Source organism: Papio anubis, chromosome 3, assembly GCF_008728515.1.
Source record: "Papio anubis isolate 15944 chromosome 3, Panubis1.0, whole genome shotgun sequence".
NCBI lineage: Eukaryota > Metazoa > Chordata > Mammalia > Primates > Cercopithecidae > Papio > Papio anubis.
In genome coordinates, this window is record NC_044978.1 from 15,097,558 (window position 1) to 15,169,646 (window position 72,089).

At 37.7% G+C, this 72,089-nt stretch overlaps 1 protein-coding gene and 1 long non-coding RNA gene across 2 annotated transcripts; one reads left to right on the top strand and one right to left on the bottom strand.

The window, feature by feature from the left end:
* Positions 1 to 4,191: 4,191 nt before the first annotated feature.
* LOC103884792 lies at positions 4,192 to 39,512 on the bottom strand. Its single transcript, XR_001903055.3, has 3 exons — positions 38,074 to 39,512; positions 19,967 to 20,063; positions 4,192 to 4,703 (listed from the first exon to the last, which is right to left on the bottom strand). It is a non-coding gene; the product is annotated as an uncharacterized LOC103884792 (long non-coding RNA).
* HPGD (15-hydroxyprostaglandin dehydrogenase) lies at positions 23,982 to 55,448 on the top strand. Its single transcript, XM_003899374.4, has 7 exons — positions 23,982 to 24,517; positions 24,806 to 24,929; positions 28,382 to 28,488; positions 37,440 to 37,536; positions 49,820 to 49,896; positions 52,130 to 52,293; positions 53,329 to 55,448. The coding sequence occupies exons 1-7, from the start codon at positions 24,425 to 24,427 to the stop codon at positions 53,465 to 53,467; spliced, it is 801 nt and encodes a 266-aa protein (XP_003899423.1). The 5' UTR covers positions 23,982 to 24,424; the 3' UTR covers positions 53,468 to 55,448.
* The last annotated feature ends 16,641 nt before the right edge of the window (positions 55,449 to 72,089 follow it).

Consider the following 72,089-nt stretch of genomic DNA (forward strand, 5'->3'; position numbering starts at 1 on the left):
CAAGTTGAGGAAATGAGCCTGTTTTAGTTGCTATTTTTTTTTAACAGACTATATTTTGGAGCATAGGTTCACAGCAAAAATAAGACAGAGAGAGAGAGAGATTGAGAGATTGAGAGCAGAAGGTACAGATATTTTCTCTATACTTACTGCCCTCACACATGCACGGCTTCCCCAACTATCAACATCCCTCACCATTTGTTAAAACCGATTAATCAATATGGCCATGTCATTATTAACCAAAGTCCATAGTTTCTATTAGGGTTTCCTCTTGTTGTACAACACGAGGAAATATATCAAAGCCAATATTTGTGACTTTGAACAAATGTATAATAACAGGTATTCATCGTTATAGTTTTAAGCAAAATAGTTTCACCACCCTAAACATCTCAAGTGCAATTAAAGATCTTTGTTCTGTCTCCACACTTTTATCATTTCCAGAATGCCATATAGTTGGAACCAAGGTACCCTTTTCAGATTGGTTTATTTCACTTAGAAGTACATTTAAGGTTCTCCCCGTCTTTAAATGGCTTCACAGCTCCTTCCTTCCTTCCTTCCTTCCTTCCTTCCTTCCTTCCTTCCTTCTTTTTTTAGACGGAATCTTTCTCTGTCACCAGGCTGGTGTGATCTTGGCTCACTGCAACCTCCAACTCCCTGATTCAAGTGATTCTCCTGCCTCAGCCTCCTCAGTAGCTGGGATTACAGGCACGTGCCACCACGCCCAGCTAATTTTCGTATTTTTAGTAGAGATGGGGTTTCCCCATGTTGGCCAAGATGGTCTCAATCTCCTGACCTCCACCAGCCTCAGCCTCCCAAAGTGCTGGGATTACAGGCATGAGCCACTGCACCCAGCCACAGCTCATTTCTTTTTAGCACTGATTAATATTCCATTGTCTGCTGTATCACAGTTTATTCATTCATTGACCTACTGAAAGACATCTTGGTTGTTTCAGGTTTTAGCATTTACATAAAGCTGCTATAAACATCTATATGCAGGCTTTTGTGTGGGCATAAGTTTTCATATTCTTTGGATAAATACCAAAGAGCAAGATTGCTAGATGAAATTTCCAATAGAGATTTAGAAGTAATTTGAGTCCACTTTCAAATAACACTATGCCACTTCATGGGTAGTGTAAGTACCTTATAATAAAAAAAAAAATTCTAATTCCTCTCTCTTATCCATATCATTGCTGGCATTCATTACACTTATACATAACCATACATAAACATATATATATATATATATATATAAATACATTGTTGCTATTGTTTTGAACAAACTGTTACCTGTTACATGAATTAGGAATCAAAAATAGAAGTTTTTATTCTATCTTTATTTTTTTTCATTCTCTTCCTATCTTTATGTAGATTCAACTTTCTGACCTATATAATTGTACTTTTCTCTACAGAGTTTCTTTAACACATCTTGCAAAGCAGGTCTACTAGCAACAAATTCCATTAATTTTTGATTGTCTGAGACAGTCTTTCTTTCTGCTTCACTTTTAAAGGATAATTTTGTAGGGTACAGAATTCTAGTTTGGTGGGGTTTTTTCCTCAACATTTTAAATACTTCACTCTCTTCTTACTTGCATGGTTTCTGAGAAAAAGTAGTATGTAATTCTTTGCTCCTCTATAGGTAAGAAGTTTTTTCCTCCAGCTCCTTTCCAAATTTTTTCTTTATTTTTGATGTTCTGCAATTTGAATATAATATGCCCACATGTACTTTTTGTTGTGTTTTGTTTTGTTTTGTTTTTCTTTTTCTTTTTTCTCTATCTTTCTTTGTTTTTTTGCAACTACCTGAGCTTCCTAGATTTGTAGTCTGGTATCTGTCATTAGTCTGGAAAACATTCTGAGTCACTATTGTTATTGCTTCACATATTTCTTATCTCCTTTCTCTCTTCTCCTTCTGGTATTCCCATTATGTGTAGTTAAACCTTTGTTGTTGTCTCACAGTTCTTGGGTACTCTGTTTTTGTAGTCTAGTCTTTTTTTTTTTTTTTCTCCGCTTTTCAGTTTTGGAAATTTTTTTTTTATTGAAATATCTCTAAGCTCAGAGATTCTTTCCTCAGCAATGTCTGAGGGAACATTTACAAAGGGCCAGGCACTGGGCACCATGTGCCATGCTAGGCACCAGATCAGTGCTTTCCAGTCCATTTTATTAACTGGATCAGAAATACGTGAAGATCTCTTGATAAGTGTGTAGATGTCCAAGGACTACCACATGTCCATGGGGAAAACAGAGTACAGGTATTTGTATTTTCTCAATTTTAATAATCTTGGATTTATTTTCAATATTTCTTTCTACCCCATAGTAATCCTCACCAACATCAAGACACCATACTCATTTAAAAAATATTTTTGAGTCCTTTATCTAATCATATATATTCCTCATATCTATCTATTTCCTTCCATCATCATTTTTACTATAGTTTAGTGTATGTTTCTGCTAGGCAATTACAATAACTTTTTAACTGGTATTCCTTTGTCCACTCTTGCCATTTACACTTGTTCTTCCACGGCAGCCAGAGTGATTATTTCAAAACCTAAGGCATATCATGCCATTTCCTTGCTTAGTAACCTCCCAGCATAAAATCCCCATGCTAGTTAATTGATAACCTATTTTAGGAACCATGTCTTCTTATCCCTTGTAAGTCTCTTTCTTTTATTATCATGGGTATGAATTTTCAAACTTAAAAATAAACTTGATTTTCAAAAGGGACAAAATTGTGGTCAATGTGTAATTTGTACTGCAATACTCTCAAACGTTTTTTAAAAATGGAAATAAAGAGAATTTAAGACTATGATCACATCCAAAGTGTTGTCCAAAAGCACTTATTCAACACTCCTAATAAACCAGAGTACAAAGGCCAGTTCAGGATCCTTAACTGACAATCAGCTTATGTAATTTTTTCTCTAAAAGATTTCCATTTTACCATTGTACTTTTTTTTTATCTTTTAAGGTACATGTGAGCTAGATTTCTTTCAAAGTGAAAGACGATTTAAAACTTTAAAATTTGTTTTTATTTCTTTAGTTTTTATGTTTCTTTAAACACCACCATGTGGTCATGGCTGACTAGGTTAGGCTGAATGAAAATAGTGTAGTGAAATATCATGAATTTTGCAGTCAGAAGACAGGTTCAAACCCAAAATACATTTATTAATTTTAGGAACTTAAGGCAATTTAATTAGGCTTTGTGAGCCTCAGTTTCCACATTAACATATTATATGGGCATAGTAATAATAATGATGACTGCAAATAATTGTTGTGAGGATTTAATAATATAATACATGTAAATACAGAAAGCCCTACATGTTAAATGCCTTCTTCTTAGGTGAATCAGAATTAAAAACGATTGCTCTTTAAATTAAGGAAACTGTAGTATTTACCTTCTAGTTTTTCAGTTCCTTAATGGTCTTTCCAATTTTTATGGTTGTTAAAAACCAGCACACAAGGTATGTAAAATGGCTTTATTGAAATAAGCTATTCTTTCATTTTCATATCTTTGACAGGTCTACAAACTTGGAGTCCTTACTAGGATTTCTCTACACCTCTAATTTGGGAATTGAAAAAAAAAATCGCTAAAATGTACACATTTTATACACATACTTCAGGTGGCCTCAAGTGTGGTATTATAAAATTTAAGAATTGGAATGGCCTTCAGAAACAATCTCTTTTACTAATAATTCTGCAAGCAACTAATATTTATTGGATGCTTAATGTGTCAAACATCATGCTAACGGCTTTACATGTAGTCCTTCATGTATTAATTACTCCAGTACTCTTGTATACATTATTTTTTATCTTCCTTGTATACATGAGGGAACTGACACTCTGAAAGGTGAAATAACTTGCTTAAATTCACATAGCAAGTAGCAGTGCCGGATTCTGAAACCAAGTTGATTCACTAGCTTCAAAGCCCATAGATTTACCCACCACATTCTTATAAATCATTAATGAAAACACTCATTAGGGGAACGTCACACACCGGGGCCTATCATGGGGAGGGGGGAGGGGGGAGGGATTGCATTGGGAGTTATACCTGATGTAAATGACGAGTTGATGGGTGCAGCACACCAACAAGGCACAAGTATACATATGTAACAAACCTGCACGTTATGCACATGTACCCTACAACTTACAGTATAATAATAATAAATAAATTAAAAAAAAAAAAAAAAAAAGAAAATGGGCAGGAGATGGTCATATTCACTGGACACCGAGTCTGGCTCAAGGTGATGAGTGTGGGAAGGTGTGTGGGGAGGCTTTACTGCAAAGAAGCGAGTCTGAGGGCTGGCACCAACCAGCAATGACTCCGCTTCCACTTCCGGAGAGCCAGGGGAGACGATTCCGGTTCTCGGATCCCCCTTCTTGGTCACCTGCAAGTCCCAGCTCGCTCTACCTACAGAAAGAGAAGCCATCTCAGTATGATCTTTGTGAACATAGTCGACCTTTAATGACTTCTGAAAGGAATAGAGTTTCCTTGGTGAGCCTCAGAGAGAGTTGTGCCACGTGATGCGGAGAATTTTGCATGTATAACCGTACCAGGTTGTTGGTGTGGAGCAAAGGGAGAGCAGACATCCTCCGTGGAGTGTTTCAGTAGAAAGTGTCACAGCTAGGTCCATTCATCCAGAAGGCTCATCCCTGTGAGAAGTGTGTTCTGGTCATAAGGGACATTCTGTACCTGGCTGATCACCAAGGAACGCTGTCTGGGCAGAAATGGTACACTTGTGAGGCATGTGGGAAACAATTCTGGTTTAGTGCAAACGTGCACCAGCACTAGAAGGAACACAATGGAATGGAGATGTGGACAACGCTTTCTCTGAGAAAGGCTGCAGATTTTAAGTGTCAGGAAGGCACTTCACCTGTGGGAAAGTTGGGAAGGATTTTCTTGGCAACTGTGCCTTCTCCAACACAGGCTACTCACAACTGGATTGAAGTCACACAGCAGCACCAAATGTAGGGAGGCCTTTCACAGCAGAAAAAGTCATTACAAGTGCAGTGAACCAGGAAAGCTTTCAGGTACAAATACAAACTAGCTCAACATCAGGGAATTCACAATGGAGAAAAGGCCTTAGGAGTGTGGCAAATGTGGGAAATTATTTAGCCAAAACTCCACTCTCATTTGTCACTGGATAATCATGCTGGAGAAAGACTTATGAGTATGTTGAATGTGGAGAATTTCTTTAGCCAAAGCTCTGGCTTCATTGAACACTAGAGAATTCACACTAGAGTTAGGCCTCATGTGTATGGTGAATATAGGATATCCTTTAGCCAGAGCTCCATCCTTAGTTAATCACAGAGAGTTCACACTGGAGCAAAGCCCTATGAATGTGTAAATATGGGAAATCCCTTCAACAAAGTCCTGGACTTATTCAACACTGGAGAATCCACACTGGAGAAAGGCTTCCATATTCAGTATAACAACTCAGGGGGAAAATCTCTGTGAATGTAAAGGAGGCATCAAATCCCATACATCTGAACATCCACAGTGGAGAAGTTCCCCAAAAATTCCAGGTAAGTGGGAAGCTTTAAGGAGCTACATTGTACTTTCTAACCTGTGCAGGACAGGACCCTTGCCAGATTTAGGTCACTGCCAGTTTCCGTGGCATAAACCATGTCACCTCTACCACCTGACAGATTCCCCATAGTGTGTATTAGTCACCTCAGTGTAACAAAAGAAAGCAGATGTTTCTGTTCTCTCATTCCCTGGAGAAAATCACGAATAGTCTGCGCCCTTAGGGGAATGTCATTCCTTCCTCTCTGACTAGTTAAGGCATGATCCTGACACAATCTTGTCTAAGAAGATTGATCTAGCCTGAGTATTACCGGCAATTCGCAAATCATTTTTCCTTCTTCTAATTTTGGTCTAATTTGCTTTGCTGCCAAAGCCCACCCAGGAAAGAGTATTTCACTTTGTGATCCTAATTTGTGGCCTGAATGCCAGGATTTCTTTGTAGGCTCAGAGTTCGCCCTGAGGATGGGGAAGTTGTTGTGACATCCTGTAGGACTCTGGGGAGAAGGATGAATCCCTTTTTCTCGGGGATGTCACATAACTCCTAGCACCCCTAAGAAGACTCCAGGCACTGCAGAGGAACCATGTGGCTGGATGTCCAAAACTCAAGTTTCTGGTGTCACTTGTAAGAGGCCAGGCTGAAACCATAACTGGTGCAGAAACACTGAGTGTGATTAATGAGGTCTGGAGGAGACTGCATCAAGGTTGAGAATGGCATCACCTCTGCAGTGTCTCCATAGGTGTTTCAATGGCCGTGGCTATGAGCATGAGTGGGTGCACTCCATGCTGGTGTTTTTCCTGGAACTGACATCACTGTCAGAGCAAATAAGGTTTTGTTTACTCCTGTCATGACCTCAAGGCCATTGCTGCACAGTCAAGAAAATGAAAATAGAGAAATGAGAGATCTCATAGTCCAGCGATGTGGTTTTTGTCACCCTTCTAACATTTCTGTTGACTCATATAGAAATGATGTTTATTGCTCACCAATATTTCCTCCCACTGATGCGGGCTGACTTTCCAAAGGCATGGTGGAGTCACTATAGGGTTGCAAAACCTTATGTTTTCCTTTAAAAAGTAGATCCAGACTTATAAGTCATTTTTAACTTCTATTGAAACGTAATCGGCTTGCTATAAACTACACATATTTAAGGTGTGTAGTTGAGTTGATTATCAGCCCGGGTGATACACCAAGACCTTCATCTCTATAAAAAAATTTAAGAATATTAGCTCCCCTTGGTGGAGCTTGCCTTTAGTCCCAGCTTCAGAGACTTGGATGGAGAATCCCTTGAGCCCAGGAGTTCAACACTGTAGTGAGCTATGATCACAGCCTTGCACTACAGCCTAGGCAACAGAGTGAGACACTGTCTCTTAAAAAAAAAAAACAGAAAAGTGTACAATTTAGGTACTTTCCATGTACCGATAAACTCAGGAAACTGTCAAAATCATGCTAATGAACACATCCAAATATCCATTACTCCTGTACACCTTTCTAAAAATCGTTCCCTGCTCTCATTTGCCCTCCAGACAACCCTTGATTTACCTTTTTTCAAAATAAATTAGTTTAATATTTTCTAGAATTTTATATTATTTTAATTGCAAAGTGTTTTTTATTATTCTTGTTTTCTTCATGTGGCATAATTATTTTAATATTCATTAATGTTGCTTATGTGAATAGTTCATTCTTTTCTTGTGGAGTCACATTCTGTTCTATGGATGTTGTCACTCCATTTATCTGTTAATGGACATTTAGGCTGTTTCTGGTTTTGGATTATTACAAATAAAATGGCATAGTTGAAGTATACAATTTGACATCTGAAACTCTTGAAACTGAAAGTTTCTTCCTACACTTGCAACATATAAAATTACTTTTACGAGGACATAGTCTACCTTTTGTAATGGACATTTTGTATGTAGACACAAATGGAGAGGGATGTATTATGAAACTCTAGAATCCCTTCCCCAATCTTCCATCATTATACCATTTCATAGTCATTCTTGTTTCATCAGCCTCTGCCACATTGCTAGGTGATTTTACTTACAATTCCAGACATCATGTCATTTAATGCATAATTTTTTCAGGATGCACTTCTATAATGTAAGTGTTCTTCCATAGCTCTAATAACTCTCATACAAAATAAAAATATTTTAAAATATTAAAAATGGATAAGCAAATGATTTGATAACCAAATAAAAATACTATAAGTGAGCACTAAGTATATGAAAAATATTCAACCTTACTAACAATAAAGATACATGCATTTAAATAAAAACAACTATTTAATGTTTTTCTTACCCACATTTGGCAAAGATGTAAGTGAGTGACAGTATTTGATAGTTAGAAGGGATATGGTCACCTTCAAATTAATTGGTGGGAGTATACATTGGAATCTCGTTTCTGCTTTTTTCTTTTTGATTTTGGAGTCAGGGTCTCACTCTGTTGCCCTGGCTAGAGTGCAGAGGTGTGATCACAGCTCACTGCAGCCACGAACTACTGGGCTCAAGCAGATATCCTGTCTCAGCTTCCCAAGTAGCTGGAACTAGAGGTGCACAGTAACATACCCAGTTAATTTTTAAATTTATTTTGTAGAGACAGAGTCTCACTATGTTGCCCATGCCTGGTCTCTAACTCTAAGCCTCAGGACCATCCTCTCACCTCAGCTTCCCAAAGCACTGAGATTACAAGCATGAGCCACTGCATCCAGTGATTATCACATTTTTGGAAGGTAATTTGGCATATCCTCATAACTCAGAAGTTTTACTTTTAGGAATTTAACCTAAGGACATAACTAGAAAACTTCAAAAAAGTGTCACAAATGCAAAAATCTACATGTGCAAAAACAGATATTGATAAATTAACTTATGAAATTTTGGCATATTGGAATAGATATGGAATACAGTTTTGTCATTTAAAATAATACTATTAATAGGATAACAAATACATTTTAATTTATGTGCTAAATTTTATAATAATAATAACTTCACTTGTCATGGACAAAAATAATAAAATTAGCAAAATATGTATGGTTTATTATGGATCACAATAATTATTATATAAATACAACTAAGATCAACTTATTTATATATTTAAATGTGAGCCTTTTGTTTCATATGGTTAGCAAAGTCATGAATATTTTGGCAATATTCTGTGAATCCCAATAAACATTTAGTCATTTATGTTTTCCGTGTAGACGACATAATTATATTGTTTTCTATTTTTTAATCGACACATGGATACAATTTGATGTTTTGATACATGTAGATGTTGTATAATAATCAAATTAGGGTAGCTAGCATATTCATCGCCTCATGCATTTTTCATTTCTTTGTAGTGAGAACATTCCAAAACCTCTCTTCAAGGTATTTTATAATATACAATACCTTACTGTTAACTATCTTCACCCTATTATGCAAAAGCACACCAGAACCTTTTCTATCTTCTTGGAACTCTGTATCTGTTGACCAACTTCTCCCCATCCTCCCAATCTCTCATTTTCTCCCCAGTGTCAGTAACCACTGCTCTGCTCTCTACTTCTATAAGATCAACTTTTTTGGCCGGGCGCGGTGGCTCAAGCCTGTAATCCCAGCACTTTGGGAGGCCGAGACGGGCGGATCACGAGGTCAGGAGATCAAGACCATCCTGGCTAACACGGTGAAACCCCGTCTCTATTAAGAAATACAAAAAACTAGCCGGGCGAGGTGGCGGGCGCCTGTAGTCCCAGCTACTGGGGAGGCTGAGGCCGGAGAATGGCGTGAACCCGGGAGGCGGAGCTTGCAGTGAGCTGAGATCCGGCCACTGCACTCCAGCCTGGGCGACAGAGCGAGACTCCATCTCAAAAAAAAAAAAAAAAAAAAAAAAGATCAACTTTTTGTTTTTTTAGATTCGATTTCAAAATGTTAACTTTAAAAAGCAAGTTATTCCACCAGATAGTTTCTTCATATGGCTTACTCAAATCTAGAATTGTTTTGTCTACTTCACTTTAAAGGCTGGAAATTATATCAAAAAAGAGGTTAGTTTAGCATGAGAAATTCTTATTGAACCCATGCTGGCTCCTAGTGGTAACCACCTTGCCTTACTAAGAGCTCAAAAATAATTGGTTCAATATTTAAGCATAGAATTGTGCTGCAGATGGATATCAACGTCACCTCAGTACAATTTCTGGAATTTATATATGATAACCTCTTCCCTAGCCCCACTCCCCCTAACCATCTTGACCTGTCTTTTGAAAACATAGCCATTTGTAAATTTCTGGTCTCTGGTACCCATCACATTCTCCTCCAAGTTTGTTCACAGCAGCTCTTTAATCACAAAAGAAAATGCTTAGACACTGAAGAATGTCATTTGTTGGGATTAATAATTATTACTCATTCTAAAAGTATCCAGGTCATCTTTTTCATTCTTCTGAACCCCTTGTGATTTCAGACCACTCTTGCTTTGTTCTTTCTAGTTCAAATAGTGTTCTCCTGGTTAAAGAAGATTATAAACAAAATAGCACTGAGAAACAGAGGGTTCATCTGATTAGGTCTGCCAAGTTTAGCATGCCCTGCTTGCTTTTGGTTACCTGCTTTTTTTCTTCTTTTTCTTTTTCTTTTTTTTTTTTTCATGAAACTGAAGGCCACAGTAAGTGAAGGCTGCACCACTAAACACTGAAACTTAACCTTCATTAGCTGCATAATAAATTGAACATTTATAAATCACCATGGTAATGGTCACTTCAGTTGTTTTTCAGGAATGTGGGGCAGCTCCTGACCAGTTCAAACTGGTTGACTCTTCAGCTGGGCCTGTGTAAATGCCGGAGAGCATTTTGACATCAGAGGACCAAAAATTCCACCCTCAGATCATAATACCATCATTTTCTGCAAATATGTCCTATGAAATGCCATAAATCCCAACTATGTTTGCATAGATCACTGATTGCTTCATTTTTCCCCCACTGGCAATCACCTTTTCTCATGTCTTAGATGACCCCTCTTGATTAACCCATAAATACCCCTAAGCCTTATCTTCAGGGAGGTGGAGTTGAGACCTGTTCTTCCACCTCCTCCTGGCTACCTCATGAATAGTCCTTCTCTTTTTCAAAACCCATTATCTCAGTGATTGACTTGCTGCAATTGGGCAGGAAGAACCTGGTTGATGATCATTGTAGAAGCTGCAGATACTTGATTATTCACTCTCATCTGTTGCATCAGCTATTCTTGTGGGGAAAAGAAAGAGATCAGCCTGTTACTGTGTCTATATAGAAAGAAGTAGACATAAGAGACTCCATTTTGTTCTGTATTTGAAATGCTGTTAATCTGTGACCCTACCCCCAACCTTGTCCTTGCAAGAGACATGTGTTGCGGTGACTCAAGGTTTAATGGATTTTGGGCTGTGCAGGATGTGTCTTTGTTAAACAAATGCCTGAAGGTAGCTTGCTGGTTAAAAGTTATCACCATTCTCTTAATCTCAACTACCCAGAGACACATACACGGCCAAAGGTCGCAGGGACCTCTGCCTAGGAAAGCTAGGTATTGTCCAAGGTTTATCCCCATGTGATAGGATGAAACAATGTTGCTAAAAAGTTTATCTCAAGGCACAGGATTTTCCTTTGAACTTATTCATATCACAGAGGTTTTTGTTCTTATGTCTTACTGCTAATTTCCTCCCTAAAAATGATCCTATTGTCCTGCCACTCCCCTGTCTTTAAGATGGTAAAGATAATTATCAATAAATACTGAGGGAACTCAGAGACCGGTGCCGGCGTGGGTCCTCTGTAAGCTGAGCGCCGGTCCCCTGGGCCCCCGCTTTTCTTTCTCTATACTTTGTCTCTGTGTCTTATTTCTTTTCTCAAGTCTCTCGTTCCACCTAACGAGAAACACCCACAGGTGTGGAGGGGCAGGCCACCCCTTCAATTCTGTCTCCTCTCCACCTTCATGTAGACATAGATATAGATATCTTGTTTAACATATTTTAAAGAGCATTTTTATTACCCTCCCCATGACGTAGAAATATCAGTTCATGGAAGCCTTCACCTTCATAAACTCTTCTTCAAATCTTATGCATTTCTTTTCATTCTTCTACCAATCTCCAGGTAGCTGGGTCTTTCTTATTCCCTTCTCAACTCCAGTGTTGCTTCCTTAGAAGCCTCCTTTCACAGCTCATCTCATGGAATCCTTCCTTCTCCCCCATTCATATCACTCTACCCCAATCATGTGTTGTTAGTTTTGTTTCACTTATCACTACCTGCAATAATTACTTTTTCTACCTCCTTCAACTGGAAAGTGAGCACGATGAAGATGAAAATAGTACTGTTCCCTTAGGGCCTGTTACTGACCCAGTCACATACTAGATATCAAATACATATCTGTTGAACACAGCGCTGATATTCCAAGCATTAACTGGTACAGCACAGGCAATAAATAATCAGAAGAGATGCCAGCTATCAACAATAGGAGCTGCCCTACTGGTGTGGGTAGACTGCATCGTAGCCTTAGTCAAATAATAAGTAAATTTAAGCATATCTCATCTACCACCTGACCAGGAATTATTCCTGTTTTCCCTGTTTGCTTCTTTAGAACATCTTTCTAATTCCTGTTTATAATATTGAACATTTTATTTAGGAAGTAGAACTTTATTGTAAGTCTCACAAATATTTTCATAGATATTTATATTGATCTGTAGTCATGATATAGCTCTCATACTTTCTGTGAACTTTCCATAATCTCAGGTTGGAAAGGCTAATAATAATCCCAGCATTTCCCTCTTTATTCAATAGGCATACTGAGATGTCAAAATTATTTTACAAATCAGTTCTTCTTTTTGGATTAAAATTCAACACAGAGTCATACCTTTGTTGCCTCATCTATCTTCAGACACTCAAAATGGACAATGTAAATCAGATATTTTTCACATGTTTTGTTCTTTCAGTAGAAAATAGAAAAAATATACCACCCTTATCAGATAAAGCTTTCATTCTGTGCCACATGTCACTCACTCGCTCTACTCACATTCACCAGATAATAAATTGTTTAAAATCAGGACTTATTTCTTCTTATGTTTCTTTTAATTCCTGCCACCCAGCACCAGACCTTGACTATAAGTGGGATCATTACGTTTAAGTTGAACTAAATTGAGTGTACTGATTTATCAAAGCTAGACTTTTATAGGTACTACAGATAAATAATAATTTCACATTTCTCTTGATCCTTTTGTGTTGACCCACTTTCTCCTTTAGATTTTTGTCTTTCATTTGTGCATATGCTTTCAACTTCCTTGTGCCCACATTCAGATACGTTTATTTAATATAATGGATAGACTTATCCTGCCATATTCCAGTTCTGACTGCCATCTCACTAACTCATTAAACATAATGTTGAGATCATGTTTATCTACTTATGGTTCGATCTACATTTCATTTTACTCATCACTGACACTCATATTGTGTAATCAGTTTTCTTTTGCTTTCATTTAAGAGTTACAAGAAAACCCTTCCAAAGCATCTGGGTTTAAATTTTATCTAGTTATTTCCCCTTTCCTCTAAACATTTTGCTGAAGTCAAGTCTCTCAAAATGAGTCCTATTTTTGCAGGAACTCACTGAGATCAACTAAGATTTGATGATCTTTCTAATACTGTGCTATAAACTTCACATACATCTTAACATTTAACCGTCATGAGAACATTCTATAAAAAACATTATTGCTTATTCTTAAGTTGTATACAACTGATTTGAAAAGGATTAAGAAATTCACTGCTGGTTACAAGTGGTAAGCTGATATCTGTGTTTCCTGCTTTATTTAGGAAGAGCTTTCCTTCCCATTCTTCATTTTAAAACTCAGTGCAGAAAGTCTTGTTACTTAGCACCACCTAAACATATAGTTACATTAAGTCCAAGATCTTATTCCTAGTATAAAAATTATAAAATTTGCTTAAATATTGCAAATATTTCTTCTAGAAATATTATTCATTCCACCACAAATCAGAAAATGATAGTAATGGATAATGAGCCTAAGAATATTTGGCAGATTCTCAAACGTATAGCAGAATAATACTGTGACAAGGCATAGGGTGGCATCATGTTGGTCAGATCTCACATATACTTACAGAATGAAGTTGGAACAATTTACCAAATATCTGTAAGCTTCAGTTTCTTCTTCTGTAGATTAGAAGAAGAAACCTCATTGCAACATTTTAGGAAATAAATGAGATAATGCGTATAAACCTCTAGGTATAATACCTGTTGCAGAGTAAGCCTTTAAAAAATGCTAACTATCATCATCGTCATCATCACCATTATCATTATTTTGAAGACTCTAGGCTAATAATATACATCTGTTTAATTATATCAAGCCACAGTAACCCTGAACATCATAATACATACCTCTTCCTAGACTAATGTGAGATTTCTGGGTAACTTTCAGTACCTATAAATCTTGTTATTTTTCTCTTCACAAAGATAGCTATGTTCAGTACAAAATGTACTCCCTGGGAATACTTGATCTAGCCCCTAAGTATAACCCAATCAATAACAACTGTGTGACATAGGAGAGACACTTAATTGTTTTAATCTACTTATCTATAAAATAAAGGGATCGAAACAGACCACAAGAAGCAAAGTCTTTATCCAAACTAAAGTTCTGAGATTTCTTCTTGCGCAGCTCTGTCTTGTGGTAAATAATTAACATCTATGGTAGCAAAGAATAAATTATTCTCTAGTTCTAGTTTGCTAAGTTGATGTCTAGCTCTCTGAGAATATTACACCATTTTAACTCCAAAAATAACAAGACACAGCAGCTCTACTGTCTAGTGGAAATTAATAAGCTAATGACCTGAAACAAAATCAATGTAATGCCAAATAGACATACTATAATAATGCATTCTTGAAATAAGTGTAGTCATCTGTGACTGTCTGTTGCCTCATTAATCCTGACAAAATCCCTACAAAGTATTTAAATAGTTTGTAGCGGAAACATTTTTGTTTTAGTAGGAGAAAGAAAAACCTTATACCAAACAAGAAATTTGCATATTTTGCCTAAAATTACCCACAAGATTGAGGAACAATCTAGAAGAAACTGGATCTGTGAACTTCCAGCTGAGTGTCTGTAAGGAGGATGAGAAATAGTGAGATACGCAGATGGAGAATAAGGAAGGAGATGTTTTCTTCTTTCCTTTATTCGTATCTGAACTGCCTACGAAAAACAGATGAGGCCAATTCCCAAAGTGTCTTTTCTTTAAAAGAAGTTTTGTAATAGTGCTGTATTCTCTCCACAGAGTGAAACTGTGCAAAAACTGAATTTTCGTTCACAGTGGGTCTCCGGGAACATACCTGGTCTTATCTCACTGTCAAGTCAATCACTTTCTATAATTACCGTTACTTAGAGCTTCCCCTCCTGGACAGTTTCTGTGCTTCTGAGCAGAGGAAGACCTTGATTTTTGGGCGAGACACTGAGATGCCTATTCTTGGAAAAGTATGCTAACGTTTTCTTTCTTCCTTCCTTTCTTCCCTCCGCGTCCCTTTCTCTGTCTCTCTCCTTCTTCCTCTCCTGATATTGGTCTTGGTCTCTACCTCTTTCTCTGTCTCTCTCTCTCCTACTCTTTGTAAAACAGACTATTGCCTCTAATTCCATAAGATACTTAGGTTACTTGCACGGTTACAGATAAAACTCATAAGGATTATCATCAGTAGGAATTTTTCTAACAATAACTTGTGCAGTTACTCATACAGTGTATTATACGCTCCCACCGTTGCAGATTCAAAAAGTTGACAGAAATCAGGGAAATTTAATTCCAGAGCAGAGTGCCAGTGATCCAGGATAGTTACACAAAAGTAAGTTTAAAAAGACAATTTCAGTGTCAGGATTCAATTGAAAAGCTGATAACCAGTTGTCTTGATATGTCCAGATATATTTAAAAACAAAATTCTAAAAATTTTTTTTGTTTTTAAAAGAAGGAGTGTTCTAACTCTCAGAACCAAAAATATATTCACTGATAAAAGTTTTGTTGACCTTAGTTCATAAAGGATATTAAATTTAAAAAATCCTAAGAATTTATGAAACATGGAAAAAAAAAAAAAAAAAAAAAAACCATGTTAAGAGCCTCCTCCAAGTCTAGGCAATGGGCTTCTGAAAGTTGTCTTCTCTTGACACCAGGTACTGAGGAATAGGACCTGTTTTGACACCAGCTAAAAAGACACTCAAATCACTAATGACCCATGAGCAACATATTCCCGTTCACGACTCTACATCATTTCTCCACAGAGGACTTCAGTTGTTCACTCGAGTGCTCTGAGGTTTAGGTCAGTTTTGCTAGTACCCTCCAGAGGGTCTCCTGTCTGATAAGACTGCCTATTTGAATAATCACAGAATGAAGAAACTTATTCTCCCCACTATGCATGGGAGGGTCCAAACAGTATGTGGAATCTTTTAAGTGCAGAAAACTTGCATTTCCTTCTCCCCATCATAATGTGAAATTAGGAAAAGCTAATCTGACAATTCGTTCATGACCAGGAGGGTTAAATTGCCAAAAAGTAAAAGGAGTTTGTCCCAAAGAATTTTCTAGGACTGATATGATTTGGCTGTGTCCCCACCCAAATATAATCTTGAATTGCAGTTCCTATAATTCCTACGCGTTGTGAGAGGGACCCAGTGGGATATAATTGAATCATGGGGGCGGTTTCCCCCATACTGTTCTCATGGTAGTGAATAAGTCTCAGGAGATCTGATGATTTCATAAGGGGTTTCCCGTTTCTCTTGGCTCTCATTCTCTCTTTTCTGCCACCACGTAAGACATGCCTTTTGCCTTCTGCCATGATTGCGAGGCTTCCTCAGCCACATGGAACTGTGAGTCCATTAAACCTCTTTTTCTGTATAAATTACCCCGTCTTAGGTATGTCTTTATCAACAGCATAAAAACAGACTAATACAAGGACACTACCCAAAAGTTCAGAAAGAATAAATACATTGCAAAGATGAAACTCCTCAATCAAGTGGAAAGAGGTTTCTTTCCCCAAATTTAAAAGCCAAATGTATAAGCTGACATCCAGTGTTATACACAACATATTTGCTTTCATTATTATGAAAAGTATGACAAACGCGAAAATGGAAAATGCAGATATGAGTGGGTGATTGTCACCAGAAGTCTCACTGACGTTCTTTCCCATGATTCTGTCCTGTCAAGTCAATTCTCGTGATTAGCATCATGATGGAACACTCTACGCCCTTTCTGTTCTCAGGAGGGACGCCTGAATTTCTTTGTTTCTTCCCAAAATCCTAGATCCTATAACAATAAAACAGGCAAAATACAGTTGCTGTGGTTCCATTGCCCCTGACTACAATTCATTCTCCGAGTTAAACCAAGATAATCTTTCAAACACCCAAAACATAGAGGTCTCTCTAGGTTTTAAAGCCATTCAGTGACTTCCCATTGTCTGAGAGTGAAATATGAAGTCCATTTTATGGCTTAAAATGTTCGTAGTGGTGTGCCTCCTTCCTTCTTCTCCAGCCTCATCTTCTGCCATTTCCTCATCCCTCATCAGCATCCCATGTTCTAGCCTTTCTTTTAATTGTTCAGATACACAGCATTCTCCCTTTCTCCTGGACGCTAGAATCTTCAGCTCCCTCTGTTTGCACTACCTCTTCTTCCCTTCTCCTAACTTCTGTTTTACCCATAAACATTTTTCAGACTTCAGGAGAAACAGCACTTCCTACAGGAGACTTGCCTCTTCCCCCTCACCATGTTAAGCCCCTCTGACATGGGCTGCCATATATCTGCCTGTGACCAAATTATTGTCTGCACCCCCAATGAGGCTACAAGCTCCATGGAGGTAAGATCATTTGTTTTATTTACTGCATGTACTCATGCCCTAGCACAGGACATATCTGTGGCGGCCAAAAAACATTTGTTGAATAAATTGTACAAATTATATGAGCACAACATGTTAAGTAGAAGTTACTTTAGAGTAGTTGTTTATGACTGATACCACCCAATATTGGAACACATGTGTAGAAATGCCTCAAAAGTTCTTCTTCCTCAGTCTTCAGGTCCACCTGTAAGTGATGAATTTCTTTTCCTCTTTCTCTGTGTCACAGATTACCACCACGTGACCATTTGGCAACTGAATAACTTTGACCATTAGATTCTTCTCCCATTACTGAACTGAATGGCCTTTCTGTTCTTGCCGTTTGCAGGAATGTGTGATGTTTTGTTAAGTACATATCACAAGACTGGCTCAATCCTTAATGCATCCATCTGTCAGTTTCCCCAATACAGTTTTGTCAAAAAACAGAATTCCGTTTCCAGATTGGAAAATATATGTGTTGTGAGCTGAATTGTGTGTCCCCCCACAAATCCTTACATTGAAGCCCTACAGCCTAATACCTGAGAATGTGGCTGTATTTGAAATTAGAGCCCTTAAAGAGGTGACTAAGTTAAAATAAGGCCACGTGGACTGTAATCCAATCTGGCTAGTGACTTTATAAGAAGAGGAAATTCACACACACACATGAACACACATTCACAGAGAAAAAGCCTTGTGAGGACACAGCGAGAAAGTGACCATCTGAAAGCCAACAAGAGAGACCTGAAGAAACCAAACCTGCCAACACCTTGATCTTGGACTTCCAGCCTCAGGAATTGTGAGAAAATAGATTTCTGTTGTTTAAGTCACCAAGTCTATGGTATTTTGTTATAGCAGTCCTAAGAAACTAATACACCAAGAAAAGTTAGAAATATCTCACCATATTCTGGAGTCGAAAATCTATCTGTATCATCGTTCTTTCTCCATTTTCAACTAAGCATCTCTTAATCCAGAAATAAATATGAATATTAAGGAAGAAACTTAATAAGAATATTTCATTGATCACCAAATTTGTGCCAGGCATTGTACTGGGTGCTTCAAGGAATGTCAATTTGTTCCCCTTTTGACAGCTCAGGAAACAGGATAAGGGAGGTTACGTAATCACCAAAAGATCATACAGTTAGCAAAGGGGATGAGACAGCATTTGAGTATAGATCTAAGAGAATTCAGTGGAGTAGACAAAGCAAAGGCTTTGGAGCCATGTGACTTGGATGCGTACCCAAATTTGTTGCTAAATTCTGGTATCAGTCACTTGTCTTGCATGAGGCTCATTTTCTTCATCAGTAAAATGAAGGTAATACTACTTAATCGTGCAGGGTTAGCAAAAAAACTAAATGAAATAACTTATAAAAGACCAGAAACACAGTAGCTATTTAAAAATAGTCAGCTCCTCTATTGTAGCTTGTGGTAGCAAAGCTAAGACAAGCCCCCAGACCCCATTACTAGTAGTCACCGTCTTACGCCAGCAGTGATTTTTTGTTGTTGTTTGTTTGTTTCAACAAAGAAAAAGCTGATTTTTGTATTGATTTATATGTGATTATTTTAAAATTCAGTAAATATGTCTATCAGGTGAGTGACTGGCCTGCCTAATCTGAGCCTGGGCCTGTGAGTGAGTACTTCTTGGAATGTCTCACCACTGTGCATGGGATGAAGGAAAAATGAATTTAAGACTAGCCTGGCCTAACAGGTCAGAACTGAGCTGACAGACACTAGGGTATGGGAAAATATATGTTTGCTCATGAGTGCTGATTTCAGTCTATTTTCAACTTCTATTTCTTAAATAAATCACCATTCAGACAGGGCTAAATGTATTGCTCAGCTACAGTTATCTCAAAATTAAGAGTTTAATTTTCAAAAAAGAAGTAATAGGAGTCAGTCACACCTTGAGTCAAAGCCTCCTCCTTCATTTTCTAGATAAGTGACCTTGACCAGATTCCCCAAACTCCTTAAACATGTTTTTCTCATCTGTAAAATGACCACAATAATAACTACCTCACAGCTTGGTTGTGAATAATAAATGCAATTATATATGTATACTGCTTAATGATAATAGCATTTATGTAACATTTGCTATGTGCCAGTCACCGGTCTAAGCACTTGACCTGTATCTAACTTAGTACAGTCTTCACAACAACTTTATGAAATAGGTGTTGTTATTATCCTCATTTTACTGATGAGGAAGCTGAGATTCAGAGAAATTAAGTACCTAACTATCCAAAGGTCACAGAGCTAGTAGATGGTAGAGCTGGATTCAAGCCCAAGCAGTCTGATTACAGAGGCTGTGCGTGTAGACAATAAGAGATGCCTGCTTCTGAGTAAATATTCAACAATCAACACTTCTAATTGTGTTAAAGGAATAATCACCTCTCTTAACTTGGCATCAGTGTGTTGCATTTGTTTTTATTTTAAGAGAACTTTGTTTGAAAAGCTAAATCAAATACAGCTCTCTACATGCTAGGAAGCCATGTGTCATTTCAAACATACCCACTCTCCATGTCTTCAGGCCTTTGACATTTGATACTCCCTCCTCTAAGTATCTTTGCCCTCCCACTTTCTTCAACTGTTTTCTTATGCAGCTATCAGATCTCTACCATGGAAACACCAATCACAGGATCATAAGGAGCTTACTGTCTCTGGGTGTCTTCAAAGAGGACTGTGTCTTTTTCTCTGGATCCCTTCCAGCTGATGCAGCACAGCGCCACCCAAAGTACATGCGCAATACACGCTGACCAAAGAAAAGTAGAGATAAATATGAGATATGTGTTCAAGAGAAGATGGAAAATTTTAATAGGATGGTCAGATTTCCCATAGGTTGTGATTATCTTTTTATATAACAGAAATATATTGATAATGGGTTTTTGGAGAAGAATGTTCTCATATTTTACATTAAAATTCCATTTTGAATTTAAAATATCTATGGAACATTATATGTGGTGTATTATAAAACCAGAAAAGGGCTGCTTACCCAGTCAACATCTCCCGAATCTTCTGATTTTTATATGCATTTCTCAGCTTCTGTGTTCAGGACATTATTTACTCTCACTTACATTAGCTATGTATTTCTGTCATCACAGTGATTTGTGTTATAAAAAACATAATTCTTAGCAAAAAAGAAGTTAAATTTGAGATAAACCATCATCCATATAATTTTGCAAAAACATTCTTATTTATAGGCTATACATGTGAGTGTCCCTTATTCAAAATGCTTAGGACTAGAAGTATTTTCAGATTTCAGAATTTTGGGGGGATTTCGTAGTATTTGCATGTACATAATGAGATATCTTGGGGCTGAGACCTAAGTCTAACCACAAAATTTATTTGTTTCATATACATATTATACATATAGCCTGAAAATAATCTTATGTGTTTTAATAATTTTGTACACGAAACCAACTTTGTATTAAGTACTTACATGTGGAATTTTCCACTTGTCATGTTTCAGATTTTTGGAGCACTTTTTAACAAAATCTTTCATTTAAAAAAGATTATTGCTTAGGAGTGGGGACCAGGGAGGCAGTGTATAATGACACTATCTTTATTTTGTTAGATAAGTGATTTATGTCTATTTGGAGACTTTATGGCAATAAATGATCTAGTAGGTTAGCCAATTTGGTTGGCCTGACTGCTATCTACCAAAAAGATTTAATTTGCTCAGTGTTCTACATGATTTGGTCATCAGGGACATTTGGGAGGATTTTTTCTATTGGGAGATATATTAGGTTAGGCTGTGACAGCAAATAGAAGCAAACATGCAAAGGCCCAACAGATTAGAAGTTTATATCTTGCTTACATCGCAGTCGAGGAAGGCTCAGATTTTGGAGCACTTTGGATTTCAGATTTTTAGACTAGGAATGATAAACCTGTGACTGACACATGGCTTCCTGGCATGTAAAGAAGGGCCACAAGAAAGACACGGGGCATGGGACACCTCAGATGTGATGCCCAGGAGTTTAGATATTTTAAGGATTTTAAACATGAGAATATCTAAACATGATCAGATCAGTTTTAGAAATTTTCCTAGGAGAAGTGCAGAAGCTAAATTGGATGTAAGAAATGTGGAGCAATTAAATGAAATAAGTCAGGTACAGAAAAATAAATATTGCATGTTCTCAGTCACATGTGAAAGCTAAAAAACACAAAACCTTATAGAAGTAGAGAGTAGAATTGTGGCTATCAGATGCTGGGAAGGGTAAGGGGAGGTGTGTATAGGGAGAGGTTGGTTAATGGATATGAAGAAACAGCTAGAGTAGAGGATAAGTTCTAGTGTTTTCTAGAACACATGTAGGGTGAATATGGTTAACAATAGTTTAGTGTATAGGTTCTAAAAGCTAGAAGAGAGGATTTTGAATGTATACAACACAAGCAATCCTGATTTTATCACTATACATTGTATACATGTATTGATATATCACTCTGTACATATATATCACTTTGTATATATAGATCACATAAATATGTACAGTTATTACATATCAACTAAAAAGGGAAAAAATCATTCCTTACAGAGATCACGATTTGGTAAACAGTTTAATTCACTGAAATAAAGCATCTCACAATGAAAAAAAAAGCGGGGGAGGGGAATTTGGAGGCAATGAGAAGCTAACTGCTGTTGCTATCATAGGAGAAAATATGAATCTGGACAGTGGCAGTGGAAATTGAGAGGAGGGAAAGGGATGAAGGGGTACTAACTTTTCTCTAGACCTCAGTCCTTGCTATCTACTAAAAAAACCTATTCCTCACACTTTTCTCTATCTCACATTTATTATTCATAAATATTTCAGAAGTAATATGTTGGGACTACTATTAATGTAACATTACTTTGTGGCAAGCTCTGTAATAGTTTTTAATATGTTTTACCTATTTTAATTTTCACCATTTTTTTTTTTTAGAAAAGCTTACTTTATAATAAGGAATCTGAGACCCAGAGTTGAAGCAAATTGCCCAAGGTTACACAGCTGGTCAGTAGCAGACACAAGATCCAAACCCAGTTTGTCTGAATCCAATGCTGATGCCCTTGTGCCTCACTCACCCACTGCCAAACTTCTTCCTGTTCTTCCACTTGTCACTATCCTTGACCCGTTGCACTTTGACCTCAATCAATCTTCTTGTCTTTTCTTAAAAGAAAAACATATTTGCTATCTAATCTTTTCAACTACTATCCAGTCCATTTCTCTTTCCATGTAACCTTGGTCTTCAGTCCATGACAATATCTGTCTTCTCACAGGTCATTTTCTGCTTTAATTCCAGCTGTTCAGTTTTTGCGCCTTCTAAATTTACTCACACTAAATATTGTCCTGAAAAATTCAAAATATTTCTCCATCCTTTATTCCCTGGTGCTCACCTGAGTACTTTGCATTATTAACTACTTCTTTCTTCTTGAAACTACTTCTCCCACAAAAACTGCAAACCGGTGTTCTCCCAACATGTTCCCATGTTACCCCAGCAGTTCCTTTTCTGTCTTTTTTGCCAGTTCCTTCATCAGAAACTTCTATGTTCTATGTTCTGTGCAGGCCATTAGAGGAGCTGAAGTTTTGTTCGGTTCCTTGTTTTCTTTTTGTCTTCTACTATTATTTCCTTTCAATATGACCCCTCAGTTTACTCTTCATATTACAATTTTAATTATCATCCTTAAACATCTATCTTCCTGTCTTACTTTCTCAACATTTTGTCAAGACCTAATTTCAAATTAATGTTAAAGACATTTGCTTAGCAGCTTACCAACAACACGACAAGACACATTTTACACAGTCTCCTCATACACTCCTTCCCTGCCCAGCCAGCCACCTTTCTCAGTGTCTCCCTTGGAAACAGGCAAAAAAGATATAAAAATGATTTATTCTGCTGTTAGTCTCAATCTTTTGCTCAACTCCCATTTCCCCCAAGTATTTAAAAATTTTTTTCTTTAAGAAAATAAATGCCAGCTGGGCACAGTGGCACATGCCTGTAATCTCAGCACTTTTGGGGAGTCCAGGGTAGGAGGATCTCTTGAGCCCTGGAGATTTAGGTTGCAGAGAGCTGAGATTGTGCCACTGCATTCTAGCCAGGGAGACAAAGCAAGATCCTGTCTCAAGATTAAAAAAAGAAAAAAAGAGAAAAAAAAAGGTCAACCAATTACGTTTACAGAATTAAAATTGCAGCCTGCCTCTGACAACATGAGAAAAAGAGAAAAAGGTCAGTGGAATAGCCCTTGCTGAGTGCAAGTCCGCATACAGCTAGTCCTGGAGTTCCTGGAGAGCAAGGAACGTCTGTCCCAAACTTGACTCAGAGCTTCCAAAGTTGGCATATTTCAACAAGTAAACATTCCATTGAGCCAACAATTTGCTAGGCTACCAGCGGGTCTGGAGGGCCTGTTGATGATGGCAGTTCTTGTGGGGATATCTCAATATGACACACAATTGACACTGATCAGAAACACAGCGCCAAGGAGACTCTAGTCCTAGCCTTGAAATGTTATGATTCCAGGTTTTCAGGACAGAGCAGAGTTCACTTCTCATCTCCAGTATGTGTAAAAATTTGTCCAAAATGTAACTAAGAAGAAAACAATGGTATTAGTTACTTCTGCTCCCTGTCACCCTCAACCCTAGTGATTATGACATGGGAACTCACACAAAACTTTGAGACAAAAGAGCAACAAGTCTGCTTTATTGTTTGCTTGTTTGGTTCCCGAGTCGGGGCCGGGAAGGAGTGCAGGGGGAGGAATCCAAGCTTGCAAGCCTCTGCTCCGCTCTCCTTCTATCCAGTTGGTCTTTAGGATACTGAAGGAAACTCTTCTTCAGAAATAACCTTTTAACTTTTCTTCTGTCAGCTGTCTGCCAATCACGGAGCCAGAGGCTGAGGGGAGGCTTTGAGCAGGGCTGCGAGTCCCGAAGGCAAAGATCGCGAAGCTTGGCTCTCCGGAGCGCTCAGGGGGCAGGTGACACAGTCGTGGGCTCGCCGGCGGGGGCTGGCTTGACAGTTTCCTCCCCGCCCACTGGCAGGGGAGCGCCCCGCCGGGCTGCACGCGCGCGCGCGCAGGGGGGACATAAAAGCTGCGGCCGCGCGGAGACGCGGAGCTCGCCCACCGCCCGCCCCAGCAGTGGCTGCATCATGCACGTGAACGGCAAAGTGGCGCTGGTGACCGGCGCGGCTCAGGGCATAGGCAGAGCCTTTGCAGAGGCGCTGCTGCTTAAGGGCGCCAAGGTAAGCCCGGCGCCCAGCCGCGGAAATTTCTCTGCTCACACACTCGGAGACTCGTCCCGCCGCCCGAGGTGCACTGGGGGAGACAGGGAGGCCGCGCCCCGCGTGCCCACTCCACTTCCAAAATTTGCTGAAGCTGAGGCTGTGAGCACACCTCAAAAGTGGCTGGGAGGGAACCCGAACCTAATTGCCACATTTCAGGTCCAGGAGGGGAGCCTCTTGTGTGTTTATTGTTTGTCCGTCTGTTTCGTGAGCTGCGCAGGCCCGCGATTCCTCTCCTCTTGTCTATAGGTAGCGCTGGTGGATTGGAATCTTGAAGCAGGTGTACAGTGTAAAGCTGCCCTGGATGAGCAGTTTGAACCTCAGAAGACTTTGTTCATCCAGTGCGATGTGGCTGACCAGCAACAACTGAGAGGTAAGACAGGGGAATCAGTCTGTTAACTGGGAACGGAACGTGCTCTGAGCAAGCAACAACCTGAAGGCAGCGGAGCCAGGGGGCCCTGGGTGCAGCCTCCGCTGCCTCCTCCAGAGCAGCTACCTTGAAGCTCCAAAAGACAGTTTGGACTGATAGGTTTCCTTCTGACAGCCTAATTGCTGTAAAACCGAAAGAAAGGCAAGACTGCTGGAGAAATCCTTTTAGTGTAGTCATTTGGCAGCACTTAATGTAATCAAAATTCCTCTATGTATTCAAAGACAGTGCTGCTGCAGTAATTATTAAATGACTGAAATTGCAGACAAAACTTGGAAGATTAAAGTAGGCTAAGGCACTCTTGACAAACAACTTCTCCCAGAAACCTGGCCAATGACAATCAAATGTAGCAGTATGGTTGTTTTAAACATATCGGAATACAAGTTCAAGGACCATCATCACAGAAGTGCTAGATGCTTTTGACCATATGTTTTCTCTGGCTTTTTCCCCAATGAGACAGTACTTTAAAATAATAGTAATAGTAATCATAATAAACTATACAATGTTAGAATTGTAGTGGAAACGTCTCTATCAGCCTTTCCTCAATGCTTTCCTGTTTCCGGCTACTCACTTAAAATAGACCAATCTACTTGTGAAGTATCAGGGACAATATTGGCATACACAATAAACAGCTTTGATTATAAAGCTGTTTTTTTTCTTTTTTTTTTTTTTTTTTTGGTACATCTACTGGAGAACTTGAGAGTGCCCCCAATAAACTTACAGGAAAAAAAATTCTGGAGAAAAACTAGAAAAGTAAAATATTTGTATTTCACAAAGTTTTATTCAAAGAGACTGAGTAAATTATTAGGCACTTTTTAATCAAGGGGTCCGAAAACTTTTGCAAATCTTATTCCAGTGCTCCTGTTCTTAAAGGGACATCAAGTGTAAATTTATTTTAAAATTTTAAAATATTCTGTAAGAGAAAGAAAATGAACTGATGTGTTAGAAGGAAGTGGTGTACCCACAGTTAAGAGAAATTGTAAAGGAAATTACATAACTGCAATCTGAAAATGCTAGTAAAGACCTATAACACAGATGACAAGCATGAGCAGAACAGATTTGGAAACACAGTACAAGAGGAACATATTGTGCCAGAGGACAATTATGTTGAAAGTACATGATATTTTGGATCAAGGATAGAGCCAGGTCAGATCTTAATATTAATGCTGATGGAATAAGGAACAGTATACACAATCTGAAAGCCATTTCTGTCTCAATTTATATAGTTTCATAAATGACATGTAACTACTAATTGTACTAATTGTTTTTTTCCCAGTATTTAAAATTAGTATATTGGCTATAAACACATTCCTTAAGGATAAGTGATTGTGGAGGAGGAAAAAAACTCAGACACATAATGAGTGACCCGGGAAGGCATGTTGGTCATGAGAAATCCACGTTGTCTGGACATCAGCATTTGTTTGCATCTAAAGAAAACATGACATTGATTTTTCCAATTTCAGGATTTAATGTTGCCTATAACTTTTCGAACTGTTTAGACAGTATGGAATTATAAAAATACGAGGTGAAAAGGTTCTTGGAGATAATCTAGACATAACTTATTTTACAAATGAACAAATTGCAGCCAAGAGAGTTTAGATAAATTGCAAAGAGTACCACAGCATATAAATGTCAGCAAGAGCTAGACCGTAGGTTGCTTGAGCCTGGAATTCAATGGGATGTCAGAAAACGAGATGGTATACTATACATTGGGAAGGGCAGAGTATAAGGAATACGGTGGAGAATAGAAAGAGGAAAGAAAATTAAAGCGGCAATTAGATATACATATTTAACACCCTCATTTTCCAAAACGTGAAAGTTGTTTCTGTGGAGTTATGAAGAGTTAGAACATACTCAGAATAGAAGAGAAAAAAAATTACTGGGGGACCTTTTCCGGACTCAATTTGAGATCTTAAGAAACCGTTTTAAAATTCTATGAAAAAGGCCAGGTGCAGTGGCTCACGCTTGTAATCCCAGCACTTTCGGAGGCAGAGGTGGGCGGATAACGAGGTCAGGAGATCGAGACCATCCTGGCTAACATGGGGAAACCCCGTCTCTACTAAAAATACTAAAAATTAGCCGGGCGTGGTGGCGGGCGCCCCTAGTCCCAGCTACTTGGGAGGCTGAGGCGGGAGAATGGCGGGAACCCAGGAGGCGGAGCTTGCAGTGAGCCGAGATCGCACCACTGCACTCCAGCCTGGGAGACACAGCAAGACTCTGACTCAAAAAAAAAAAAAAAAAAAAAAAAAAAAAAATCCATGAAAAAGTAAACAGTTTGTATTGTATTTTGTTGTTCTTCCATTCCCGTGCAGTGAGTGTAAAAGGTGCATATTAGGAAATCTTGAAAATGTTTTTAGTAAACAACTAGCATAGTAATTTATCCGTATGGGAACTGATTAATCCATGTCTTCCCCAGTATGTCTGGTGGTTGGTAATGATTATATGAATTTATTTCAATCAAAATTAAGCTTATGCTGACCTACTGTTTTTAAGGACTTTATATGTTGGCCTGGAGACCTGAGAATATATTTCTGTCATATAGAAAAATAACCACAATTTTTATCCATAGTGTAAAATAATATAAGTAGAATGAATGATCAAAGGCTCAGGGAAACAGTTTAAATCAATTAGAACTATGTCAAAGGCTGCTTTGAGAAACAATAGACATGTGATTGGACAGTGTAATGAAAGACACTCAGGCCTCAGAATCCGTGCCAACTTTATCCTGTTTGAACATAGTTTTATACAAACTAGTAATCTGAAGTAGTAATAGTAGTGAGAAAGAAGAAAAGAAGGAAATAGTAAACATCGAAGTTTCAGTAATCAAATAAAATCAACTGAATGAAAAGTAGACTTTTGCTAAGATATAAAAACTCCCCCAAACATGCATAATAGATCTGAATACACAAGAATACTTGTATTAACATAACACTTTATGAATTTAATGTGGCTTATAGAAAAGGATGTTTACCATAGTCTAAGCTGCAGAGCTTTAGTAACTTCTCAGGGACTAAGAGATGTTGCTTGCCCTAACTGACTTCAACGAGTTCTTAGCTTAGGATTTTAGCTCAGCTCTCTAAAATTTACCCCATTAAGTTACTGCTTATAGAACTTCAATGTGCATACAAATCATATATGAATATGTTAAAGTTAAGATTCTTATTCAGTTGGTCTGTGGTGTCTGCAAATTTCTGCATTCTTACCAAGCTGCCAGATTGATGCTTCTAGTCCACAAACCACACGCTGAGAAGCAAGGAATTAATTACAGTCAGCCCATGAGTTTAATAATTTTCAGTATGAGGGTAAATAAACTGAAATTCCTCTCATGGCATAGGACATGATTTAAATGTATACATGGAAAATAAGAATGTATCAGTAATGTCTTGTTTTATAATTAGACACTTTTAGAAAAGTTGTAGACCACTTTGGAAGATTGGACATTTTGGTCAATAATGCTGGAGTGAATAATGAGAAAAACTGGGAAAAAACTCTGCAAATCAATTTGGTGAGTTATCTTAGCTATGTTTCTTGTCTATAATTATTTAATAACATGATATTTATAAAGAAAAAAAGGTTCTTGGAGTCATGGAAACAAAACAATGACCTACAATATAGAAAAAGGGAAGTTACAGAAAGCTAGATAAAAGCATTTTCTTTGATAAAAAGGAAGACATTTAATGATGAAAGTAAGTCTGTCTTAAAATATTAGAAAGAAGCACGAATAAAATAGAATTGATTGCTTAACTCAGGGGGTGGCAGACTATGACCCACAGATCAAAATAGCCTGCCAGCTCTTTTGGTATGACCTGCAAGCTAAAAATACCTTTTTACATTTCTAAATGGTTGAGAAATTCAAGAGAAGAATCATATGATTATATGAAATTCAACTTTCAGTGTCTATAAAGTTTTATTGCAACACAGCCACAGTCATTCATTTAAGTATTGTCATTGGCTATTTTCATGATATAGGGGCAAAGTTTAATATTTGTAACAGATCCTGTGGCATTCAGTGACTAAAATATGTACAATCTGGCCCTTTACAGAAAAAGCTGGTCAACCGCTGACTTATTTATTTAAAAGTAATCTTAATTAAATGCCAGAATGTAACAGAAAGCAAAATTAAAGTGACAATTGAACTTTGTAATTAGTAGGACTTTTTATCCTGAAAGTTCATGGTGTGTGTGTATGATTTACACAATGTTTAATAATTATTTAGCTCTTAAAAATGGTAGAATTAAGAAATACAATTTTCTCTTGTATCCATTGAGTCATGAGTTTGTGGGTTATCTCATTCTATAAATGCCCTTGACATAAGATATTGGAGTTTAGTAAAAATCAAACGTTGACTAAAACAAAATGTCAGATAGGCTGTGCCTGGGGTCACCCTGCCCTTGCTGAGGTCATTCTCACCAATCTAACAAGCAGGTAATTGTAGAGTACAATTTGGCCACTGTGTGTGTATAAAGGTACAGGGAGTGGCCTCCTACTTCATGATATCCTCCTAGTAAATTATAAACTCCATAAAAACAAGAACTGGGTTGTGTTTTTCTTTGTTTCTCCTTCAGTAATCAACACAATATCTTGAAGATAGTGCTTAGTCAATACATTTTTTACTTAAATTGAAATGCCCATGAGTAATTACCTAACTGCTATAATAACTTGATAGAGGCAATGAGGATGACACTATACCACAAAAGAGCTAAATCTGTAAGTCCTACCTTGAGAAGAGTACAGAATTGCTCCCGAAACTTGACAGATACCTAAAATACATTTTTCTTTTAATTTTTTAAATTTTTAAATTATTTTTGTTGGTTTTCCTTTTTCAACTTTTATTTTAGGTTCAGGGTATACATGTGCAGATTTGTTACCCAAGTAAATTGTGTGTCACTGGCGTTCGGTGTACAGATAATTTCATCACCTACATAGTGGTCATAGCAACCCATAGATAGTTTTCCCACTTTCACCCTTCTCCCACCCTACATCCTCAAGTAGACCTTGGTGACTGTTGTTCCCACCTTTGTATCCATATGTGCTTAATGTTTTGTTCCTATTTGTAAGTGAGAACATGAGGTATTTGATTTTCTGTTCTTGCATTAATTTGCTTAGGATAATGACCTCCAGCTGCATCCATGTTGTTACAACCAACATGACTTCCTTTTTTATGGGTGCGTAGTGTTTCATGTTGCATATGTACCCATTTTCTTTATCCAGTCCACCATTGATGGGCATCTAGGTTGATTCTGTCTTTGCTATTGTGAACAGTGTTGTGATGACCATATGAGTGCTGTGTCTTTTTTGGTAGAATGATTTATGTTCCTTTGGGTGTATACACAATAATGGGGTTGCTGGGTCGAATGGTAGTTCTGTTTTAAGTTCTTCGAGAAGAGCTCCAAAGTGCTTTCCATGGTGTCTTTTACTTTCCTACCAACAGCATACAAGTGTTCTCTTTTCTCTGCAACCTCGCCAAGCCAGCATCCATTATTTACGTTTTTTTTACTTTTTAATGATAGCTGTTCTGACTGCTGTGAAATTGTATTTCATTGTGGTTCTGATTTGCATTTCTCTGATGATTAGTGATACTGAGCACATTTTTTACATTTGTTGGCCATGTGTCTGTCCTCTTCTGAGAAGCAGTCACAAAAGTCTGTTTATGTCCTTTGCCCTTTTTTTAATGGGGTTGTTTTGTTTTTGCTTGATTTCTTAAAGTTCCTTATATATTCTGTATATTAGAACTTCGTCACATTCATAGTTTGCAAATATTTTCTCCAGTTCTGTAGGTTATCTGTTTACTGCTTTGATAGTTTCTTTTGCTGTGCAGAAGCTCTTTAGTTTAATTAGCTCCTATCTATCTATTTTTGGTTTTATTGCAATTGCTTTTGGAGACTTCATCATGAGATCTTTGCCATGGCATGTGTTCAGAATGGGGTGTTTTGTGTTTTCTTCTAGGATTTGTATAGTTTTAGGTTTTATATATAAGTCTTTAATTCATCTTCAGTTGATTTTTAAAATGGTGTAAGGAAGGGGTCCAGTTTCAGTCTTCTGCATATGGATACCTGGTTATTCCAGCACCATTTATTGAATAGTGCATCCTTTCCCCATGCTCGTTTTTGTTGATTTTGTCAAAGATCAGATGATTGTAGGTGTACAGCTTTATTTCTGGCTTCTCCATTCTGTTCCATTGGTCTATATATCTGTTTTTGCACCAGTACCATGCTGTTTTGGTTACTGTAGGCTTGTATAGTTTGAAGTCGAGTAGTGTGATGCCTCTAGCTTTGTTCATTTTACTTAGAATTTCTTTGACTATTGTGACTCTTTGGATTCCATATGAATTTGAAAATAGTTTTTTTTTTTTTTTTTTAAATTCTGTGGAAATGATGATGGTAGTTTGGTGGGAATAGCGTTGAATCTGTAAATTGCTTTGGGCAGTATGGCCATTTTAACAATATCGATTCTTCCTATCCATGAACATGGAATGTTTTTTCATTTAATAATGACTCTGATTCCTTTCAGTAGTGTTTTACAATTCTCATTGTAGAGATCTTTCACCTCATTGGTCAGCTGTATTCGTAGGTATTTTATTCTTTTTGTGGTTGTTGTAAATGGGATTGCATTCTTGATTTGCCTCTTAGCTTGGATATTATTGGTGTTTGGAAACATTACTGATTTTTGTACATTGGTTTTGTATCCTGAAATGTAACTTAAATTGTTTTTCAGTTCTAGGAACCTTTGGGCAGAGAGTATGCTGTTTTCTATGTATAGAATCATATTGTTTGCAAACAAAGATAGCTTGACTTCCTCTCTTCCTGTTTAGATGCCCTTATTTCTTTCTCTTGCCAGGTTGCTCTGGCTTGGATTTCCAGTACTATGTTGAATGTGAGTGGTGAGACTTGGCATCCTTGTCTTGTTTCAGCTCTCAAGGAGAATGCTTCCAGCTTTTTCCCACTCAGTATGATGTTCGCTTTATGTTACTTCGATGCCTATGTTGTCGAGAATTTTTTAACATGAAAGGATGTTGAATTTTACCTGAAATCTTTTAATTAAGAAAGAAGATTCTATTTTACAGTATGAGTACCTTCTTTGCAGTTCTTTTAAAACTTTTTCTCCAGTGTACCTGGTTCATTATATGTGAAAATAACTTGAAACTGTCAAGTTTCCCTCAAAATCTTTTTGGGATTCTAATTGCAAATATACATACATGTGTTTGGAGAGAACTGATAGCTGATTTTCCTGAGTTGAGACAGTTCTGTGACCTTCTTCTGCTTTAGGGTAGAAATGTATTGAAATGAGATATTCTGACTGTGAATCATACTTATATCTCTTGGCTAAATCTTACATTATTATGGTATATGAATGTTTAATATACCATTGAATTTTTTAAATTCTTAATTTAGTATTTGTGCTTCTGTACTTAGAAATTGTATTATTCTTAATTTTCTTTTCTTACAATGTTCTTATTTGGTTTGGGTGTCATCTGTATCTTGGCTTCCTTTTATGTCCTTGATCTGTTCATTTCTCAACAGAGGCATTCTTATCTCAAATGGCAAATGTCAGTTTGCCTACCTCTTTTAGTAATTCTATAAGTTTAGACTCTATATATTATAAATATATAATATTCAGAGGATAAGTTGCTAATTGTTACAATTTAGTGATTTTTAAATTTGTTTTTTTAAAGTTAAACTTCTGATTTATACTTTAACGTTTACTGTTTTCTTTTTGTTTTTATTCTTTTACTGTTTCTTACCTAAATGCATTATACAGCTTTAATTTTCTTAGGCTGGTTAAAAAAAAAAAAACTATGCATTTTATATTTATTCTTCGGAGGTTACCCCTGACTTATTAAGAACTGTATTTCATTACATCTTTTAGTAGCCTGATAAAACAAACATTTTGAAAATATAGCTAATTGGGAACTGCAGGGATTTTTAAGAATATAGGCTCATGCCACTTTCCAAAACCACATTAAATGATGAGATTTTCTTTGAACCAGGCTATCCCAGTGAAAAAGCACAACCTGCACAACACATTTATCTCTTTAACATTGCTACTGATATTTGTAATAGCTTCATCAGTAATATCTACAGATATTTTTACGGATAAAATTAATAGAGTATATAGTTCCTGTATTCGGTGACTTCCTCATGGACCCTTGCTGTGTCTTTTCTCTGAGAAATCAGCTGTCAGAAACAGTGTGCAATGATTACAGTTGACATAAAGAAACAGGGAAATATTGAGGCAATTATTACAAAGTTACAGAATTCCACTGATGTCTTCATCCAGCTGAGAGGGCATGTTTGCTTTAATGTAACCTGTGTGAATACCTGCTCTGAGCTGGAAAGTGCCAATATCATGGGCAAACTGGAAGTTCTGGAAGACCACGGGAATTTTATTGTGATCCTTTAGTTAAAACTAACAGTCCTAGTTCCTTCTCCATTTAAATTTATCCAGCCTTTATTTTTCTCGGGACTCTGCTGACGTAGGCCACTTTTTAGCTTAACATCAGGAACTGATGACATAACTTTACATAGAGAAAACATCATGTAAACTTTGTTACCAATGTATTACTTAAAAATATGTTACTTCCTCTCCTACCTAAACCCATTGCAAGAGTAGAATCGGACCAATCATTCTACTTCCAACTTGATTATCGCTGTTATCGTAATGCAAATATTTGTGTGTAGTTTATATAACCCTCTTTTGAAACTCTGCTCTGGATTTAATTTGCCTCCTTGGGTCTTCTACAATTCCATGTTTGTTCTTTGGCATGTGTTTCTGTATTACTGCCCCTGTCCGTGAGTAACCTCTTAAAGGACCTTAAAGGATCTCTCCCTCTTCTGAAATACTGTACAACATATTTACACCATTCTCATAGGGCTTACTAGTTTTTTAATTTTATTAGAATTATTTTAATATATACATAATTCATACTATTCATGCTAGTAAACCACAGGTTCTTTCAAGGCAGAAAACTATTGTTTTGTGTCCTTATAGATGTTAGTTAATAGTTACTGGGTCAACTGCCATTACCTGTATATGATATTTTGCATACATGAGAGTATTCACTTTTATGTTTCAGTACATTGCTTTCCAAATAGATTAGTTCTTCCAAACAGTATCATCTGTCCTTTCACTTTTACTCCTTATCAAATTTACTCCTTATTTTTCACTTTGCTGATCTCATCCTTCTTCCCACTAAACCTTTTCCCAGTCTTTTGTTTGCATTGGGCTATTTTATACTTCCTCCTTAGTCTGAAGCCAATAACAGCAGCATTATTTATAGCTGTTCAGAACACAGAAGAAATGTTCAGGAGGCCAGGTGCGGTGGCTCACGCCTGTAATCGCAGCACTTTCGGAGGCTTAGGTGGGTGGATCACGAGGTCAGGAGATCAAGACCATCCTGGCTAACATGGTGAAACCCTGTCTCTACTAAAAATACTAAAAATTAGCTGGGCGTAGTGGCGGGCGCCTGTAGTCCCAGCTACTCGAGAGGCTGAGGCAGGAGAATGGCGTGAACCCTGGAGGCAGAGCTTGCAGTGAGCCGAGATGGCGACACTGCACTCCAGCCTGGGCAACAGTGCGAGACTCCATATCGTAAAACAAAATAAAATTAAAAAAAAAAAAAGAAATGTTCAGGAAAGAATGAGTCTTTGCAAAACTATAAACAGTCATGCTGGCAATTGGGCAGAGGGAAACTTAACTTTGAATATTGGAACGGTAATTCTGTCATGTAGTCTTGTAACTTTCTGAAGTTTCAATAAATTTAAATATGTTCATCCCCACTGATGTGGAACTTATAGTCTAATTTTGACATTTAACTAATATACGTTGAATTCCTTAACCCGTTTATGCCAGAGGTTGCAATATTTTGAATTTTTGCATGAGTTAAAAATTAGACCTTGGCGATGAACTTGAGCAGTAGGATATAAACAACTCTCACATGCTTAGTATTCCAATAATGGAATACTAGGCAAAAGTGGGTCAATATGTTCAAATAAGATTTAAACAAAATAGATGAATATTGATAGTCATTTTTTTTTCTTTCTGAAATGCACTTATTGACTAAAGATTTGCACTGGGAAATATATTTCTTTGGGATTAGTCAAAATTAGAATCCAGTCCTGAATCTATAACTTATAAACTTTAATTTAATTTCTCTCATATTGAACTTCCCATGGAGGAATGTAAACTCCCTATCTCTAAGGACTATTACACTTAAATAAACCACAGTTTATGTGAACATCTAGCACAGTGCCACTGCATCGAATTCATTCAATAAATTACACTTCCCTTCCAGAGCATCAAAATCTACATTTTCTGGCCAGGCACGGTGGCTCATGCCTGTAATCCCAGCACTTCAGGAGGCCGAGATGGGCCAGGAGTTCGAGACCAGCCTGGCCAACATGGTGAAGCATATATAATATACAGACACACACACACACACACGCATGCATATATAGTCTAGAATAAGGAATACATTGTTATAATAAAGGAGGAAAAGTGAAAAATATCATTTCTACACAGCCAAAGCATTAGACCCTGTCTTGTAGATTCATCCTTTGAACTCTTTCATTTGAATAATTGCCCAGTTCTTAACCTGATAATGGATGAGAAAAATAATCCCTTGCCTTCCTCCACCAAAGATCTAAAGATAAATATTGCTTTTTAAAAATACATCTTAAATATTCCCAAATTTTCTGTCTGGCTTCATCTTGTTCATGTTGAAAACACAACAGTGGGGTGTCATCAAAGCTGTAATACCCGAAAATAAAAGCATAGTGCCAATACGCATGAACAGAAGTTCTGTTCAGACATGCTGGAAACTTCTGCAGATACTAACAGAATCTAACTGGCTTCAGTAACTTCAGCCATCTACATCGTTTTCTTCTTATATAAACAATTAATATTTTGGTTTTCCTTTCTAAAGAAAATCATGTGGAGATTTTATTCATTCTCCCTAAGCCTACTTAATATCAAACTGACACATGACTTAAGTGAATAGAATCTCCAATTTCCTTTCTTGTTCTAGAGCTACTATTAGGTAGGAGAAATATATCTGAATCCTTGTAAAAAAACACTTCAAAGGAAATTTGTAAGAAAAAAGAAGGTAAACACCTGTGTAACCTCAGTTTCAGACTTGTTACCTATTGTATCGTTTTCTTTGCAGTATTGTAAAGCATGAAAAAAATAGGAATTAAGATGTTAAAAAAGAATTTTCCTTTTTTACAAGTCTGAGCTGGAAGGGATAGGACTTCTTAAATCCAAAAGGAAAACTAAGGTCTGAAATATCAATTTGATCTCACAGGTTGTTTTTTTTTTTTTTTTTCCTATTTTTTTTTTTTTTGGTAGCGATTAAAATAAAACAGGAAAAGTGCCTACACTTGGATATAAGTGGCAAAACAGTAAACTATCAAGAGGATAGCTGTAAGCAGTGATTAACAAAATTTAGTGATAGACACTACTAAAGACCAGATGTCCTGCTAACTGAAAATCACCACTTAAACTGGATAAAACATTTATGTGACTTCACACAACACGGAGTTCAGGATTGCTTGATCTTACAGGTCAATGATATCATCAGGGTCCAGAGTCCAGTCAGCCCTCCCACTGACCATTCTTATGTCGGTTTCATCTTTAGGATACTAGGAAATACGGGTTGTCCGTTTAAGTTATGACATTCATATAGAGCAGGCAATGTAACCGTTTCTTCTGTTTTTTTTAAGAGCAACAAAAAATTTCTCAGTAGCATCCATCCTGTTCCTATCTGCAGCTGATTGCCTTCCAGGTCTCACTGACCAAAACTGGGTTACTTGCTGGTTCTGAAACCAGCCACTGTCAAGGAGAATGGGATTTCCATGACTGAATTAAATTAATTAATCAGTGTCTACATTACATTTGGGCAGACCACCTTCCTCTGTATTGTGGGGAGAGGAGGTAGATACAGGAGCAAAATAGAATTTTTATTAGAAAGAAAAAGAGAGAAAATTAAATCTCTAGGAAATCAAGGGTAAGCACTATTCTATATTCCAAGATCCGAGAGAATTAAACAGAGTAGATAAGTGTGGAATACTGAGACATGAGAACCATATGCAGAGAAGAAGGGTAAATAAATTTTATGTCCAACATTTAGAAAACAAAAAGAATATATGGAATTATTGAAGATGTTGAGAATTGAGTGAAAGTAACAGACATTTTTGGAATACAACCTGTAGCGTAAAATCTCATATTAGGCAACTAAGTGAAGTTTTGGAGATATATGACAAGCTCCACAATGATTAGGCAAACAAAAAGAATCCAGGTTTAATGACTAACTTTAAAAACAAAGCTCTTTTAAAACCTTTCATTGATAATATTTGCAGAAATCTCCCTAGGTATCTGGAATAGCTATAAAAACTTTGGTGTGTGAAAATATGGTGAAGGATAATGACTATGTTCCTTTTCTCACTTATGCCCCTGGATTAGGTTTCTGTTATCAGTGGAACCTATCTTGGTTTGGATTACATGAGTAAGCAAAATGGAGGTGAAGGCGGCATCATTATCAATATGTCATCTTTGGCAGGTAAGGGCAATTATTACATTAAGTGTAACATTTTCTTATTGGTAATTTGGACCACTGAAACAAATCTTCACAGCATATTTATTATCAACTCAAGTTTGAAATTAAAAATCTGATTTTTTTGTAGTTCCGTGGAATTTTCTATTGCAAAATATCAAAAGTTTGAAAAATAGGTTTATTTCTCTTAATTTAACTTGTGGCTTTTCTAGTTATCTTACTGCAGTAATATGTGAAAACAAAATTATAATTTTTTTTAGAGCTACTGTTTTTCGTAGGTTGTTGTGAGACTCCTAAGCAATAATGCATGTGAAAGCACCTTTGTCAAAGTAAAAAGCATGAAAGTGAAGTTAAGATCTCTCTGCTCCCATGTGATTTTAGTAAGAGCGTGTAACTTTAAAATATGGCATATATCATAGTTAAGATATGTTAAACGAATAAATAAAGCCAAATATATGTGTGTGTGTGTGTATATATAATGTTAAGATATGTTAAACTAATAAATAAAGCCAAACTTACATATAGTATAAGCATATTCCTTACCCGTACATCAGTCCAAGGCAAGATCCTTGTTGCGGGTACCTCTTCTGTATGCAGACATTTGAAAACCTGACTGGCAGAAGTTCCGCCGTCTTCAGCAGGGAGCTCCTACCCTAGAACGGCTGGATTCCTTTTTGTCGAGCAGAAAGAGAAAAAGAACATGGAGCGGGCATGGCTACTCTTTTAAAAACCCCAGCCCAATAACGGCAGACCTTCTGCTCACATTTCAATATAGAACTTGAGCTCATGTTTCACCTAACTAAATGCAGTCTTAGTCTGGGAAATGCAGTCTAGCTGTGTGCCTAAGAGAAGAATGGATTTCAGAGGGCGGCTAATCGTCTTTTCCACAGCATGCAATTCTAAACTATATTATTTTCAGAGCAGTACGATTTAGTATCAGCTGATATCTTATCCCTCAATACTAGCTTTAAACCTCTGACTGGACTTTTTGGAGCAACTGAGTCAAGTGACTTTACTTTTGAAAACTCTAAGAAAAAAATCATCAATGATTCTTGAATAGTTCAAGTGAAGTTGTGAAGTTTAAAAAGTCTGGTCGATATGGACAGCAAATCTAAGTCATCCATGTCCAAAAAAAGTCAGACTTTTAAAAATTATCTGTTTGGTTTGAGTCAATGTGGTGATTTCAGAATAGAAATGTCAGCCCCACGCCCCACCCCAACCTTGGCATCCCAGCTGCAGTGATTTGGGAAGTTGGGTTTGGAGGTACCTGTGATTGAACCGCTGTCTGATTCTCAGCATTTTTCTCATCCCACTAGGAATGATGATTTTATATCACTGCAAAGCTGCCGCCAGAGGAGATTTAGAAATCTCCTTTAGAAGTTCTCAAAAATAAACTAGCATCTCATTTTCTGGGTTGCTTAAAGTCAAAATCATGTCCCTAAAGCTATTATGAACCTATTTCTATACATTTTTGGGGGTAATCAGATTCTTTTTCCTAACAGTACAACTACTTATAACTTATAACATTTAATTCTAATGATACTTTAAAAGAGCATGGGCAATATTTGAAAGGGATATGTGTTCCAGAGAGGGCCAAATGTTAAGCTGTGGGAGACTGAAACCCTAAAATAAATTGGCAAAGCTAAATCTATACTATTTTGAAATAAAATCATAAGAAAAAAACAAGTGACTGGAGAATTAAAAAGAGAGATAGTATTTTCTTAAAAGTTTATTTAAAAACCTGGGGCTGTGATGAAGGTTGATAATTCTGTATATTGTTTCTATAAAGCTAAAAGGGCCAGCAAAGCTTGGAGTACCATGAATATTATACAGGGAGCCCCTGGCCTTTATGTCACCAGAGGCACTGATTTCATTCTTTGGAAGGCTGAAAGCCTCAGGGTTGGATCAATTTAGGACGATCTGGGAGAAATTCTGTACCATATGAGGGTGCTTACTTGCCCCAAAGAGTGTGAATAAAGAAATGCAATGTAGTATTACTGCCTTTTATCTGATTAAAATATTCAAATATATAATATCATTTATTGAGCACTGTTTAACTGATACCATTTTAAACACTATACATTATCTCATGTAATCCTCACAACAACCCTGTGAGGTAAAATTCGATAATTTCCATTTTGAAAATGAAGAAACTAAGGCAGGAGAAGTGTGAAATATCTTGCCTAAGCTTACACATCAAGTAAGCCTCAGAGCTGGAATTCACATGCAAATAGCCTGGTACAAGTCTTCTTCGAATTTTAACCACTAGATTATCTGTCTGTCTCTAATATCTATGAGTTTATTTGTTAATCTACCTATATTTACCTCAGCCTAACAGAAAAGTAACAGCAACTGAAATCGTTTGACTTGAATAAACCCTTGCAATTTGCTCGTCTCTTCAGGCTTCATGGGCACAGCTCTAATCTCATGGCTGCATTACTAAACCTTCAGTGAAATCTTAAGCTTTTGCTCCATTTGACACTTCCAGTAAAGTCCTAAAAATATTTGGGGAGCTTACCGGTGTCACAAGTCAAAACATGCCATTGAGCAGAGCAGTTTAAGGCTTGCAATTTGATGTCCACTTTGCTTTGTTGGCTAGGAGCTTGCTTTAGCTCACTGCCACCGGCCCCCCACCCCTGGGTGTTAATCCTCTTCTTACCTATGTTAGATACAACATTTGCAATCATGTGTGGGCATTTCTCTGTTTATGCAGATAAAACAATGACTTGATAAAAATTCAGTGGTAACATTGCTTTGGTTTTAAATTACTTTCCTGGCACTGGTACAATTTAATGAATAATATTGCATTACAAACTGCTTCTCCCTCTGATTTTCCTCCACATGTACAAAGCAACACTATGTAAAATGGTTAAATAGCTTAAGTTTATCATTGTTCCCTCTGCTTGGCTTATTACTCTCTCCATTTTCAGAAGTTGTCCTCGGCACCCTCCCTTTGTAATTCCAGCCTCCACCCCTCTTGTGTTTATGCTGTTTCCTCATTGCCGCTGGCCAGTGTGGACAGTCTACTTCCTTTCCCATCCAGGGCTCCCACTAACATGCCTTCATCTCACAAAGTCTTAAAATGAATTGCCTTGTATTTTATCCACCAACGGAGAGCCTCCAGTTCTTCCCATAATGAAACTAGTTTGATAAAAAGTCAGGATATTGTAATAATGGGAGAAGGTAAAAGAGGACCCCTCTGTCTTTATCATTCCCTCAGAAATGGTATCAACAATTTTATGCCCTTGAGTCATAGCACGTAGGAAGAGGTGAGAGGACCAAAATAATCTTGAAGGAGTTATCAGAGTACTTCTAATATTTGACTACTCTGTTTTTCCAAACCTTGCTTCCTTTTTTCTTGTTTTTCTCCATACCACTTAGTCTGTTGAAGGGATGGCTGTGGGTAATATTCAATATTCAACTCAACAGGGCCTATCCTCATGATCTCTGGCGTGGGTACAGTGGAGTCCTTCACTGTCACAGTAAAACCTTAAGTTGGCACACTGGTTTGAGTAGAGAAGTTAATGAGTAATGACCACTGACGCAGACAGAGTATCAAATGCAATTAATAGGTTTAATAAACAGGAGCAGTTAAGTAGACAATGATTCCTCAGCAGATTATGGGATGGGTGTGCTGCAGTCTGGAGCTCCACAAGTTGTTCTGAGTGTTGTTAACCCACATGGACTTTTCTACACGAGTTTTTATTTCTAAACGTAATATACAAACAGACACTAATTTTGCCGCATCCATCCTGAACTATTAAAACAAAGTTGGAAGGAACAATAGAACAAAGTCTGGTTTAATGCAGATAATCAAACAGCTGTGCTCCATTAAAACATCCCATAAGAGTCAAATGCACTCCATTTGTTTGTTTGTTTGTTTGTTTGTTTTGAGACAGAGTTTCACTCTTGTCACCAAGGCTGGAGTGCAAGGGCAGGATCTCAGCTCACTAAAACCACCACCCCCTAGATTCAAGCAATTCTCAGTCTCCCCAGTAGCTGGGATTACAGGCGCACGTCACCACGCCTGGCTATTTTGTGTGTGTGTGTGTTTAGTAGAAACGGGGTTTCACCATGTTAGCCAGGCTGGTCTCAAACTCCTGACCTCAGGTGATCCGCCTGCCTCTGCCTCCCGAAGTGCTGGGATTACAGGCGCACTTCGTAGGTATTTAATTGCTTCAAACTGTGGGAAAGGAAAAGTAACTGTCACAGGAAAAGGAGCCTACCTAACGACCCTGCTACATACTCAGTTAGTGAGGCTGTGGTGTTCATTCAGGACATTCTCTGTCACTCAGTAGCATTTTGTGAGAGATACCATGAGGGTCTTATTTACTCAAAATTGAAAACATTGGAGTCTCCAGAAAATATTTTAAAATCATAGAAAATTTTCAGCATGTCTTAAGTAACAACCGAGTGGCATAGACGCTTGTGCTGTAAGTTTTATCTATAATAATATAATTGGCTCATAGTTAAGTGCTAAAATTACTACCTTAAATAAAAAATTCAAGTTAATCAAACATATGTTGAGCATTTGCAGAAGGGAAATGGAGATATTAAAGGAACTAGGCAAAGTTTCTACCCCAAGAGCTGTATATCAGTGTCTGTTATCGAGATGACAGAACCAAGTCATTTCCATGGCATAAAGTGTTTAAACAGAAGCATGGGCCAAGTGTGATGGCTCACACCTATAATCACAACGCTTTGGGAGGCCGAGGCAGAAGGATCACTTGAGACCAGGAGTTAGAGACCAGCATGGGCAACAGAGTGAGACCTGATCTCTATAAAAAATTTTAAACATTAGCTGGGTGTGGTGGTGCACACTAGTGGTCCTAGCTACTCAGGAGGCTGAGGTGGGAGGATTTCTTCAGCCCAGGAGTTCAAAGCTGCAGTGAGTTTTCATTGTGCTACTGCACTCCAGTCTGGGCAACATATTGCCACCTTGTCTCTCAAAAAAAAAAAAAAAAAAAAATCAAAAAACCCAGAAGCATGATATTTAAGTTGCAAGGCCTTGGGACTCCAATAGCCTGAAGAATGGACTAGAATATCCAGAAATTCCAGGTGAAATAAAACATTGATCGTCGTCTTCTATCTCCAGGCCAAAAGTAAGAAAATCGCATGGTACCATCCTCTACTACTGCTCTTGTGATAAGGCAGCGGGTCTAACACATATTTAGCAGTTGCCAAGCTCCAGGCATTGTGGTAAACCTTTGGCTTTATGACATTCACATTTAACTTTGACAAGTCTCTACAACAGAGGTCAATTTATCTCCAACTTATACTTGAACAATGAATCTCAAACAGATCCTGAAAAGTGTGGGAATTAGCAATGGTAATAAAAGCAATTTTATTTTGCTCCATTTTAGCCTGTGTCATAGAGTGGATGTACTGTTCCTATGCTGTGAATCATAAGTGCTCAGATGCCAACTGTCATGAGTATGGGAGCCACCCTTCCTGCTTAGTGCTGGCAAAGTTCGCCCATGTCAGTCTGCAGAGTCCATTTTGCTCTCTTTCGGCTTAAAATAGTTGAAAAGACACATATTAGAAGTCATCAGTAGGAATGATCAAATATTTGTAAATGAGGCATTTTGAAGGATAGATGAGAGATTTGGGGTTTCTTAACATAGGAAGGAGAGGGCTACTGAGAAACGAATAATCTTCTAGAACAGCGCTTCTTAGACTTCATGTGTCTAGGGACTTTGTCAGATGCAGATTCTGATTTCAGGAGGACAGAGATGGGTCCTGAAATCCTGCTCCCCCGTCATACCGCTCCTTGAACCACATTTTAAGAAGCCAGCCACTAGATGCATAGGGATGGATATTCTCTGAATGGCTAAGGGAGCTTCTCTCAGTTTCCTCTGACCACAGCCTAGGCAATGACTGAACACTAGTAGCAGCTGTCTGAATCACTGGGAATTGCTATTAGACATATCTTTCTGGGAAGATTTTTTGTTATAGAACATGCAGTGGTTTTATGAAAGCATGTGTCACTTTTTTTTTTTTTTTTGAGACAGAGTCTTGCTCTGTCGTCCAGGCTGGAGTGCAGTGGCGCGATCTCGGCTCACTGCAAGCTCCGCCTCCAGGGTTCACGCCATTCTCCTGCCTCAGCCTCCCGAGTAGCTGGGACTACAGGCGCCGGCCACCACGCCCGGCTAATATTTTTGTATTTTTAATAGAGACAGAGTTTCACTGTGTTAGCCAGGATAGTCTCAATCTCGTGACCTCGTGATCCACCCACCTTGGCCTCCCAAAGTGCTGGGATTACAGGCGTGAGCCACCACGCCCGGCCGCATGTGTCACTTTTTAATGTCGTGTCACACTCTAAAGCATGACTTAGTGACAACCGTAAGAATGAAAAAATAAAAATAAAAAAAACAGCCATCAGATAAGGTGTTCCATTATGCGGAAAATCACAAATGAGGAAGTTCACCAGTTACTTTGGTCAGCTGTATGCACGAACCATAGATAAATATTTATCGCTAGTTCTCCCTTTTTTCTTCAAGTTGGAGAAGTGGTGGTTAAAACAAACAGACAGATACACTTTTTTTGTTGGTGGTGGTTGTAAAGAAAATGTGACAGCTTTAGATTCCTGCTTTTTTAGCATAGTAACAGAACTCCAGCTTATCATATGAGGGTCAGCATCCTTAGATTAACAATATATTTTTCTAAGTTGAATTTTCAGCATTTTTATATAGTCCATTTTACGTGGTTTCTCTCTCCTTAAAAGCAAATCCTGTTTGTGGGTTTAGTATGACTGCCCTGTCTGAGATTTCTGTTTTTGCAAAAAAAAAATCTTCTTGAGCTTTTTGCCTTCTGTGAAATGAAGAGATTAAAATTGGCTTTTGTAAATATGGGTAGAAAGATTATGAAGAATAGAAGAACTAATATAGAGATGGAATTTAAATTTTATTTTTCTAAATGACTTTCTTTGTTCTATCAGTCCACATGTAATTTTCAGATATTTTAAATGCTTTCAGGTATTTTAAATGCTATATATAGTATCTCATCAGTCCAATCATTTAGTGTTATTATCCTGAGTGGTTTTAGAAAATGTTTCTTTGTTTTGTGGGTAGAATTTCTCCCTCTACTGATTTTTTTTCTGTAAGTTTACAGTTATGACAGACATAAATCTGCTACTAATTGTACTTAGTATATTTTAAAAAGAGCCATTTTGTATTTCTATAAATAAACCTGCACGATGGTGGGCCTATCAGAAGTACTGAAAGATACTATTCTTAACTATTTTAATAAGGTATCCATTTTTAGGCACAAAGACAGGATTTCTCACAATGTTAAACAAAATGCCATTTCTTTAAAAGCAGAGACTGTTCTCATATGGTCACGATCCCTTGTTTTGTTGTTGTTGCTATCTTAAATCCCTTAATATTGTGACAAGATATTTCCATGTGCTCCCTAATTTTGAGAATTATTTTGCAAGATTAAAAAAAAAAAACCATATTCATTACAGCAACTGATCCTATAGTCATTTTACTGGTATCTGGCTATTCAACCAGCAGAATTCCACCTTCGCCCTGCAACAGGGGTCCTCCCGTTGGTTTTACACATTTCAATTGAGTATATTTAAAATATTACTTCATTAGACTTTGCACTTAAAAGGAACTAAACACATAGTACTTATGTGAATTTACTTCTGTAGAGCCTGTTGATTTAGGATTAGAAACAGTCCAGTTTACCAAAGTTCAGAAATCAAACCAAATTAGGACACTATACCAAAATTGTGGCATTTTAGTGCAAAAGATACATTTTCATTAAAAAGTACAATGTGGATGAACTGATAAATAAGTCAATAAAATCATTATTTGAGGTGTTTCATCTGGTTTACTCTTGATGTTGTATAGTCTATAGGTTTGGACAAAGGTATAATAACATATATCCACCACTATAATATCAAACAATGGTTTACTACCCTAAAAACCCTGTTCTCCATCTGTTCATCCCTTCCTCCCAGCAGCTCCTGATAACCACTGATCTTTCAACTGTCTCCACAGTTTTGCCTTTTCCAGATGTCATATGGTTAGAATCATACAGTATGTAGCCTTTTCAGGTTGGCTTCTTTCACTTAGTAATATGCATTTAGGTTTCCTCCACATCTTTTTATGGCTTGATAGCCCTTTGTCAGAGTTGAATATTATTCCATTATCTGAATATAAGACAGTTTATTTGTTCATTCAACGACTAAAGGGCACCTAGATTGCTTCCAAGTTTTGGCAATTATGAATAAAGCTGCTATAAGCATCCACACACAGATTTTTGTGTAAGCATGTTTTCAGTGCTTTGAGTAAATGCCAAGGAACTGAATGTTGGATTGTACTGTAAGAGTATGTTTACTTTTGAAAGAAATTGCCAAATTGTCTCCCAAAGTGGCTGTGCCATTTTGCATTCGCACCAGCAGTGAATTAGAGTTCCTGATGCTTGACATATTCATCAGTATTTGGTGTCTTCAGCATTTAAACTTGAGCCATTCTAATATGTGTAGTAGAATCTCACTGTTGTTTTAATTTGAAATTTTTCTATAACATCTGATATTTATCATGTTTTCTTTTTTGTTTGTTTTTTTTTTTTGAGATAGAGTCTCACTGTGTTGCCCAGGCTGAGCACCCACTATAGTTTCAGGAGAGAAAACTGCTAGGAAATATTACAAGAAATAACCCAAGGCTCCCTCTCTAGAGTTCAAGGCAGAGTAAGAGGTCTTGGCTTGAGATAAATATTTTAAATTTGAGAGTGTGTGTGTGTGTGTGTGTGTGTGTGTGTCATACAAAGATTTAGAGAGACAAATTGAGAGAATTAATTTTTATCCTCAGGAGTGAATACAATCATGTAGGGAAAGAGTGTTCATAGAAAAGCAAAGAGGACTAGGGATATCTCTGGAGTTTTCCAGCATGTTTAGGGGTCTAGTCAAGAAAGAGGAGCCAGCAAAGGACATGAAGAAGGAGCTGCCAGTGAATGTGAGATAGGAGACCAGCCTGGAGAAGGAAATGTTTCAAGGAAAGCGTGACTGTGCTAGTTGCTGCTAAGGAAGGGATCAAGCAAAATGAGACAGAGATTTAGCCTTAGCAAGCCATTGCTCATTGGCAACCTCCATAAGATCTGTTTGACTGCAGTGATCAGATGAAAGCCGATTGGAATGAATTGGCTACTTGGGAGACTGAGATGGGAGGATTGCTTGAGCCGAGTAGGTCAAGGCTGCAGTAAGCCATGGTCGTGCCACTGCACTGCAGCCTGGACAATAGAGCTAGACCCTGTCTCAAAAGACAGAGAAGGAGGCAGGAAAGAAGGGAGGGAAGGAGGGGGAGAAAGAGAGAGAGAAAGAGAGAGAGAGAGAAAGTGAGGCCAGGCATGGTGGCTCATGCCCGTAATCTCAGCACTTTGGGAGGTCAAGGCTGGTGGATCACGAGGTCAGGAGATCAAGACTTTTAACTTTTAATTTTCTTAAACTTTGGAGGGATTGTTCAAGACAGATTGGTAACAGGAAATTGCATACTAATTTATAGTGAACACTAATAATCTCCAAGACTCTCTGAAGATTCAAATTCCTTCTGCCACTAGGAAGCTTTAAAAATGTAGAATATGTACTTTTTATATATATATTATATTCAATTTAAACATTGAAAATTAGATGATAATTTACTGACTTTAAAGATGATTTTCTTTGTGTTTTATATACCATTTACTTTCCTTGACTTTCCAGAAGGCCTAGGGAGGCAGAAAAACACATATGACTCTTGGCTATATCTCTCAGTGTAACTTAGTTCCTATAAATTCTGGACGGCATGGGTCATGGAGCATGACCCATGGAGCATGACCCATGCCGAGACCTTCCTGGCCAACGTGGTGAAACCCTGTCTCTACTAAAAATACAAAAATTAACTGGGCATGGTGGCACACACATGTAGTCCCAGCTACTTGGGAGGCTGAGGCAGGCGAATCACTTGAATCCCGGAGGCAGAAGTTGCAGTGAACAGAGATCGGGTCACTGCACTCCAGCCTGGTGACAGAACGAGATACCATCAAAAAAAAAAAGAATAAAAGAAAGAAAGTGAAAGCAATGGAAGAGTAAACATTTTGCATAACAGTGAAAATGTGATTAGAATGTTACAAGATTCATAAAACCAACTGCCATTTAAAAACTGCAAGTAATTTCTTTCACATTCCAGTTGCATTTACAAATCTGCCTTTAAGAAAAGTATGTATGTTGTCCTTGCTTATTACCAGAACCCACAAAACAGTATATTTCTTTTGCTCTATGATACCTTGAACTAGCTGGGGTTCCAAGGTTCATCCCCTCTGCATATGTAACAAAAAATCATTTCAAATTCATCTTTGACAACCCTTATGAACAAATTCTTTGTACTTCTTGTGGCTATGTGAACTAGTTTATCTCTGATAAAGGTTCATGCTGCATTTCCTGCTGTATATGAACATTGTCCTACAACCACTGCCTTGTCTCATAAACATTTAAGGAATGGGCAAAGCAGGGACTAACAAGAACCAAAAGCAGCAACTCCTGGTTATACTTTTTTATTCCCTTTATCTTCCACTCCTAGTATACCTATGGAGCCTGTGGAAACATCATAAATTCTTGTTGACTGACACTGACAAACTTAATTAACTTACACATTTTACTTAACAACAGCAACGACAACAAGACAAGCCACATATTAACAATACTTCGAAATCATTGGGTGGACACACTAGGTGTGATCTACCATCCTCGGGGATTTAAACTGCCCTTGTGCAAACATACTTTATAAATTGAGACCTGGCAGGCACCCAGGGAGTGGTTAAGGTCTACATTTATTGCTGAACTTTGGCCCAACACCCTCAAATGATGGGCGGCATTCTGGGAGTAGTTAGCTGGGTGGAGATGAGCATGTGTCAGCAGAATAATTTGGTATTATTAGCATGACATTTGATATTAAATATAGTATAATAATCAGGGATCACTGTTTCTTGACTCAGAGAAGTCACAAACGTAAAAAGCATGAAAACAAGTTAATCCAAATTAGTTAAAACCAAATACAAGAATGACTCTGGTTCAATTTGACTGCTGATTAGATAATTAACAATTATGAGAAATAAGCTTGATAGTAATAGTTACTACAGTAAAATAGGTTTTTATTGTTGTTGTTTCATGTCTTTTTGGAGAGCTGAGCTAGGCTGGAGTTGGGGGAGAAGAGATGCTCTAGGTATACGCTATAATACTGCTTTTTCTCTCCAGACCATGAATTTAATCAGTCACTATTGTGCGTATGTGGAAAATTAAAAATTAAAAAATTCTGTAATTGATTGAATTTCATAGTTGACTATATAATTATGAAAGGAAATAAAATAGGACCATAATTGTTTATTTCTGTCTTCCTAAGTCATAGGACAAAGATCTAGGCATCTACAACAGATCAAATACAAAGAAGTTAACTTTTAATTTTCTTACACTTTGGAGGCATTGTTCAAGACAGATTGGTAACAGGAAATTGCATACTAATTTATAGTGAACACTAATAATCTCCAAGACTCTCTGAAGATTCAAATTCCTTCTGCCACTAGGAAGCTTTAAAAATGTAGAATATGGCCAGGCGCGGTGGCTCAAGCCTGTAATCCCAGCACTTTGGGAGGCCGAGATGGGCGGATCACGAGGTCAGGAGATCTAGACCATCCTGGCTAAAACGGTGAAACCCCGTCTCTACTAAAAAAATACAAAAAACTAGCCGGGTGAGGCGGCGGGCGCCTGTAGTCCCAGCTACTCGGGAGGCTGAGGCAGGAGAATGGCCTGAACCCGGGAGGCGGAGCTTGCAGTGAGCTGAGATCCGGCCACTGCACTCCAGCCTGGGCGACAGAGCAAGACTCCGTCTCAAAAAAAAAAAAAAAAATGTAGAATATATACTTTTATATATATTCTTATATTCAATTTAAAAATTGAAAATTAGATGGTAATTTACTGACTTTAAAAGATGATTTTCTTTGTGTTTTACATACCATTTACTTTCCTTGACTTTCCAGAAGGCCTGGGGAGGCAGAAAAACACATATGACTCTTGGCTATATCTCTCAGTGTAACTTAGTTCCTATAAATTCTGGACGGCATGGGTCATGGAGCACATAAACTACACTTAGGCTACTGGGTTTTACAAAGCTATCTGGTTTTATGTTACTCTGTTATTCAGATTCATCTGAAATTGAAATTATCACAAAATATTCATTTGCATTGTCATTATTGGGTATAGTCTGCTTATTTTTTAATCAAAGCATTTCAGTGTTATATTCGTTTGTTTCAGGACTCATGCCCGTTGCACAGCAGCCGGTTTATTGTGCTTCTAAGCATGGCATAGTTGGATTCACACGCTCAGCAGCGGTGAGGCTACGACAACCATCATATCTCATTTTCTCTTTGTACACATGCATAAAACATGAATTCTATAGAGAGGAATCACTTGAGAAATCAATTCTTTTGGATAAAAGATGGAAAAATAGCATACGTCCATCTCAATTACAAAAATAGTTATCAGATCACATAAAGGACCAAATAAATAATAGATCATTTTTAAATGAAGTAGATTCTAAATACAGATGTGTTATTAAAAAATGTATTAAGGATAAGTAATGGGGAGATCGTACTTATTTACAAAAATGACCCCAAATGTAAATATTGTTAACTTCAGGTTTTCTGAAATGCAAGATGCAATAGGCCCCAGCCGTTATTTGTCGCCAGAGATACAATGAAAATGACTGAGAACACGGAGCTAGAAGGAGGGGTGGGGCCAGACCTTTATTTGATAGAGTGGTCAAGGATAATGTCTCCATGGAGGCCTAGGGTGAAAGGTGTACAGAGCTTAGAAAAATACTTTAGACCTAATTAATCACATGCATTGATAGCATGAGGTAAGAATGCCTGCCTTTTTATAATTCACAAAAGAGCAGCTTGAATGGGGCCTGGCAAGCAAGGGGAACGTAGTTTGAGGTATGACTCAAGACACCAGCACAGGAGCCAGACCAAAAGCAGCCATGGGTCACTGTTGTGAGCTTGGATTTTATTTCAAGGGCAACCATCCATGGGGCTTTTACACACAGGAGTGATAAGATCAGATTTCCTTTGTTTGAAGACCATTCTGCCTGCTTTTGGAAATTGTATTACAAAGGACAAATGAAAAAGCAGAAAGAACAGTTGTAGGGGGGCTCTGGGTGGTTCATCTAGGTAAGACAAAGAGAGGATCTAGAGAGAGAAAGAGAAAAATATTAGTAATCAAAGAATTAGTAGGAGACAGAAAAAACAGATGCACAAATATTAACTGTTCAGTCGAAATGGAAGGTAAGTAGTTCTCACACTCTTAAATTGATTGGAAATTATTACTTAATTTGAAAAGACATAATCTTCAGACAGACTTCTTATAAACACATAAAGCTCTCTTACAAAGCAAAGTAAACCTTAAAGACCAGAAATTTTATATTTAAAATTACAAGACTGGAAACTTCTACAGTCAATTCTCATTATTCATGGTAGTGATGTTCCACGAAGTCATTTGCAAACACTACGTTAGTGTCTACTGAACCATTGTTTGGGGAAATACGGGGTTAAGTTCCTGAAAGCCTCTGGTCACAAAATTCCAATCAACCAGTCAATACCTAACCTTATTTTATGTGTATTCCTGTTTAAAGAAACCTTATTTATTATATGTTGTATGAACATTGAACTCATTACTAAAACACTTATTACTCATGCCTGAACAAAGTTTATCTAACACAAATATTTTCTGTACAGGACATCAGTCTTCTTACACTAAAGAACACTACACAGCACTTCTGCAGTGGGTTTAGCAGCCATTTTAAACAGCAGAATCACCAATAAGAAAGCACAAAATTAGAAAAACATGGCACGGCAGAGTATAGTCTTACTTGACCTCAGCAGGAACATGCACATCAGTGACTCAAATTTCTCACTGCCCTGTGCATGTCCACAAATAACCACAAATGCTCCACAAGTATTGGTTTCCAGGGTTACAGGTAAATTTTAGCAAGCAAATTTAACAAATTTGTTTATATGTAATTCATGAATAATGAGAATTGACTAATTTTTTAATAATTGCAAATAAAATCAGTAGTTGATAAATTAAGCCTAATAATGTTAGTCTGAAAATACTTAAATTGTCTTTCAGATAGGGCAGATTATTAAGAGTGTCTTTAGAATCAAAGTTCTAAAGATTTTCACTAAAAGTATTTTTAATTAAGTATTATTTGTTATACAACCACAATATCTGAAAGAAAACTTAGGATGTCAATTCTAAGTCTCAGCTGCTTAGCTTCAGGTTCCTGCAGAGTTCAGTAGATAAGAGAAGCTTACATAATTGTTTCCAGGAGTTGTCCAGTAATACTGATTTTTAAAAAATTAATTAGGTGAGACTTTCAGGAATTAATATAATACTTTAGGTATGTGTTATTTTACTATCTACTTACCAGTCATTGTTATATAGCTGGGAGGATATCTAACTAGTATTTTTTACATCAGAGAACTGTAAGATGCTTTAATGATCAGTTTGTCCTGTATTATATGTTTATGAAACTGCTGAAACCTACAACTTTCTAATTGGCAGTTGGCTGCTAATCTTATGAACAGTGGTGTGAGACTGAATGCCATTTGTCCAGGCTTTGTTAACACAGCCATCCTTGAATCAATTGAAAAAGAAGAAAACATGGGACAATATATAGAATATAAGGATCATATCAAGGATATGATTAAATACTATGGAATTTTGGAGTAAGTAAAACTGTATCTATTTTCTTTTAAATAATGAAACAAAGCATTTTTTAGACAAGCTATAAAAAGGGGTAAATAAGCTTATACAGTTGAGAAATGAACGCAAGCTTCAAACTTTTGGTTTGGCAAACTCTCTGGGAGAAAATTTTTTTTCTGGATGTGTGAATAGAATGTAAGTTTATACATTATGAATGCTACTTTGAAATATGTAAAATGCTTCATTACTACCTTCAGTTGTAAAGTTGACATTTAGTCACCTTTGAAGGCAATGATACCTTCTCTGCCTAAATTCCAAGCAATATTCAAATATACTCTTTGTGAAATATTGTAAGTTTTCGTAACTTCAACCACTTTTATAAGAAATAGTTGATACACACACATACTTTCTCAATGAATTATGTCAGAATTAGAGTAGTTGAGGATTTCACAGCACAGAATCATAGTTATCACGTTGAAGGAATCAGACCTGAGATCAAATCTTGGCTCTAGCACTAATCATGAACTTAGCCATCATACCTCTAGATGCTTCAATTTTCTCACATATAAAATAGAGATAATAGTGTAACAAACTTAGAGACTTTGAAAAAATTAAAATGATATATGTAAGGTACTTAAAACAGAAACTGGCAAAAAATAAAATTTTCAGTAAATGCTAGCTGTTTTCAATCATATTACTACACTAATAACATCTATATCTGGTAAGTCTAAGATCTACTGGTATGATAAAGATGAGAAAATGATCATTTGCTCAGTGAAAATAATGAGTATAAATTCCTCCTGCCAAAATGATAGAAGGTTACAGCTAAATTTATCAAATGATTTAGTTAATATCAATAGAAAAAAATCTAATTGAATAAATTAGATAAATAAGATATCTAATATGTAATTAAATAAAAACTGGAAGTAGCAATAGCTTAATGACACACATTTCCTTATAACATGTTCAAATTAATAGATTCTTCAGAAAATAACTTAAAATGAAGTGGTAACGTGCCTCATTCTTTCATCTCAAAATACTGTTTTCTTTATTTTTAGCCCACCATTGATTGCCAATGGATTGATAACACTCATTGAAGATGATGCTTTAAATGGTGCTATTATGAAGATCACAACTTCTAAGGGAATTCACTTTCAAGACTATGATACAACTCCATTTCAAGCAAAAAGTCAGTGAACAGCTTATGTGTTAGCCGTAGCCGTAAATAAGCACCAATGGCTTATATTCAGACCCTATCTTCATTTGAATATAGCTTTTAAATGAAATGTTACAGTTTTAAGTTTTCCTTCATGCATTTGATGATAAATATTTTCTAAATTTTGAGTGAAGTATATGGATAAAAAGTTATGAACTATTAAAATTGTGACGTGGACCAAAGCTAGGTTGTAATCTCAATAGTCTAAAAAATGATCAAAACAAATGATATTCAAGGAATATTCTGCTTTTCAGAAAGTGTATTTATATCTGTGTTTCATAAATATTAATGCTCTTCAGAACATCATTTTAAAGGAGATACTTGAATTGTTATTTAAATCAAACCAGATGTAAAACACTTACTTACGTAAAGTTCATACTTTAGAAGAGGAAAGCTACTTAACAAGGACAAATATTTCATAATAATAATTTCTACTTATATACCATCTTTCAACTGAACATTTCAGTTCTTCCAAGAGCTTCTTAAAGTAGCATATTTTGGGGGCAGTAGTTAAGGAATAAACTACAGTGTAAACATATCCCAGATGAAAACTGACGTATGGAAAAATGACAGAAAGTAACTGATTGACACTGTTGATTCACAGGTCAGTCTCCCATCTGGGAAAGATACTTCTTTCCTCTGCTCACTTTAAGAACTTTAACTGACTCCAAAAATCTCAGGAATTAAACTTTTAACAGTTACAGCAATAAAGAATAGTTAGTACTCCAAAAAAATGTTATATTTAAGATATGCTCAACAAGAAAAAAATGCAAATGTAACATTTTTTCAGATTACTTCTTTGTTGACTTGTACAGATTTCAAAAGTGCCTTTCAATACAACTTTTTTGTTCTTATCTCCATAAATTACTTAGTCTTCGATGTATAGGTGTCCAGGAAATGAAACCAATTTTGCCACAGACACAACTGTAAATGTTTTTGTACCTATGCTGAAACTCATAACAACACAGAGGTAAAGATAACTGTGAGGTTTTGCTTTTTTTGTTGTCAGCTGTCTTAAGAATCATTAAATACACCTGCTTTGGGTAACACTCTTTACAAGCAGTAATTAATGCTAATAACAATGAAAGCACAAGATTTCCAAATCAGTCGTTTTCTCAAAAAAATGTTGGATAAGTGACTCACCCTGTCTGCTAACTCCAGACCTCCCAGCCTGAGGCAAAATCTATCCATGTGAGGTTGATACAGATTTCCTAGAAGTACTGGAATGTTATCATATCTTGCCCTATTTTAATTCTGCTATAGAAAACTATTGCCTTCACTTTTAAGGATTAATTTGAATATGAGTAACTGTAGTCTAGATTTTCATTTAATGTGTTAGAGACAAAGTAGTGAACATCAATGAACATCTGATAGAGATAAATTGTAATCAGGCAAAAGCGTGTTTGTATGTTCTGGCAGTGACCAATCAGCAAATGATGTAGGTATGCCCAGTATCACTTATCTTCTGTATTTTTCTTCTGTCGTGTAAATATTATAAACTTTTATGGATAATTTTTGAACTAGTAGCCTTCAATATACATTCTGCTTTGAATTACTTTTTTCAAATCAATAAACTATGTAGACATTTAAAACCAAATCTCAAGTAGAACTGAAAAATGTGAGGTGCATAAGTTAAGTTAAAAACTTACTTTAAATCTTATGTTCTATAGGTAACTCTAAATAAATTCATACTGTTATATCTCTCTGTATACCAGTTGAGAAAATCATTAAATTGAAGTGTGGGGGAGGGGGACCTTGGTTTCTTGTATTTTTCAGTGAATATGCTAATGTAAATGGTATATTTTTGAAATGTGTTTTTCTTAGTAAAATGAAGTTGGTACTCTTAGAACAGCAACACTAGAAACATGTAGACATTGAGAAAAAGGTCGAGACTTCATAATGACATTGAAATGTCCTACAAATTTTATTTTCTCATATAAAAATAAATTTAGACACGTGTAATATCATTTAACAGTCAAGTGATTATATGACAATTTCTCCTTACTTTTGCTCTCTTTATAAATTTAGCACACTGAAGAGGTCTGAGAATGCAAATTTTGACAGAAGTTCAAGGTATTTCACATACTAAACATCATCGGATGGTTTTTCTTAAATTAGAATTTCAAAAGGGAAATGTACTGGTGCGTAGGAAAAGGTGATTGGATCCAGGGTCACATTTGTTGTCATAAGGTCTCCATCTCCTTTTCTCTTGTTAGCGTCCCTTCTGGGCAGGTCTCTCACATGATGACTTCCCGGATCTACAGGCCTGATTCCCAGCAGGTTCCAGTCCACCAAAACAAGAACTGATTTGGCCTTGCCTAGTTTATATGCCCACTACTGAGACAGGCCTTGTGGTCAGAGAGATAGCTACTCTGCCTGCCCAGAAGGAGATGGCATACCTCCCCAGAGCTGGTAGAATTATGGAGTGGGAAGGAGACAGGAGAGGTGGGCAGGACATTGACCTGAGTCCTATGGACTAAGACAAGGAGATGGAAAATTTCCAAAGGGAAAATCACACTGTCATTACCAGAAAGGTGAATGCATGTTGAGGTGACAAAAACAATAGCCACTGTAGAGAAAGAAAGAGTGAGTAAAAGATGAGTTACCTCTTGATCCTTTGGATAAGTTTGCATACATCTTGGTTCCTGTAACATGCCTAGATCCATGTTTTCAAAGTGTGTGAAAAACTGGATCACTCTGGATAGGGTATGATAAAAGAGGAGATAATGAATGGAAAATATAGGAGGCATCTCATGCATATATGATTCTACTCATTCTTGATATAAAATATATTTCTCATTGTGAATCACAATGAAAAAGGTTCAAAAGCTACTTGCTTTAATATTGACTGCAAAACTGCAATCATTGCCTCTAGACTTGCTTTGTTTTTGAGATTCTGAATATATGACCATCTTAATTCTACCATTACATTCAAGCTTATTAACATCCTTTCTTTTTTCTTTCCTTTTGTTGCTTTCCTTCGTTCTTAGACAAAGTCTCACTTTGTCACTCAGGCTGGAGTGCAGTGGCATGACGTGGCTCACTGCAGTCTCAACTTCCTGAGCTCAAGTGATCCTCTGGCCTCAGCCTCCCAAGTAGTTAGGATCACAGGCATGTGCCACCATGCCTGGCTAGCTTTTGTATATTTTTAAAACTCCTCCTGCCTTGATATTGGCACCATTTCTAATTCTTCCTACTAAAATCTCATTGTCAGCATATAGTTACATTAAATTTTATAAGATTTCTAAGGTTATCTTTGAACTATGAAACTACCTTTTCCCCACAGTTTTTAAGTAACATTTCCACACATAACATTCACTCATTCAACAAATAACAATTGGCTGGGTGTGGTGGCTCCTGTCTGTAATCTCAGCGCTTTGGGAGGCCTAGGCTAGTGGATCACCTGAGGCAAGGAGTTCAAAACCAGTCTGCCCAACATGGTGAAACCTCATCTCTACTGAGAAAGAAACAAACAAAAACATACAGAAATTAGCTGCACGTGGTGGCGGCTGCCTGTCATCCCAGCTTTCCAGGAAGCTGAGGCAGGAGAATTGCTTGAACCCAAGAGGCGGAGGCTGCAGTGAGCCGACATCACACTACCGCACTCCACCCTGGGTGACAAAGCAAGATTGTCTCAAAACAAACAACAAAACAAACACAAATAATTATTGAGAAACTGTGTTGTTGGAAAATTCATATATACATGTTTAAGTATATTATATTCTTTGTAGATGTTAGTGCAGACATGTATCAATTACTAGGTCCAATATGGAAAACAGCATTTGAGTCCTGAAGAAATGTAATATGGGGAACTATTAATAGTTGCAAAGATCCTGGAAGAGCCAAAGAGCCAAACATGGGTAATGAGGCAACCTAGCAACAGCAGGAAGGTTCTATCACCTCCAGAACTGGTGCAATTCAGGGTACTACCAGTGCCAAGGAACCAATGGGAGGCTGCCAATCAAAGCTGGGGCTACTGAGCAGGGGCTGTCAGATGGGAATTGGAATCCTGGAGGGGACAGCCACTGTCAGAGATGCCACCCAAAGAGAGTGGAGGGGGAGGAAATACCCTGGAATCTCCCCCTGCAATATCCTATCAAGTATCTCTTAGCTAGGAAGGGAGTTACGAAAAACGTGATTTTCAGGGTCAGCCGTTTGCATTACACAGCAGAGCAGCACAAGGGAAGGCTGTGGATTTGAGAACAAACAGGCAAATGACATACACTTTATATTTTTCTCTGCTACAATATGGATTTGGACTTGCTACTTACTCCCTTCTAAAGCTTGTTTTTGTTTTTGTTTTGTTCTGAGAGGGAGTTTTTTTTACTCTTGTTGCCCAGGCTGGAGTGCAATGGTGCCATCTTGGCTCACTGCAACCTCAGCCTCCTGGGTTTAAGTAATTCTCCTGCCTCAGCCTCCCAAGTAGCTGGGATTACAGGCACCCGCCATCACACCTGACTAATGTTTTGTATTTTTAGTAGAGACAGGGTTTCACTATTTGGCCAGGCTGGTCTAGAACTCCTGACCTCAGGTGATCCACCTGCCTTGGCCTCCCAAAGTGCTGAGATTACAGGCATGAGCCACCGCACCCAGCCTGAAGCTTGTTTTTAAGAATCATGAGTAAAGATATCACTCTAACTCCATAGGTATTCAATGGTGTGATGTTTCTGGGGTCTAGTCCCACAGTAGCTAATGGTCCTATAGTCATTTGCATGTAACTAATAGCCTATGCATTTTGCTATACAGATGTATGGATTTATTACTAATTCCTATCACTAATCCTTAACATCATTTGTCTTACTACTGTGACTTTAAGTATGTGTTCAAAAACTACTGTCTCATTCTCACTTACAAGTGCTATGAAGGAAACAAGGCTACTAAAAGATGTTGGGCCAGGCACAGTGTCTCACGCCTGTAACCCCAGCACTTTGGGAGGCCGAGGTGGGCAGATCATTTGAGGTCAGGAGTTTGAGGCCAACCTGCCCACATAGCGAAACCCCATCTCTACCAAAAAATACAGAAAAATTAGCCGGTCATGGTGGTACGTGCCTGTAGTCCCAGCTACTTGGAGGCCGAAGTGGGAGGATCGCTTGAACCTGGGAGGCAGAGGCTGCAGTGAGCTGAGATCATGCCACTGCACACCAGCCTGGGTGACAGAGTGAGACCCTGTCTCAAAAATAAATAAATAAATAAATAAATAAAACATGTTGACTGCCTTGTTAGATCTTACTACATCTTTAAGCTCAATCTGCTAGGTTTAAATTGAAAAAGGATAAACTGTTAAATTCCTGCATTTAGGTTGCCCTAAAGTAATTTCATGCTAATGACATACCATTATTTAAAATCTAAAGTACACATTTACGTAAATTTTTATTTGCCCCTAAATTCATGTGTGTGTGTGTGTGTGTGTGTATGTGTGTGTGTGTAGAACCGAACTAGATCAATGGCTTTCAAATATTTTGCTCCTATACCCACAAAATAATTTTTATAACTGTGTATTCTTTGTCATAATTGAGTAAGAGTAGCAAATAATTCAGATAAACCCTGAAATTCATGGCTTAACACAATAGGTTTTTTTTTTCTTTACACACACAAGAATCTAGTGCTGTATTCAGTGAGCAGCTTTTCATGAGGTTGTTCAGGATCCTTCTACCTTGTAGCTCCCCTGTCTATAGCTTTCAAATCATTTACTTCCAGTCAGTGAACTCGAGAAGAAAGAATGGGCAGGCATGCCTCCTTCTTGAACATTTCAGCCTGGAAGTAACATGCATTATTTTGACTCATAGTCCACTGGTGAGACTAGTCCCATGGCCCTATCTAAATGCAAGGGATACTGGGAAATGTAGAAACTGCAGGTGATGCCTCCCAGGAACAACTCTACACACCACAGAGAGGCTGAGTTTTTAATCGATAAATCATCTTTGTCTTTGCCACATTTAATATCCCTGTAAATCCCTTGCTCCTCACACTGAAAACATTTTACTCCTACTCAAGGGTAATATCCTGAAATCCTATGCCGTTACTATACCCACCTTAGATTTAGAATCACCAACAGATGCACAGTCCTCCCTGTCAGGAAGCACGTGGCTTCTCATGATCTAGTGACCTATGAACTTAAAAGACAATTTCTCTCATCTGCTCTGTGTGTCCACACACACAAACACTCTAATGATGAGCGAGAAGAGAAAAATTGCAATAAAATACCTCATTTGGAAAAGAAAAGAATGGGATACAAACCAGTGTGTGGTCAACAGCAATGAGACAGTCCTACCTTGTAGGCATTATGAGGTCTTTCTTCCCTGACAGTGGGGAATTTCCTTGCTGATATTGAAATCTTCCATTTGGGATTCGTAATTTTACCATTGTGCTCAGGAGCCTCTCTCTCTTAGTGAATTTTTTCTTTGTCTATTATCCTTCATCTTTTGGTGCCAGATCTTCTGGGAAGTGGTGGAGTTTACACATACTGTGTCCTGTCAATGCAAGTTTCTTTGAAACCCAAGGTTTATTTTGTCTTAAACGGTTAAAAAGCTTTTTTTTTTTTTTTTTTTTTTGAGGCGGGGGGATGGCATCACATTCTGTAGCCGAGGATGGAGTGCAATGGTGTGATCTCGACTCACTACAACCCCTGCCTCCCAGGCTCAAGCTATTCTCCTGCCTCAGCCTCCCAAATAGCTGGGATTACAGGCACGTGCCACCATGCCCTGCTAATTTTTGTATTTTTAGTAGAGACGGGGTTTCACCATGTTGGCCAGGCTGGTCTCAAACTCCTGACCTCAAGTAGTCTGCCCACCTAGGCCTCCCAAAAGGCTGGGATTACAGATGTGAGCCACCAGGCCCAGCCCAGTTAAAAGCTTTTAAATTCTGACTTGGGGTTTCTTCAGCTGTGCATCATATTAAAAAAAATTAGTAGGTCTGATCTATTTACTTCTAGTGAATTTCATTTGCTTTAAAACACTGAAATATTTTTAAAGTCATAAGTCATTAACAGTCATAATTTTCAAGCCTGATATTGTTATTTTGTACCCTACCCACTCATTATTCCTCTCTTCTTTCAACATAATGGCAGTACACTGAGGAAAGTAGGCTTGGATAGAACTCACACTTGAAATGTGTCATAACTAAGGGTTAATGGATCATTCATGCAGAAAACATTCCTTGAGTCTTATCATTCTGTGCTTAGAGACTAGAAGCAGTTGACTTTTCCAACCCAAAAACCTCCACATTTTTGGATTACCTCTTCTTTAAGTTTTAATTGCAAACAAGCCAATTCCAGCCTGAGCTCACCTCTTGGTTCTCTACTTTGCTAGATGTAATCAGAAAATACCAAAACATACCATTATCATTCTATCTCTGAACCCCTTCACGTAGGAATTGGTCTTGGTAGGCATGGGAGGGAACATACTCACCAAATGTTTTATCTTTGCTTAACATGGTCCTGCACTCTTCTAGCCTCACAGCCCACAACTCACCTGTGAAGCCAATGCGGGATACATTAGGTTTGTTGTTGTTTGGTGGCATTTCACTTCTGGAATCAATCTGTATTAGCTAAGGTAATGCTCAGTATTATAGGAGATAATTCCCCAAATCGCAGGGGCTTAACAAAATACAAATTTATTACTCTCAGATGCAAGAATTGAATGCAGGTGTAGAGTGGGCAGCATTCCAAAGGGGGTGATTCAGAGATTCAGGTCCTTTACATTTCATAGCTCCACCATCTCTCAGAGCCTTGGGATCTACTCAGAGGGCGGACAAGGCACACCTGCTCCTTAATCACTTCAGCCTTTTCTGATACCTTTTGTAGAGCTACTTAAATGGTCCTACCTGGGTGCAAGGGTGGGCTCTTAGTGCTGGGAGATGTAAACTCTGCCTGGGAACCCACTTTCCAGCAACAGTGCTACCCTTTGGAAAGGTAAGTATTTATCTTTGCTGGAGAGCTGGCTATTCCTGCCATACCCCTCTCATATTTTTAAGTTTAAATATAATATATATAAATTTAAATTCATTACAAAGTAGTTACTTTTGTAGATTTTCAATATTGGCTTTAAAAATGTCCAATGGGTGATAAATACCATAACCAATTTATGAACCACTTTAAAATTCAAGAACACGGTCCTTCTCAAGAGTCAGAAATTTTGTATTGTTTTGTTTTATCATTCAACTCATAGTTGCTTCCTCTACAGAATTTTATTCTAAATATTTTTCTGTGAATGTTATGATTATAGCTCTGCAACAAGTATACATACACACACACGTTGAATTTTGAATTTTGTTTTTCATAAGGTCTAAGTGGATTTGATATAGTTAAAATAATACACAATTGATCAAAATAACAATGATATTAACATTTTTTTAAATGTTTAAATTTTAATAGCTTTAGTGGTACAAGTGGTTTTTGCTTACATGGATGAATTGTATAGGGGTGAAGTCTAAAATTTTAGTGAACCTGTCACCCAAGTAGCGCACATTGTACCCCATAGGTAGTTTTTCATACTAAATGCCCTTCCCATCCTGCCCTCCTTCTGAATCTCCAGTGTCAACTATATCATTCTGTATGCCTTCGCATACCCACAGCTTAGCTCCCACTTATAAGTGAGAACATGCTGTATCTGGTTTTCAATTCCTGAGTTACTTGACTTAAAATAAGGCCTCTAATTCCATCCAAGTGACTGCAAAAGACATTACTTCATTACTTTTAATGACTGAGTAGTATTCCATGGGAGATATTATATATATTAAATATATATATATATAGTGGATAATATAATATATGTTAGATTCCATATCTTCACAATTGTGAATTGTGCTGCTATAAACATATGCATGCAGGTGTCTTCCTGTTATAGTGACTTTTTTCCTTTGGGTAAATACCCAAGTGGTAGGATTTCTGGATTGAATTGTAGTTTTATTTCTAGTTATTTAAGAAAACTCCATACTGTTTTCCATAGAGGTTGCACTAATTTATATTCCCATCAGCAGTGTATAAGCATTCCATTTGCACCATATCCATGCCAACATATATTGTTTTTCTGACTTTTTAAATAATGACCATTCTGGCTGGGGTAAGGTGGTATCTAATTGTAGTTTTAATTTGCATTTCCTTGGATGACTAGTGATGTTGAGCACTTTTTTCGTGTTTGTGGACATTTGTATATCTTCTATTGAGAAATGTCTATTCATGCCCTTTACCCACTTTTTTACAGGATGATTTTTTTTTTTTTTTTCTGGCTGATTTCTTTGAGTTCCTTGTAGATTCTGGATATTAGTCCTTTCTCAGATGCATAACTTGCAGATATTTTCTCCCATTCGATAGGTCATCTGCTTATGCTGATCATTTCTTCTTGCTATGCAGAAGTTTTCAGTTTACTTACACCACATGTATTTATTTTTGTGTTTGCTGCATTTGCTTTTGGGGTCTTAATCATAAATTCTTTGCCCAGGCCAATGTCCAGAGGAATTTCTTCCAGATTTTCTTGTAGTTTTTTTGTTTGTTTGTTTGTTTCAGATGTTAAATATAGGTGTTTAATCCATCCTGAGTTACTTTTTGTATGTGGTGAAAGATAGGGATCCAATTTCATTCTTCTACATGTAACTATTGTATTTTCCTAGCACCGTTTATTGAATAGGGTGTCCTTTCCCCAATTTATGTTTCTGTACACTGTGCCTAAGATCAGTTGGTTGTTTTTGCCTTTATTTCTGGATTCTCTATTCTGTTCCATTGATCTTTTACCAGTACCATGTTGTTTTGGTTACTATAGACTTGTATAATCTGAAGGTGGGTGATGATGCCTCCAGATTTATTCTTTTTGCTTAGGACTGCTTTGGCTATTTGTCTCTTTTTGGTTTCATATGAGTTTTAGGAATTTTTTTTCTAATTCTCTCAAGAATGATGTTGGTAGGAATTGCACTGAATCTATAGATTGTTTTGGGCAGTATGGTCATCTTCACAATGTTGGTTCTTCTAATGCATGAGCATGGTGTATATTTCTGTTTGTTTGTGCCATCTATGATTTCTTTCAGCACTGTTCTATAGTTCCCCTTGTAGAGATCTTTCACCTCCTTGGTGAAGTGTATTTCTAGGGTTTTTTTTTTTTTTTGTAGTTATTTTAAAAGGGACTGAGTTCTTCATTTGATTCATAGCTTTGTCATTGTTGATGTATTGCAGTGCTATTGATTTGCGTATATTTATTTTGTAACCTGAGACTTTACTGAGTTCATTTATCAGCTCTAGGAGTCTTGCAGGAGTGTTTAGGGATTTCTACATATGAAATCATATCACTTTCAAACAGAAATAATTTGATTTCCTCTTTTCTAATTTGGATGCCCTTTACTTATTTCTCTTGTCTGATTGCTCTGGCTAGGATTTCCAGTACTATGTTAATAGAAGTGGTGACAGTGGGCATCCTTGTCTTGTTCTTGTTTTTAGGAGAAATGCTTTCAACTTTTCTCTATTCAGTATGATGTTGTCTGTGGGTTTGTCATATATGACTTTTATTATTTTGAGGTATGTTCCTTTTATGCCTAGATTGTTGAAGGTTTTTATCACAAGGGGATGCTGGATTTTATTGAATGACTTTTCTGCAACTATTGAGATTATCATATCATTTTTGTTTTTAATTGTGTTTATGTGATGAATCACATTTTTTTAAAGACAGGGTCTCATTCTGTTGCCCAGGCTATAGTGCAGCGGCATGATCACAGCTCACTGGAGCCTCAACCTCATGGGGTCAAGATCCTCCTGCCTCAGTTTCCCAAGTAGCTGGGACCAGAGGTGCACACACACCACCATACCCAGCTAGTTTAGTAGTAGTAGTAGTAGTAGTAGTAGTAGTAGTAGTAGTAGTAGTAGTAGTAGTAGAGACAAGGTCTCGTTATGTTGCCCAACCTGGTCTCAAACTCAGATTCCCAGAGTGGTGGGATTACAGGTGTGTACCACTGTACCCAGCTGAATCACATTTATTGACTTGCATATGTTGAACTATCCCTGTAACCATGGAATGAAATCTGCTTGATCGTGGAGAATTATTTTTGTTCTGATATGCTATTGGATTTGTTTTGTGTGTGTTTTGTTAAGGACTTTTGCATCTATAGTCATCAGGGATATTAGCCTGGAGTTTCCTTTCTTTGTTATGGCCTTTCTCGGCTTTTGTATTAGGGTGAAGTTGGCTTTGTAGAATGAGTTAGGGAGGATTCCTTCTTAATCTTTTGGAAAGTTTCAGTGAAATTGGTACCAATTCTTCTTTGAATGACTGGTGGAATTTGGTTGTGAATTTGCTGGACTGTTGGCTTTTTGTTGTTGTTGGCAATTTATTTTATTACTGATTCAATCTTATTGCCTGTGATTGGTCTGTTCAGGATTTCTATTTCTTCCTTATTCAAGCTAAGAAGATTGTATGATTCTAGGAATTTATTCATTTTCTCTAGATTTTCTATTTTGTATGCATTTAGGTGTTCATTGTAGTTTCTTTTGTATTTCTGTGGTGTCAGTTGAAATGTCTCCATTTTCACTTCTAATTGAGCTTATTTGAATCTTTCCCCTTCTTTTCTTGGTTAATCTAGCCAGTGGTCTATCAATTTTGTCTATCTTTTCAAAGAACCAGCTTTTTGTTTCATTGATCTTTTATTTATTTTTTATTTCAATGTCATTTAGTTCTGCTCTTATCTTTTTATTTCTTTTCTTTTCTTTCTTTCTTTTTTTTTTTTTTTTTTTTTGGTCAGGGTTTTGCTCTGCAAGCCAGGCTGGAGTGCAGTGATGTGATCTTAGCTCACTGCAGCCTCCATCAACCTCTAAGACTCAAGCGATCCTCCCACCTCAGCCCCAGCAAGTAGCAGCGACTTCAGGCACACACCACCAAGTCCAACTAATTTTTGTATTTTTAGTAGAGATGAGGTTTCGCCATGTTGCCCAGACTGGTGTCAAACTGCTGAGCTTAAGTGATCCGCCCACCTTGACCTCCCAAAGTCCTGGGATTACAGGCATGAGCCACTGCCCCTGGCCACATGCTATTCATTTTCTTCTACTAGATTTGGCTTTCATATGTTTTTATTTTTCTAGTTCCTCTAGCTAGGATGTTAGGTTGTCAATTTTTGATTTTTAATAATTTTTGATGTAGGCATTTAGCACTGTAAACTTTCCTCTTACTGCTTTTGCTGTATTCCGGAGGTTTTGATAACTTAGGTCACTCTTATCACTCATTTCGAAAAATTTTAAATGTCCATCTTGATTTCATTGTTAAGCCAAAAATCATTCAGGAGTTGATTGTTTAGTTCCCGTGTATATTTGTTTAAGGGTTCCTTTTGGAATTGATTTCCAGTTTTTTCATCTATGGCTGAGAAGATACTTGATACGATTTTTATTTCTTTTCCTTTTTCTTTTTCTTTTCTTTTTTTTTTTGAGATGGAGTCTCATCTTGTCGCCCAGGCTGGAGTGCAATGGCATGATCTTGGCTCACTGCAACCTCCGTCTCCCGGGTTCAAACAATTCTCCTGCCTCAGCCTCCTGAGTAGCTGGGATTACAGGCACCCACCACGCCCAGCTAATTTTTGTATTTTTAGTAGAGACAGGGTTTCGCCGTATTGGCCAGGCTGGTCTTAAACCTCATGATCCTCCCACCTAGGCCTTCGAAAGTGCTAGGTTTACAGGTGTAAGTCACTGTGGCTGGCCTGTGATTTTTATGTCTCAAAATTCATTGAGACTTGTTTTGTGGCCTATCATATGGTCTATCTTGGAGAATGTTCTGTGTGCTAATGAGAAGAATGTATATTCTGTATTCTCAGGTAGAATGCTCTGTAAATGTTTGCTAGGTCCATTCGTTCTAGAGTGTAGTTTAAGTCCAGTGTTTCTTTTTTGACTTTCAGCCTTGATGATCTGTCTAATGCTGTCAGTAGAGTGTTAAAGTCCTCTATTATTTTTGTGTTGCTGTATATCCTTTCTTAGGTCTAGTAGTAATTGCTTTATGAATCTGGGAGCTCTAGCATTAGGTGCATATATATTTAGGATTGTTATATCTTCTTGTTGAATTGATCCTTTTATCAATTTATAATGCCTTTCTTTCTCTTTTTTTACTGTTGTTGCATTAAAGTCTGTTTTATCTGATACAATAATGGCTGGTCCCACTCACTTTTGGTCTCCATTTGCATGAAATACTTTTATGCACACCTTTATCTTGAGTCTATAAGAATCCTTATATGTTAGCTGTGTCTCCTGAAGATAGCAGATATTTGGTCTTTGATTTTTTTTAAATCTATTCTGCCAATGTATCTTTTAAGTGGATCATTTAGGGCATTTGCATTTGACATTAATATTGAGTTGTGAGATATTCTTCCAGCCATGTGTTGATTTTTTAATTGTGTTATTGTTTTATAAGTCCTGTGAATTTTATGCTTTCAGGAGTTTCCATTCTAATGCATATATACCTTTTGGTTCAAGATTTAGAACTCCTTTTAGCATTTATTGTAGAGTTGGTTTATTGTTGACAAATTCTCTCAGCGTTTGCTTGTTTAAGAAAGACTTTATTTCTCCTTTATTTATTCAACTTAGTTTTTGGCTGGATACAGAATCCTTAATTGACAGTTTTTCTGTTTAAGGAGACTGAAGTCAGGACCCCAGTCCCTAATGACTTATAAGGTTTCTGCTGAGAAGTCTGCTATTGGTCTGATAGGTTTTCCTTTATAAGTTACTTGACGTTTGGTCTCACTACTCTTTTTTTTTTTTTTTTTTTGAGACGGAGTCTCGCTCTGTAGCCCAGGCTGGAGTGCAGTGGCCGGATCTCAGCTCACTGCAAGCTCCGCCTCCCGGGTTCACGCCATTCTCTGGCCTCAGCCTCCCGAGTAGCTGGGACTACAGGCGCCCGCCACCTCGCCCGGCTATTTTTTGTATTTCTTAGTAGAGACGGGGTTTCACCGTGTTAGCCAGGATGGTCTCGATCTCCTGACCTCGTGATCCGCCCATCTCGGCCTCCCAAAGTGCTGGGATTACAGGCTTGAGCCACCGCGCCCGGCCTGGTCTCACTACTCTTAAAGTTCTTTCCTTCACATTGACGTTGGATAACTTGGTGACTATATGCCTTGGTGATGCCCTTTTTTAATCCATTCTACCAATCTGTACCTTTTAAGTTGAACATTTAGACTATTTGCATTTGACATTAATATTGTGCTTCTGGACTGGGCACAGTGGCTCAGCCCTATAATCCCAGCACTTTGGGAGGCCAAGGTGGGAGGATCACTTGAGGTCAAGAGTTCGAGACCAGCCTGGCCAACATGGTGAAACCCTGTCTCTACTAAAAATACAAAAATTAGTCGTGTGGTGGTAGGCACCTGTAATCCCAACTACTCAGAAGGCTGAGGCAGAAGAATCACTTGAACCCGGGAGGCAGAAGTTGCAGTGAGATCTTGCCACTGCACTCCAGTCTGGGTGGCAGAGTGAGACTCTCTCAAAAAAAAAAAAAATTTGCTTCTCGTACTTGGATGTCTAGATTTCTAGCAAGGCCAGAGAAATTTTCCTCAATCATTCCCTGAAATAATTTTTCCAAATTTTTAACTTTTATTCAGCCTCAGGAGCACCTATGTTTCTTAGGTTTTGCCATTTTATGTAATCCCATATTTTTTGGAGACTTTGATTATTGCTTTTAATTCTTTTTTCCTTTATGTTTATCTGATTGGATTAATTCAAAAGCCTTATCTTTAGACGCTGAAATTCTTTCTTCTAGTCGGTCTATTCTATTGTTAAGACTTTCCACTGCATTTTGTAGTTTCCTAAATGTGTCTTTCATTTCCAGAAGTTCTGATTGCATTTTCTTTAAAACATGTATCTGTTTAGAAAATTTTTCATTTCTATCCTGATTTTCTAAAATTTTTTTATGTTGGCTTTCATAATTTATTTAAGTTGGTTTTAATTTCTTCATGTTGATTTAATTTCTTTATGTTGGTTTCTCTTGTATCTCCTTGAATAGCTTAATAATTAACCTTTTTAATTATTTGTCATGTATTTTGATTTGGATCTACTGCTGGAGAGTTAGTGTGATCTTTTGGGGGTGCTCTAGAACCCTATTTATTTATATTGCCAGAATTGTTTTCCTGGTTCCTTCTTATTTGGGTAAACTATTTATTATTATTCTTGAATCTATTTTTTATTAGACTATGGTTTTTTATATCTCTTGTTTCCCCTTGAGGATGTGACTTTAATGTTTATAGTTTATTGTCACCTAGCTTCAGCTCTGGTTGCTTTCAGTGGTGAAGACTCTGTATGAGTTCCTTGGTTATGGAGAATCTTTGTGTGATGGCTTTCTTCAATGCTGGCTGCAGTAATGATGTGCTGGGTGTGTGAGCAGGTTCATTGTCCCCTACTGGGCTGGAATAACAGGGATCTCATGAAGCTTATCTCATTTCCCAGAGATGTGCACTTAAAATTTTTTCCCCTAGTATTTTTTATTCACTGGATTGAACAATTCAGTCTTCTGGCCAGTCTGAGGTGCCCACAGGTCAAAAACAGCTATGGCTAAAGCAGGCAGGTAAATACAAACCCCAGTATAGGCAGAGATCCCAGCCTTTACCGCAGTAGCTGGGGAAGTTATCAGTGAAATGCACCGAGGTATTTTTGAGGATAGATAGGGAGCTGCCACAGCTCTGCTTCCAGCCAGCAGGAAAGCGATCCACTTTTCCATCACACCCCTAACTCAGTGTTCCAGCTGTTCACATCAGACAGGCACCTCTTTTCATCTGCAGGAAGGCTCATGCTCCATGTAGAGAGGGGTTGTGACTCTACATTTTAAACAGGCCTGGATGGCACTCTTCCTTTGAGAATGCTCCAGAAATGTTCAGGAATGGTCCTGAAATGTTCCAGGAAGGCTGTCTACAGATCTACCCATGCCAAGCTCCCATAGGAGTTGCCCCAGCTGTGTCTGTAATGGTAGATGAAGGGGAGAAGTAGTCCCCATCTCCACGACCCTTCATGAGCACCAGGGCTGCCTGACTGTTGGGATAAGAGCCGCAGATTTTCCCCACTAAGCCCAGAACTGTACCTGTGCCTCTGCTGAAAGAAACTTCCCACAAGTGGAAAGTTCAGGGACTCAAGGCCTGCAGTCTTGCTTCTTTTGTCCCATGGGGTGTTCCTTAATGTGGTGCACTCCCCTTCCAGCTATGAGTAGGTGTCGCTGAGAACCAGACTACTGTGAATGCTGCTGTTCCTCTGGGTCTAGCCACCCAGTGGGTCTCCCACACTCCAAGCTGGTGCTAGAAAATGTCTGCAAGGGATCCAGTGATGTGACATGTCCTCTAGTCTCACGGCAGCGGGTAACAGCACCAGCTCTGATGGAGTTAGGAGGGCAGTGATGTAGACTCTGAGACTTCCTTAGTTATAAATAGCCTTAGTGTGTTGACTTTCTCGAATGATAGTAGTAGTAGTAATATATGGGGCATGTGGACAATATACTACTTGAGTAGTAACCAGACTCAAGGCCTACTGGTTAGCTAGGGTGATGCAGTCAATGGTGAAGGCCAAAGTCACACAAAAGTTTTCTTTTTTTTAATTTATTTTTTTATTATACTTTAAGTTCTAGGGTACATGTGCACAACATGCAGGTTTGTTTCATATGTATACATGTGCCATGTTTCTTTTTCTAGGGCTCTGTGTGATTGTTCTTGCACATGTTATAAAAGGCTAGAGGCCGTTGGCTTCCAGCCAGGAGGTGGCACTTGCAAAACAGCACCAGCCATGGTGGTAGCTGTGAAATTTGTGCTTGCCTTATGTTACCCAAGGGAGGTATTCCGGTGCCTTGGGCAATGGGTGAGGCCATGGAGATCCCAAAGGACCCTGTCCATTGTGTTACACTACCAGGGTGTGTGGAGGGGCAAAGCCAGGAGAGCGCTGGGTCAGGCAAGTCCATGCTCTGATTTCCCAGATGTAAGCACAGGCAGTTTCTTGGCCACTGGGGTAACATTCCAGGCAGAAGCATAGCTATAATATTAACATTTTTATGAATAATTATTTTAAATTGGAAATTAAAATGTATCAGAAATGCATTCTTACCAATATGAATGGAGCTTTTCCCTCAAATAATTAATATAGTCAAAGATAAATATTATTTATTGATAAAGTAAGGATCAGGATCGATTCCAGTCCCATTATGGCAATAAATTTTAAGAAAAATTGTTCACATAAGTAAGCTGATGTAAATGAAAGTTTTGTTATAATAGTACTACTCAGTTCTTTGAGCTCCCTCTAAATTATATTGCAAACGCACATAGTAATCTGTCCTCAAAATAAGCTTTTTAAGTGATTTATCAGGTGATATCTGTTTCCAATTATTGAAAGCAAAATTTGGAAGGCAGCTTTCTTGCAAAGTGATTTACTATTCTTAAGAGTCCATGAGTTTCTCAATTGCTAAGAAGTATAACAAAATGGCTTTCCAACATACATTGGATAGCTTGATTTGCCCTCTAGATTCACTCTTAATATTGCTTTGAGCTCCAGGTTAAAGACTGACTACTCCTTTGCCTTTCAGCACGTGATTTAGTTCAGTCAGTAGGAGACTCTCTAGAGACTTGAGATCTAGAGAAAAGCGAGATCAAGGTATTTCTCCTTGACTTCATTCCTGGTTTGGTTATCTCAGTATCTATCAGGCAGTTGAAACTAGGCCTCATAAAACTTAAAAAATTAGCACCAGGTGGCCCTAGATAGGGTCCCACCCTGCCTCGATAGGGTCCCACCCTGATAGGGTCCCACCCTGCCAATTCTGGGAAACAACCTCATGGGGTCCCACCCTGCCTCGAAGTTCCCAGAATCAACAACTCCAGGAAAGAACCTCATAAGGTCCTGCTCTAACCAATTAGAACCAAGACCCCTTGCTCAGGCTATAGCTAGACCCAATTATTTTGCGCCTTAAGCTTTGTTTGAATTTCGCACCATAAGCTGTGTTTGAACTTGTGTTTGCCTATATAAACAGCCTGTAACAAGCAGTCAGGGTCCCAGGGCCAACTTAGAGCTTGGGACCCTAGCGCGCTAGTAATAAATAACTCTCTGCTGTGAACCTCGTGTCGGTGATCCTTCGCGGCGACCCCTGCCCAGGAGGGAATCGAGAGTTCGGTTCCAACACAGTCATTGGCACAGCTACTCACACTGTGTTCTAGTTATCATTCCCTCCTTTGCTCCTCCAGGTCCAGAAGTGGTAACATCTCCCTGCAGTTACTAGTCCCAGTGTCCTATGCTATTTCTCCTCTTTCCCTGAGTCCTGCAGATAACTTTACAAATAATTGTTTTACTAAATTCACTTAAAATTGCCCAGTTTGAGAGTGCCATTTGTTTCCTACTGGAATCAATACCAATAGATTAGAATTTATCAAATGGCTATTCACTACAGCTGTTCCTTTTTTTTATTTTGCTCAGAAATACCCTGTTGATGGGGTCAAAATTAGATGAAACTGGAGTACAACACCTTACACTATTAGCAATGAAAGGAGAATTATGAATAAATAATTTCAAGAATAAAATAAGTCATACAGACAATAAAAAGGAAGTTCAATTATTTTATTAAATTTATGAGTAAATTTGATTATTTATATAAAATAAGCAAATGCCTAGAAATAAACTGTGGGGAAAAGAAAGAGAGA

Bases quoted from the DNA above. Each gene is read 5' to 3' on its own strand.
- HPGD (XM_003899374.4), top strand. From the start codon at position 24,425: ATGCACGTGAACGGCAAAGTGGCGCTGGTGACCGGCGCGGCTCAGGGC. The intron at 37,537-49,819 runs GTAAGGGCAATT...CGTTTGTTTCAG, and splicing joins CAATATGTCATCTTTGGCAG to GACTCATGCCCGTTGCACAG. The intron at 52,294-53,328 runs GTAAGTAAAACT...CTTTATTTTTAG, and splicing joins AAATACTATGGAATTTTGGA to CCCACCATTGATTGCCAATG.